This window comes from Carica papaya, chromosome 8 (assembly GCF_054855325.1).
Source record: "Carica papaya isolate Zhongbai chromosome 8, ASM5485532v1, whole genome shotgun sequence".
In the NCBI taxonomy this organism is placed as follows: domain Eukaryota; kingdom Viridiplantae; phylum Streptophyta; class Magnoliopsida; order Brassicales; family Caricaceae; genus Carica; species Carica papaya.
This window is the reverse complement of record NC_142316.1, coordinates 5465440-5537528: the sequence shown is the minus strand read 5'-3', so window position 1 is coordinate 5537528 and position 72089 is coordinate 5465440. Positions and strand designations below refer to the sequence as shown.

At 35.3% G+C, this 72089-nt stretch overlaps 4 protein-coding genes and 1 long non-coding RNA gene across 10 annotated transcripts; 2 read left to right on the top strand and 3 right to left on the bottom strand.

Annotated features, from left to right (window-relative positions):
* Window positions 1-5007: 5007 nt before the first annotated feature.
* LOC148240403 (uncharacterized) lies at window positions 5008-7938 on the bottom strand. Of its 2 annotated transcripts, XR_015814199.1 has the most exons (3): window positions 7351-7938; window positions 5709-5958; window positions 5008-5354 (listed from the first exon to the last, which is right to left on the bottom strand). It is a non-coding gene; the product is annotated as an uncharacterized LOC148240403 (long non-coding RNA). The 2 variants fall into 2 exon arrangements; XR_015814198.1 differs by lacking the exon at window positions 5008-5354 and having other exon boundaries at window positions 5370-5958.
* A 14172-nt stretch (window positions 7939-22110) lies between these two features.
* LOC110825284 (putative pectate lyase 4) lies at window positions 22111-42631 on the bottom strand. 4 transcript variants are annotated; one of them, XM_088210282.1, is made up of 6 exons: window positions 42211-42631; window positions 31348-31699; window positions 31072-31282; window positions 24306-24374; window positions 22707-22956; window positions 22111-22400 (listed from the first exon to the last, which is right to left on the bottom strand). In XM_088210282.1, the coding sequence occupies exons 1-5, from the start codon at window positions 42491-42493 to the stop codon at window positions 22714-22716; spliced, it is 1158 nt and encodes a 385-aa protein (XP_088066408.1). In that variant the 5' UTR covers window positions 42494-42631; the 3' UTR covers window positions 22111-22400; window positions 22707-22713. The 4 variants fall into 4 exon arrangements, 2 of the variants coding, with proteins under 2 accessions (XP_088066408.1, XP_088066407.1); XR_015814196.1 differs by lacking the exon at window positions 22111-22400 and adding an exon at window positions 24963-25115 and having other exon boundaries at window positions 22851-22956; XR_015814197.1 differs by lacking the exon at window positions 22111-22400 and adding an exon at window positions 24982-25115 and having other exon boundaries at window positions 22851-22956.
* An 8427-nt stretch (window positions 42632-51058) lies between these two features.
* On the top strand, window positions 51059-55256 carry LOC110809873 (Ankyrin repeat family protein). Of its 2 annotated transcripts, none has more exons than XM_088209718.1 (5): window positions 51059-51253; window positions 51465-51882; window positions 52000-52192; window positions 52661-53070; window positions 53977-55256. In XM_088209718.1, the coding sequence occupies exons 2-5, from the start codon at window positions 51526-51528 to the stop codon at window positions 54817-54819; spliced, it is 1803 nt and encodes a 600-aa protein (XP_088065844.1). In that variant the 5' UTR covers window positions 51059-51253; window positions 51465-51525; the 3' UTR covers window positions 54820-55256. The 2 variants fall into 2 exon arrangements, with proteins under 2 accessions (XP_088065844.1, XP_088065843.1); XM_088209717.1 differs by having other exon boundaries at window positions 51061-51253; window positions 51518-51882.
* A 1036-nt stretch (window positions 55257-56292) lies between these two features.
* LOC110809896 (ankyrin repeat-containing protein At5g02620) lies at window positions 56293-62582 on the top strand. Its single transcript, XM_022035866.2, has 4 exons — window positions 56293-56616; window positions 56955-57591; window positions 60345-60754; window positions 61358-62582. Exons 2-4 carry the CDS (start codon window positions 57258-57260, stop codon window positions 62216-62218), a joined length of 1605 nt encoding a protein of 534 aa, XP_021891558.1. The 5' UTR covers window positions 56293-56616; window positions 56955-57257; the 3' UTR covers window positions 62219-62582.
* A 1644-nt stretch (window positions 62583-64226) lies between these two features.
* LOC110809874 (putative membrane-associated kinase regulator 4) lies at window positions 64227-65584 on the bottom strand. Its single transcript, XM_022035841.2, has one exon. The coding sequence runs from the start codon at window positions 65337-65339 to the stop codon at window positions 64419-64421; it is 921 nt and encodes a 306-aa protein (XP_021891533.1). The 5' UTR covers window positions 65340-65584; the 3' UTR covers window positions 64227-64418.
* Window positions 65585-72089: the final 6505 nt, after the last annotated feature.

Here is a 72089-nt window from a genome sequence, read left to right as displayed (position 1 = left end):
GGTTAAGGTTTACATTTCTGACATAATAACTAAAAGTACTAAACAGTATTACGGAATTCAACCTTGAAAGAAACACATGAATAAGAAAATAAAACAGTAAATAGAAAGTATCTAGCAACTACTCGCAATCTTCTTACAGATCGGGCTCTGAAACCAGGTTCTCTTGATCTGAAAGGGTTAAATAAAGGATTAGCTATACTAGTCCAGTAAGGATATCACACTATATCACCGGCACAGAAGTAAAAGTTGGTATAAAATCAAAACAACTAATGGAGTACTAAATTTAGCAAATTCGTTTATCAATCATAAAACTATTTACCGTTCACTTACCGTAGTGAAATTTATGAAGACAACCTATAAAGACAATAATACTATACAGATCATAACTTCATAAAATCCAGCAATATAGAATATATCATAAATTCATATCCATTAATAATAAACTAAATCATAACCATTTCTCATTTTACCAGCCTACTAGTATCCATGGGGGTTCATAGGGATGTCCCTTCTACACGTGAACCATCTCCCTTAACAATCTCAATTACAGGGTCGTCCCCATACCCCGTCCAGTATGAGCGCCAAGACATCAAACCTCAATACCCCGTCCGGTATGAGGGTGAAGCGGGTCGTTCCCATATCCCGTCTGGTATAAGCGCCAAATTACTAAGTCTCCATACCCCGTATGGTATGAGACAACATTCACGATAGAATTCTCTATGTACCCGGTCCGTCCACCATCTCCCAGGATATCTAGTAAGGCTGTCATTCTATCTGTTTATTTGATCGCACCCCTTTTCTGTTTTCCTTTAGTCTCCATTTTCAAATCAAACATAATCACATAAACAAATAAACATACATCCGGTAATGCAATCATGTCTCAAATTCCAAATCAAACAGTAGTAAGGTAAGATAGTAATATATGCCTTTAAACCATAAAATAGATAAATCAGATACTATCATTCTTTTAGACCGTAAATAAATCACAGAGAACAATGTCCGGTTCGGGCTCCATTACCAATCCGTAATTAATTATGCACATCTATTTAATTTGTACAAAATACCGTATTATTATTTATTTAAACTTCAATTCTATGATAGAAAATAAGGTGAGGGGTTCTTACTCGATTTGACGCTGAAAAGTTAAACGGTTTACTGCGCCTATGGGTGGTCCCTAGGTTCCCTGAATTTTTCTCTAGGAACTAAAATACACTTATAGTACCTACAAATGTTCTAAATAAATCCAAAGTTAGTCCTAGAGCCCACTCGACTAATTTCAGAAATCCGACACGGCTGCTCCGCCGTGCTCCGGCGATGGCGCCGCCGCCCTGGCGGCGGTCAGCCTCGGGTCGATCATTTTTGGCCGATTTTGCATCGATTCCTGTGAGCACACACGCTAAAGGGCCTCTGTGGGCAAAAAAATATGAAAAACTGAAACTCATCGGCGGCGTGGCTCTCCGGTGCGGCGGCTCCTCCGGCTCACGTTGCGGTTGGGTGTTTCACTTCGGTCAACCTATAGAGAAGAAAATGGTGATCATAACGGTGGAAAAATTACGCGAAACGGGAATCGAAAAGGGCCTCATCAGAGGCAGTTTGTGAAATTCCACGCGGCAGCACCGCCGAGCTTCATCCGTTTTTTCCGGCCAATTGGCTAGTTCTTTCACTCCAATTTGGTCATGAGTTGGTTTAAAATTTAATTTCGTTCAAAAAGGAAATTTTTTACCTTTTTTGGCGGTCGGAAAGGGTTATGGTGCGGCGGCGGGTGGCGGTGGTCGACTCTTTGCGGTTGGGTTGTCTTCTCCGGCGAGGGGTTCTGGCGGTGAGGGTTACGGTTTGAGTGCGAATGGGGTTATTTATACTCATCCACTTTTGATCTAGGTCGTCCATCGTATTTGATCTGGATCGTCCGATCGCAATTAAATAGGAAGTGAATCTGGGCCGTTCATCGTAATCCAATCTGGGCCGTCCGTGCGTGATTTACTCTGGGCCGTCCGTGCGCGCGGGAACAGACCTCAGGTGTTCGATCTCACCCACGCGGATCGCCCACATGCCTCCCCCCGCATCAGCGCCTCTGCCACTTGGCACATCCTGATTGGTTGAAGCTACTGACTAAGCGTCTGAAGTGGCAAAATTTTTTTAAATTGTGTATTGACCTTCGGTTTTTTATTTTTCTTTCAAAAATACTCTCCGAACCCAATTTTTCACCCTTTTTCGCCAAAATTATTTTCAATTTAATCCTTAATAAATTTCACCCTTTTTTTTCATTAAATCAAAATATAATATAATATAATATAATATAATAAATAAATAAATAAATAATTATATTTTTTAATAAAAAATGAAAAAAAAGGTTTTGGTGGGTGTTACACTTCATACATGGTATTAAAGCATGTATCAGCTTTGTAATTTTAAACTAGTATAATCTTAGGCCTTGTAGGTTTTTCGATTGTGTTTGAAATTAAAAAACTGTAATTCTTTATTTCATGATTCTCTATAGGTAACTTATAAAATTTAATTAGTTATTCTCCAAAATGTTCTCTTTTCTTTTTTTGCTTTTTGTATCTTCTATAAATTGGCAATATATAAAATATTATTTAGAGAAATCTAATAGTAGAGAAACTACTTTCCAAAATATTTTTTTATCTGCTTCTTAGTCTCTCAATATGTAAATCTGTTATAATTTATAATATGCGACATTGATGATGATATCAAGAACTTGAGTGGTAGAAATTATGATATTCTAATCTTATATCACAAAGATATGTTATCAATAAACTTTATATAGAGGTTTGAATCAAGCAACACTAATAACTTAAACTTGAGTTTGAATGTAAGTTTTTAAGGACTGATTATCTATATCCAAAATTTGTTTATCAATAGTATTTGGGTTATTGGGACAATATATTCATAGTTGAAATTTTTGAATAGTAAATTTAGGAAAGGGTAAGGATTAAGCGAGCGGAAAAATCCTTTTTGAATGAATTTCTTAAATACCTTCTATCTTCAATGCCCTAAATTTTTGCTAGGTTGGCTAACGACATGAATATTTGCCAACTTTTTTGTTATTACCTTGGTAGTTGGAGGTTCTTCCTCTTGGGGTTTACCTCTATCCTTTTCCTTATCCTTATTTTCGTTTCTTTTACTTGGCTACTACGATCATAAAGATTGTGCTTAGGATAAACATGCTTCTATCATATTATATGTGTATTCCTTCCGTATGGGAGTATTTATCGCACATGTGTAACTATTATAAATATATTTTTCTTTTTTAATTTTTAGTCTAAAATATGCAATAAGAACATAACACAATGCAAACTTCTAAGTCACTATATGAGTTAAGTTCTCAATAGGCTGCTCCCATTAGTGAGATGCCATGGGTGCATTCCAAAGCTTCCTCGATGAATGTGATGACACTATATTTATGTCCTTCAAACGTGTTTACAAGTGATGGATGTAGTTAAATTCTCCCAACTTGAGTTGGAAAAGGTTTTCTGCTTCCTTACACTATCAGACCAAGTTGGCTCTAAGTATGAATGTTTAAAGTGTTATGATGCAAAGATAATCGTTAAGATAAAACAAGAGTTATACTTGGTCTCATTCAAAATCAATTTTCTATCATTTGGTGGAGTCACTAGTATGGGCATAGATCTTTTTCCATAATCCAAGTCTTAGTGCTCATGACATCATAAAACTCAAACCTCAAGAGTATTCACTCTAGACTATAATCTAACACAAATAGTTTATACAAATCGCTTCCCATTTATAAGTTAGGTATCGTAATAGTTATATAATTTAGATCACTTCTAGATGACATAAATACTCTCAGGATAGTTTCAAAACATAATTACCATCATAAGGAGCTCTAGTTTGCTTGTCTTAGGTCAATTAGATTAAATCTTATCAAAAAGGTGTTTTATTTTAATTAAACAGTTTTATACAATATATAAAAAAGTATAACCACAATCAAGTGGTATGTATCGTTTTTAAAAGTAAACTTAAAAATCATACATTTATTGCAATACTTTTTACCAAATTACATGTAAAGAAATAAAATATACAATAAGCTGACAGAAAAAACAACTTGAGACTATATTTTATAATTAATTAAATTATTAACAATGCTATATTGTTTAGAACGATTAGCTAATGACGACCCAAGTTTTTTCAAAACAGTGCATAATGATATAAAAATAATGAATGTCTATACAGTGATTGTATATGATCTTCCATAAATAGAGCATACTTCCACTATTTTCAAATTTCCATCTTGTGTGGTTATGTTTTCAAAATTATCTACCCTAGTTCTCCTCTTGCTTTCAATATCTTGATACCTACTTTTTAAGTCAACCTATTGTTTATAACTTGGGTAATGCAAAGTTACAAAAAGCCCTCCACTTGTTCCCAGACTTTTGTGCTTTTATTTCAATAGCTTATATAATTAGATGCATCATGTGATGTGTTTTTGAAATTCTCTCTTTTTTGACTTTGGTGTTATATTGTTTTCAGCCCTTTTCATGAGAAAATTTCCTATAATAAATACACATTAATGTCCTATCGCATTTCCATTAATGACATGATATAAGTTTTATTTTGTCAATTCAAATTTGTAATACATTACTGAATAAAAAATTTTAAAATCGAAGTAAGAAACTCGAACGTAAACAGAAATAAAACCTCCCAAATTCCATACATGTTTTCGAGAAAATTCAACTAAGAACAAGAAAATTTTATAAAACGTGATTCGATCACTCATTGTCAATCACACCGCCAAATAGATCACCCCCTTAGATTTCACAGAGCAAACTGATGCATGAACCATCAACATCGATCAACTAAAGAAAACGTCCTAAACTAGTTAGTCTTCGGCCCAGCCACAAGTTAAGAATCAGAAAGTCTGGTGACAATTTAAATTTATAATCAGACAAACACTCAAATTTTATTAGTTGAGAAAGCAGTAATTTTACGAGATAAATTCTTTCTTCTTTCACCTCACACCCTCAGCTCTCTCTCTCTCTCTCTCTCTCTCTCTCTCACTCTCCCAATCTGTTTCCACTCCTTTCTTTCTCTCAATCCCACACCTCACATCTATGTTACACAAATGGCCTGAGGCCATATATATTGGCAACCATGGTTGCAGCCTTATATACATATATATATATATATAATATTATAATTATCATTTTCTTCTTCTTTCTTTGCTCCCATTCTCTAGATTCTTCTTTCTTCTGTTTTTCTACTTTCCACCATTATGCTTGCCGTCATAGGAAGAAAATGAATTGAATATTCCAACAAAATCACCCACTTAATGAATTACATGTCTATACAACACGACACGTGACAAAATATGTATGTACCTGCAACACGACAGATAGGGAGATATGGATGTAAGTAGAATATGGCACCTACTTAGTATTAAACAAGAGTAAATTCATCTCATACTATGTTGAAAAAGGTTGTCAATATGGGATTTATGAAAGGAGAAGAGACTATGTTTGGAGTAGATGAATTTCACAAAATTAGAAGTGTGGAACTTATTTACCAACCTATATATTAATCTTTTCTATATAGATTCATACATATATTTCATCTTTTTTTTTAAAAAAATTCATTTATTCCCGACATAGTTAAAGCTAAGTATTTTTGTTAACTACAGGTAATGAAAAGGGGAGGTCTTAGCCGGTGAAGAAATTTGAGTTGAGAAAAATTACAAGGCAACTAGGCGACCACAGGCACAGGATTGTCAGCTGGACGTGGAATCATCTGCCATCCTGTAGAGCGCTGAAGAAACTGTTTGAGAGCTTCTGTTGGAGCTTCAACTGCCCAAGTTGGATAGTGTTGGCTGGGATGAAATATTTGGGTTCCAGCAGGGATAGGCATTAACCCTGATTGAGCCCCATTTGTAAATAAGTCACCTTCCGACTTTATGCAGCCTGATCTTGCGTCCTCTCTGTCAGCTGCCTGCAGGACCAACACAAAAACCCACAATTCAATTTGATAAAAACACCTTCATTAGCCTTACCAAATGGAAATTCCGTACCATCCAAAACATAGTTATAGTTATCTAATGCAGCAACTTTATAAATATAATCATTGTTTCTTTGTTCATGATAACTCAGAGAATTTCTATATTGTGGATTAATTTGGATTGCCTTAAAAATGCAATACTTTGAGTTGATTTTAATGATTTTATCCATTTACTTATTCAAATTCAAATAAAGCTGTGAAGAAAATGTTTCACCGCAGCTGCCATGCAGCGTATATGCATGGATTTCTGAGTTTAATCTTATCATTTGTTTTTTAGTTGTAATCAAGCACAACTCTGTGATTATAAATGTAATCGTGTAAGTCAATAAAAATTATCCTTTTTCCTCTCCAAAAATCATCATCTTTCTGCAATCTGAAAAAACAGAGGCTTTTGCAGCCTTATACACTGTTTTGCTGTCCTCTCTCTCTAAATTTGCTCATCATTTCAGCTTCCTTTGAAGCTGTAACTCATTTGATCCAACACTTTGGCTAACTCTTTGATAAAGTTTCCTGAAGGTTAAATGAAAATAGTGGAATGTTTTCATTATCTCAATTGTCAACTGATAATTGTTAATGGGACAGTAATGATGCTAAAGCTCCATTTAATTTGCCAAAGTTGCTTCCTAAAGTCATATATATATATTTTCAGTTCTTCTGCTATCGATTGGGATAAGCAATAACCAGCTGAAATAACTTCTCAATTAAAGAACAATACAGTGGAAGGGAGAAAAATGACTTCCAATTGCTCTTTCCTTTTTTTTTTTTGAACTCTATACAGGTTATCTATATCACCTCTTTCCTCCAGCCATGCATGAAGCAATCTCGCCAGAGTTATTTTCCAATTCTCTACTTTTCTTCTGAAATCTGTAACTCTAGGTTTTTCTTCAAATTCTGGTTTTTCTTCAAATCTTTGTTTATGAAACTTTGTACCAAACAATCATTATAACTATACACAACACTTTTATCAGTACATATTGAAGGGAGGAAAAAATAATTTTCATACTTAACTAGGACGAAATTTTAACACATTCGTCAAATAAAAAAGTCATCAGATTATTCCTGAGAGTTGAATTACCAGAAGGCAAGAGAATCTTAACTTGACACATGATTCACCATTTGATTGATCAAATTTACCTGGCAACTTAATAAGTCCTAGACTACTGTTCTCCCACGAAATATACATACAGCTGCTGCTAGGTTGAAAAGGTATTATAAGCAAGACACACCTTGAACTGCTTTAATTAATGAAAATTTCCCCCTACATAAAAGTAAAATGCCTTCTACATAAGCAGTAGACACGGAAGGAAACAAGTGCAATGCTATTACCTTTTCTGTAAAATACTTTAAATACTTGTCTTCGTTTGCCTGCTTCATATATATTGCACCGAGAATGAATGATCACATAAAAGACATTAGAAACTTTAACCGGTAAAGAAACAAATTCATAAACGAAACTTGAACCAGAAAAGAAACAAATATAGAGCAAAGGGCATCTAAAATAACGTAAAGTAGTACGTGTCTGATGGTGTACAGCTATAATACGAATTTACTTATTGTTGGATTTATCTTTCAATTTATTATTTAAAAGTTTTACTAAATTTAAGAATTTATTCTTGCTAATTTATTGTACAACTCAATCAACTCTTACGTTAAGGGAATGACAATAATAAAGAAGAGAAATAGAAAACGACAACAATAAAAAAGAAAAAATGCAAATCGACAACCTTTCTACTTATATTTTTATTTTTAGACATAAGAGAAAGACAAACAAGTGTGAAAGAAAAGAAATAACCGGGGACGTGAGTAAAAAAAATTAAATTAAATTTATTAACTTCAACAAGCTAATGCATAACGAGTTTGGAGTGTGAAATTTTGTTCTGTGAGTATTGTAAAATTCGTATTTTTTTATCAATAAAATTACACTATTGTTTGTTTGATTATAAATTCATTCTTTAAATAATTATAACAAAATTAAATTGACAACATCAAAACTAGTTAGAGAAAATCTTCGACCTCCAAGTTAAGTACTCTAGACTTTTGTCTACAATTCTTAGGTAAGTCATAAGGGTGTCATAGCAGCAATTACTTGTAAACAGAAGATTTTACTTCGTAGCCAAACACTTGATAACAATAAGTACCATAAATATCAAATTCCTAATCGTAAGGATCTTTAGCTGATCGTATTCCTTATTTTCATATGATTCTTATTCTACTTGATTCCAAAATCTTATTCTAAATAACATCTTTTTTGCTAATTAAACCTAAACTAGAAACTTAAAGTTGAAACAGAGTCAATTCACTTCAGGAGATTATCCCAGATTTCCTCTTTCTATCTCTTATGGCCTGCACCTATACCACGATATTCTTTTCTGCTGCTTCTTTTCTTTCTCGTTTTTCATCTTCTGCAGCTTAATTTCTTTAACTTTCTTCTTCTTGTCACTTCTTTCTTTCACTTTCTTCTTTTAAGTTCATCGATTATTGGGGCATAATATCACTCTCATATTGCAAATGGTGTTCGTCCCTCAGCACCAAAAAACAGTGCCATGATCACGTTTCATTGATGCCCACATATTCTTTAACAACATTTGACATCAAATGAACTCCAGCTTGTTGAATTCCTATCAATTGAAGATGGATCATTAGTGCCTAGCATAGGGCTGAATTTGGGATTTCAACTGCTGTTGTTACTTATCACCTTTAATGTTATCGGACAAATCTTGAATCAAAGGATGTAATTATTGGGGATGTTATACTTACGATCTAATTATTCATGTAATATATTGAACATGTTATTATTTGACAATAGTATTTTATTATCATATTTATTATTGTAGAGTTTAATTTATGTGATAAAGTTTTTAATTAAATTTATAAGTTTTATATCAAGATGGGGATCTTGATCATGAGAGTAAAACCTTTTATGATTTAATTTAAAATGGTCTTAGTCGTTGGATCATCAAAATAGGACATTAATAATCTCGTAAGACTAATATATATGTGGTAGTCTCTATAAGATAAAGATTAATTGATTTCATTAACTAAATAACATATATAGATGATCCACATAGAGATATGATTATTGAACTGACCCAATTGAAAAATTTTAATGGTTAATATTATCTTAAACTGTTAATACAATATTATCTTATTTTGATGAGACGTATGAATTTTCTTATACTTGAAATCATCATAATAGTTGACAAGTTATTTATTATACTTTGATTGTGGACACATATAGTTATAGAATTGTAATTGAAAGGATATTGGGTGTGATTAAATAATTGCAGAATTAATAATTAATAAAAATATAATATGTCAACTTTGGAAATAAGTTTAAATTTTATGTTGTCATTTATTATAACGATTAAATTAAGATATTGGTCAAGGCATTTGAATCAAAGAAGAAAATAGTTTCTTATGTCATTCATTAGTAAATTATAATTGACATTTAATATAGTTGATTATTTATTAAGATTTGACAGTTAAACCATATCTTAGAGTTAACTTGAGCAATAATGATAGAATAAAATATTACATATTTCTTTAACTGATTCCTAAGAGTAATTATATATTTTATGTTATCTGGTCATTGAAGAGTGTTGTTAGACGCTAACCTTAATTTGTAAATTGGTTTGACCAATTTAATACTGGTTTAGTGTTTAATTTATGGAGTCGCACACTGACAAGTGTTCTAACTTTTGTTAAATAGATTAATTATTTAATAATTAAATTAGAGAATTTAAGTTAATCAAATAAATAATTTTTTTTGTCTAAACAGAATATTATTATATTTTTTGTTAGTAATAAAAATATAATTAATATTGGAGACAAATTAAATTTTTTATTTTTTAAAATAAAAAATTAATATTTATGTTTTTGAGTTATTATATTATTAGTGTAATAATATAATATGTGTGATTATTATAATAATTGAAATTATTATAAAATTTAATTTGAAATTAAATTATTTTATAAAATTATTTTATTAAATAATAATAATTAAAAAGAAGAAACATATATATGAGATATCTATGTAAGTATTTGGGTGTTAAAAAAAAAAGTAAGATGATATATATCTCATCCACAAGGGAGAGTCAAAAAGTAATTTCTCTACCCATGCCACCTATATATATATATATGAATGGGGGTTTTGAAAAAAAAAATGATAGAGAGGTGAACTAGAAAAAGTAGTTGCACACCAAACACAAAAATGACAGAAAAATTGTTCGAGAATAGAATGCTTGTATTTTCGAATAATTTTAATTTGAGAATCTATTATTAAATATATTTTAGATTTGATCTTTAATCTGTAATATAATTTTTAAGCACAAATAGATCAGATTAGATTGTTATTTATCTTCCATTGCATGTTATACACATATTACAATCCAACAGTAATGAGGCTGTTATGCGCACAACCTGCAAATTCAAGCCTTTTTGTCTCGGCCAATTCCATTGACTCCTACTGCGCTGGTTACTGCTTTTTCCACCATGGGATGGTTGTCAGTGTGGATCCTGGTAACTGCCTGGATAGGATTTTAATATGCTCTATCAATTTCTATAGTTTTTATGGCGAAAACAACTCGATTCTTTTAAGTTTCTGCAAGGTCATGGTTATGTTCTCTTGGTACATGCAAGAACCTTCAAATTGTTGCCAAAGCATCTTGAAACTATCCATTACTGGATGCTGTAGTACCAAGCTGTCACAATCGTTTAGGACCTGTTGGGATTCGTAGATCCCAACGGGTCCCTATAAAGAACCCAAAATTTCGTGATGGAGCATGACCGGGTCAACAACACGTGCATCACATAACCGGCCTCACTTATCCACCTACAACGGAAGAATCGCTCTACTCCACAGCAACAGCTCCCCACAACGTCACTTGCAACTAAAGAACCGCTCCACTCCACAATACCAGCTCCCCACAATAGAAGTGACCACGATTTTTATCCTTCTATTTTTCATGCAGTAAATATAGGACTTTATCATTATCATATAATCGCTTGTTGGCTATTTAAAGCCTGTAATTTTTGATGGAATGCAGGTAAAAATTTCAACTCAGATTCTGGTTTCTTTCCCACCTTAAGCAGAAAGTATTTTCCTGTTTTTCTTCAAGCTTTGATTGGGACCAAATATTGGTATCAGAGTAGGTTACTATATCGACCAACAAGGAACAGATTGAGAATTTAGAGGCTAGCCTCAGAGGAGTGCAAAATCATTTAAGCCGAATGAAAATTGAAATGGTTGACCGATTTCAGGCGCTTGAAGAATCCATCAAACAACTCACCAACTCCATCGCATCTAGTAGAGAGGGCTCTAGTAGCTACCACTGTAACACCCCAAAATAAATTGTACGTAATTTAAAATTTATAAATATAATTTTTATAATTTATTTTTTATTTAATTTAAAATAAAAATGAAGTAAAATTGATTGAGGATTAAATTGAAAATAATTTTGAAAAAAATGGGCGAAAATTTGGATTTTATGAGTATTTTTAAAAGAAAAATTAGAAAATAGGAACCAAAATACAATTTTGAAAAGTTTCGCCACGTCAGACGCTCGGTCAGCAACCCTGGTGAATCAGGACACGTTGCATGGCAGCGGATGCTGACGCGGTACCACGCGGTAGGCATGCAGGCGATCTGCGTGCCCGTGATCGAATGGCCCAGATCCGTTCCCGCGCACACGGACAGCCCAGATACATTCCATCCCTAAACGCAATCGAACGGTCAGATTTGAACACGATCGGACGGTCCATAGTGGATCTCAATGGACGATCCAGATTAGATCGTGATGAACAGTCCAAATTCACTCCTTATTTAATCGCGATCGGACGGTCTAGATCAAACGCGATGGACGGTCCAGATCAAAAGCGGACAGATATAAATAACTTCCATCTGTACCAAACCCTAACCCTAGTTGCCAGAACCCCTCGCTGGAGAAGAAGACTTAGTCGCCGCCGCCCACCGCCGCACCGGAACCCTTTTTGACTGCCAAAAAAGATAAAAACTTTCTTTTTCGCTCGAAATTCAATTTTAAGCTGACCCATGGCCAAATCGGAGTAAAAATACCGGCTAATTGGGCAAAAAATATCTGCGAATCTCGGCACCGCTGCTGCAGGAAATTTCACAAAACGCACCTCTGATGATGCCCTTTCCGATTTTTGTTATGTGTAATTTTTCTACCGTTGTGATCACCGTGTCCTTATCTACAGGTTGATCGGAGCAAAACACCCAACTACAATGTGAGTCGGAGGAGCCGCCGCACCGGAGAGCCCTGTCGCTAGTGAGTTTCGATTTTTTGTATTTTTTGGGCCAACTGAGACCCTTTAATGTGTTTTATCGCAGGGATCAATGCAAAATCGACCGAATTCGGCCAAAAACAGCCGACCCGAGGCGAATCACTGCCGTGTTGGAATTTTGAAATTGGCCAAGTGGACATCGAGATTGATTTTGGGTTTGTTTGGAACATTTATAGGTATTATTAGCGCATTTTAATTCCCGAAGAAAAATTCAGGGAACCCAAAAATTGCCTGTAGGCGTAGTCGAATAATTTAACTTTTCGGACATCAAATCGAGTAAGGATCCCTCACTCTATTATAGAATTGAAGTCTAAATAAGTAATAATATAGTTTTTATACAAATTAAATAAATGTGCATAATTAATTACAGATTGCCAATGGAGCCCGAACCGGAAATTATTCTCTGTTAATTTCTGTTGATTTATTTTACAGTTTAAAAGCATGATGATATCTGGTTTATCAATTTTATAGTTTGAATGAATGAATTGCTTCCTTACGTGACTACTGTTTGATTGAAAAATTGACATATGATTGCATTCCCTAATGCATGTTTGTTTGCTTATGTGATCATGGTTGATTTTGAAAATTGAGACTAAAGGAAAACACTAAAGTTGTGTGATTAAATAAACAGATGGAACGGTAGCCTCACTAGATATCCTAGGAGATGATGGATAGATCAGGTACATAGGGAACTCTACTGTGAACATTGTCTCATACTGGACGGGGTATGGAGACTTGATAATTTGACGCTCATACCGGACGGGGTATGGGGACGGCCCGCTTCACCCTCATACTGGACGGGGTATTGAGGTTTAATAATTTGGTGCTCATATCGGACAGGGTATGAGAACGACTTGTAATTGAGATTGTTAAAAGAAAGGGGTCACATGTAGCGATGACATCCCTATGAACCCCCATGGATACTAATATACTGGTAAAAATGTGACAGTTATTGTTTGGTTATTTGACGATGTGTATAGATTTATGATATATGCTATGTTGCTAATGCTACATAAAATTATGATCCGTATGATATTATTGTATGCATAGGTTGTTTTCATAAATTTCACTGTGGTAAGTGAACGGTAAATGATTTTATGATTGATAAATGAATTTGTCAAATTTAGTGCTCAATTAGTTATTTTTATTTTTATACCCACATTTATTTCTATGCCGGTGATATAATGTGATATCCTTACTGCGTTAGTGTAGTTTATTTCTTATTTAACAATTTCAGATCAGGAGGACTAGATTCTAGAGCCCGATCCGTAAGAAGATTGTGAGTAGATGCTAAATATTTTTTCTTTTCCATTTATTTTCTTATTTCTTGTGTTTCTTTCAAAAGAGTGAATTTCGTAATGTTGTTTGTGTAAAGAATATAAACCTTAACCCTTTTATTTCGCTTCCGCACTTAAGTTATTATCTATTTTCTTTGGGTATTTTCGGGGTCGTTACAACCACCCCCTTCGTCCCAACCTGCCTCCGCCAACAACGACATAAATCCACCACTCGAAGAGAATAGTCACAACTCGTTCTATTCCAAACTCGCCAAGCTGGAGTTCCCGATCTTCGCCAAGGGTGACCCGACTGAATGGTTGTGTTCGGTTGGCCAATTCTTCTCCTATCAAGGCACCACCGAACAACACAAAGTGTCTCTAACAGCCTACCACCTAAAAGGAGAGGCCAATCAGTGGTGACAATGGCTGAACCAAAATTACGAAGAAGAGGGAAGAGAACTCACCTGGACCAGGTTTGAAGAGGAGCTGTGGGTGCGGTTCGGACCGATCGAGTTTGAAGACTTTGATGAGGTTCTAGCCCATATCCGTCAGACTGGCCCACTCTGTGATTACCAGAGGGAGTTCGAAAAATTGTGTAACAGAGTCCATGGGTGGCCTCAGCAGGCCCTAGTTGGAGCCTTCATTGGTGGGCTCAAGCCTGAGATAGTGGATGAAATTCGGATGTTCAAGCCCAGGACACTCAGAGATGCCATGGGTCTGGTCCGAATGCGAGAAGAGTAGGTGGGTCAACAAAACTGACTGACCTGAGCCGGGAAAGCCCAACCAGCCCAACACCTATCATCCTTACCCGATCCTCTTCCGCGAACCCTAGCTGCCACGTTTGCAATGCCCAATAAGCTCACCTAGGAAGAAATGCAAAGGATAGAGATCTCAAGGGTTGTGCTTCAACTGCGACGAACGCTTCACGGCTGGCCACCATTATCGCAAACCGCAGCTCCTGCTACTTGAAGGACGCGACGAAGAAGACGAAGAAACAGATGGTCCCAAGCTCGAAATCTCCTTGCATGGCCTTATGGGCTGGACACCAGCTCTCACCATGCGAGTCATCCCAACCATCAGACATCAAGAAGTAGTCACTTTCATCGATAGCAGCTCCACGCACAATTTCATTTATGAAAAGGTAGCAAGTCGATTATGGCTTCCGGTCATTCCAACGGCCCCGTTTTCAGTGAAGGTGGCCAACAGCAACACCCTAAAGTGCCAAGAACGGTCCCCCCTACAAATCCAAGATACCTCATTTTTACTCACACTCTTTTCTTTTCCACTGACGGGGTTGGATGTTGTTTTGAGTGTCCAATGGTTTGAAAACCTCGGCACTGTGACCTGCGATTAGAAGAGGCTCACTATGGCATTCCAATGGAACCATCAGAAGTAGCTTCTGTGAGGTCTGGATGCCCCTTATATTCAGGTCGCCTCACTGGAAGAGATCAGCAAGAAAGCCAGTGGACGACCTTCTCTATATGCGGTTTGCTTACTCTCCATCGGCACAGGCGATTCTGCCACTGCCAAGCTAGAATTACAGAAGCTATTAGCTGAGTTTTCGGATCTTTTTCAGGAGTCCGATCGACTTTCCCCAGCTAAAGAAGTCTCACACCACATCAACTTCAAGGAAGAAAGTGAACCAGTCAATGTTCAGCTGTATCGATACGCATATTTCCAAAAGGCTAAAATTGAAAAGCAAGTAGACGAGATGATTACTTCCGAACTCATTCGACCCAGCACTAGTCCATTTTCGTCCTCGATTTTATTCATCAGAAAGAAAGTCGACCCTTGGAGGTTCTGCACCGACTACCAGGCACTCAACGCAGTCACCATCAAGGACCGTTTTCCTTTTCCAACGGTCGATGACATGTTAGATGAGCTATATGGTGCCACTCACTTCACCAAATTGGATCTAACATCCGGATATCACCATATCAGAGTCCACCTTGAGGATGTCCACAAAACAGCATTTCGAACACACAATGGCCACTACGAGTAACTGTTAATGCCTTTCGGACTCTACAATGCCCCCTCTACTTTTCAAGCTATTATGAATGCTATATTTCGGTCATACTTACGCAAATTTGTGTTAGTATTTTTTGATGATATTCTAGTATATAGCCTTGACTGGCAATTTCACCTAGTGCATGTGCGACAAGTGTTTGAAGTTTTAAGACAGAACAGGTTTTTTGTCAAGCTCAAGAAATGTATGTTTGGCAAGTAAGAATTAAAATATCTGGGCCACATCATTACACCAAATGGGGTACAAGTCGATCAAAGTAAGATTCAAGTAATGTTAGACTGGCCAAGTCCGACCACTGTCACAGAACTCCGCAAATTTTTAGGGTTAATCGGCTACTATAGAAAATTTATAAAAGATTATGGGCTTATTGCCAGGCCATTGACACAGCTCTTAAAAAAAGGGCAGTTTGAATGGAACAACGAAATAAAGAAAGCCTTCAAAAGCTTGAAGTAGACCTTCTACCTAACTTTAGTGAGTCATTCACTATTCAGACTGATGCATCAGGATTAGGGATAAGAGTTGTCCTCGGTCAACAAGGGAAACCCATAACTTACTTAAGCAGAGCTTTGGGAGTTGCTAAGCACTCGTGGTCCACTTATGCCAAGGAAATGTTGACTGTTGTTATTGCAGTAGAGACTTGGAGACCATATCTGATGAGCAGAAAAATTTTTATTCAGATAGACCAGTGCAGTCTCAAATACCTACTCGAATAGCGGATCACCACTCCGAAAAACAAAAATAGCTATCCAAACTATTTGGGTACGACTATGAGATCACGTATAAGCCAGACAAAGAAAACACAACAGCAGATGCTCTCTCCAGAAATGTTACAGGGCCGTCCCTGGATGCCCTATTCATCTATCAAAATCATATTTGGGATGACATCAAGAAAAAAACATAAACACACCCCTAGATGCAGAAGCTTAGTAAACTGATAGAAGAGCAAAAAGGTGGGCCTTATACTGCAAGAAATAGGTTGATTTATTATAAGCATCGAGTAGTCCTACCCCCTTGGTCTTATCTGATATCACAACTTCTACATGTTTACCATGATTCACCCTTAAGGGGACATTCTAGAGTCCTCCACACCTACAAAAGATTGATGCAGCAATTTCATTTGCCATCTATGAAAAAAGTAGTTCAAGAGTATGTGTCCGCTTGTAAAACCTGTCAGAGAGTAAAAACAGAGACATTAGTACCTACAGGTCTCCTCCAACCCTTACCCATTCCATAACAAGTGTGAGAAGACATCACGATGGATTTTATAGAAGGCTTACCTCCCTTCAGTGGCAAGAGCACAATTCTGATAGTAGTTGACCGCCTCAGTAAGTCTGCAAACTTCCCAGCACTAGCTCACCCCTACACAGCTAGGATGGTGGCTAAAAAATTTGTAGAGGGAATAATTAAGCTACATGGGATGCCGCGCACCATAGTCAGTGACCGAGACCCGACATTCGTCAGTCACTTCTAGAAGAAATTCTTCAAAATGTCAGGCACATAACTAAAAATGAGCTCAGCTTACCGTCCCCAAATGGATAGCCAAACCGAGGTAGTCAACCGATGTCTCGAGCAGTACCTGAGATGTTTAGGTCACCAACGACCTAATAAATGGAGCTCCCTACTTCCATGAGCAGAATTCTGGTACAATACTACTTATCACATCGCCATTACAATGACTCCCTTTCAAGCTCTTTACGGGCACCCTACCCCTGTCATACCGTACTATCATTCAGGGATGACTCCGATCAACGAAGTAGATCAACAGTTAATGAGGTTAAATGAATTACTACAACAACTGAAAACCAATCTCCATGCTGCCCATAATAGCATGCAACATTACGCCAACACCAAGAGACGCCACTTGGAATTCTAAGAAGGAAAATGGATTTTTCTCAATTTACAACCCTACCGCCAACAGACTGTCTTCTACAGGGCCCTTCAGAAATTAGTTTGTCGGTACTATGGACCTTACCAAGTTGAGCGGCGCATTGGTCCAGTCGCCTATAAATTCAAATTACCAGCTGAGGCTCGAATCCACCCCATTTTCTATGTGTCCTTACTCAAAAAGTAAGTAGGCGAATCAGTTTTCACCACCAAGGATCTCCCCACTACTACCGAGGAAGATACTATCTTACTCCACCCACATCAAATCCTGGACACACGTTGGCTGAAGAAAGACAGCAAATTTATAGAACAAAGCTTGGTCCACTGCAAAAATCTGTCCATCGAAGATGCCACATGGGAAAACACGACCGACATCATCACCCAATTTCCGAACCTTGAGGACAAGGTTGCTCAAAAAGGAGGGAGTGATGTTAGGATCCATAGATCCCAATAGGTCCCCACAAAGAACCCAAAGTATCATGATAGAGCATGATCGGGTCAAAAATATGTGCACCATAGAACCGACCTCACTTATCCACCTACAACAGAATAACCGCTCCACTCCACAGTAGCAACTCCCCACAACGTCACTTTTAACTCAGATTCTAGTTTCTTTCTCACCTTAAGCAGAAATTATTTTCCTATATTTCTTCAAGCTTTGATTGGGACTAAACAGGACCATGTTATTTGTTGAAATTTGTGTAATTAGATTTTAGCGCTTGTTAGGATTGGGCGATCTAATACTTTGCTTGCAATTATTCTCTAGTTCCTTTCTTGATGCAACAATCTGTTTTAATAGCTCCCTTTTAATAGACACTTCCACACTCTATAGCCAAACTCTTAATAACCATAAAAACCATGAGTACCAAATTCCTAAAATTTTAAGGATCTTCTGTCTGATCCTACTTCCCAATTGACTTAAATAATTCCTATTCCATCTTATTCCAAACTCGAATTCCGGAAAACATCTTTTTCTTAATCCAAGCTGAACTGAAAAATCCTATGACAAACCCAATCTCTCTTAAGAATATCAAACCACATTTCCTCTCTCTCTCTCTCTCTCTCTCTCTACCCCGGGGCCCGCACCTACAGAATGATATTCTTTTCTGTCTCTTCTTTCTTTCTTTCTTTCTCTTTCTTATTCTATTGCTTCTTGCTTTCGACCTCTTCTTCTATTGCTTTTCTCTTTCTGTCATTTTCTTCTTTTTCTTTGCTGATTGTTGGGCATAACAATTTCCATCTCCATATCTCATGCTTGACTTCATTTTATTTCGAATATCTCTATGCTTTCTACAAGATTCAAGCTCACAAATGGAGTAATAACCTCAGTTTCATAAAAATTGGTTTTCTTCAAAAATGTTTCATAAAAATTGGTATTAGGGGTGGTGTGATTCTCGGTAACTCTTCTTCTCTCTTTAATGTCTGCCTCTTCAACTTTTAAGAGTACGTTTGACAAACAAATGAACTATTTTTCTTGAATTCATGTGGAAATCTTAGATTTGTGAACCCATTTCTGTTTAGAGTTCCCCATATAGTTTTTTGAACACTGGAAGCACATAAATTAACCAACTTATCATTTAAACCATCACAATTCATTTCAAAATTCTATCTTATCAAACTCCACTTAGAATTTCATCGGACTTGTATCCTGTTTTCCCCTTATCTTCTCTGTTTTCTCTATTTTCCTCAATTTCTTACTCGCAGACAACTTAAGAAACGTCCTAATTTCTCGAAGCCCACCCCCCTCTTTGATAGACACACACACACACACACACACTATGATCTTATATGTTTCTCCTAAAGCTCTTCTATTAGCACTACGATGGACTAAAAATTGAAGAACACGGTGCACGAACTTTTTAGAAAACAAGAGAAATTATGTGGGCATTAATTGGAGAGAACAATCAGGCGTGACGACCATATTATGCATGAAAGCCTCTTCTTCCGTTCCGTTACAGACTGGAATTATAATGCTCTATCATTGGTCATTCTAACTTCTTGTATGTATGTAGTGGCAAAAGTTGGATTGGATGGTGAAAGAACGGATTCTCCATCGGATATTATCATTAAATTTAGAAATTTTAGTTAGTTACCAAGGAGACGAACAACATGTTGCGTTGACTGTCGAGGATACTCTAGCAAGTGACTTTCGGAATTCAACTAGTGTAGCAGGCACTAAGGACAGTGTTGATCTCCTTAAAACTTTTGAATTAGTGAGACCTTGTACAATTAGTTCAATGGCCCAGGTGGAATCAAGCTCTAAAGAAAAAGTATAAACTGGAATCCTAGAAGCTAGAAAGTTATAGATGTCTTAAACACTTGGTACTTCGGATGATTTCTCAGATCATCACCAGCAACATTTACCGAACAGTTGGGCCAAGAGACTGCTCTTTGAGAGTGGTTCAAACAGCAGCACCAAATATAAGATTCATAGGTTTTATCTACTGATACCAGGGCATATGTAAATTTTTATGCTTATAAACAATATCTCACATATTGATCCGATGGCAAGTGATGACTATTGTTGAAGATATTATCATTGCCAGTGCTTCCAGGGAAGAGTAACGATAGGATCTGGAAATTTGAGAGACAGCTAAATTTTACTGATTAGTAGTAAAATTTACTAATGTGAGCGGAATATAGAAGTCATGATCCACACATTTTGGGCAGAGAAGAATCATAACAGGGTATCTTAGAATTTCCATAATTTCTTAACTTCATTTCTTCCTCATCTCTAAACTTTCTGCAATATTTAAGCCTATCAATGAAGTTATGAACGAAGGTCCAGAACAGAATCCTGCTTAGTTCCTAGAGGAAAGGAGGCCTATGAGCTAGCACCAACATTAGCAATCAATTGTTTTTTGACTCTAAAAGGCTTGGATCAGGCAGGAGCAAATCAAACACACGTTCACCATCATTACCAACTCATCTAATAGCAGGTGTGCTAGAAGCATAAACACAAGTTTCCTTTAAAAGAAATGACAAATTCGTCGAATATTACTACTGTATTTGATATTTCCTATGTTTAGAACAAGTAACTTCTCTGAAAAAGGTGGAACCAATTGGTAAAGTCATAATTTATTCATAAATTATTTGAAAAGAATTGAATTAATCTTGAAATGGATTTCATTAAGAATTGAACAACTAATTACCAAACAAAACATAATTCAAATGACTTAAAATTTTGAAATATATATATATATATATATCAAAATGGCTTTCATACTACTCTAAATATGTAGTAATTAGAGTGAAATACAACAAATACATATAATAATATCTATTGATTTATGCCAGGCAAATAGACTGATTTTAAACAAATGAATTCACTTTGAAAATAAATGAAATTTCACAGTTGGATTCATCCAAACAATACCTAAATATTTTTTTCAGTTTTCTCCAACTATCTGCTTTCCGAATCTCAACAACGATAATACATCATTACCAGACTGTTAAATAGGCATAACAATGGTGTGGTACTCCAGAATCAGCATCCTCTATTGTATTCACGGTCCCGAAAGTCTCACGAGGAAATTGGAATAAGACCAGCCATTGCAAACACTTAAACCAGTCCAGAATTGAAACAAAACTATAGTTCCCAGAGCAGTGCGCGATCTTCAAATCCAATAATTTACTGAAGATTAAGCACTGATCTCATAGTTGATCTCAGAACTGCTGGTTTAACCAAATGGTGACGTGATAAAGGCTGCCATGGAGTCTATATGTGTATTATTTGTTATTTTAAATAAGTATTTTTTGTATATATGTGTATATATTTTTACATTATACGAGCGTATATAAAGATAAATAATTAATTAGAGTCAGTACAAAACATTCTAGTAGTACAAAAAAAAAATGACTTAAAAGTTTAAAGATGGTAGAGGCGGATATTTCAATCTTTATAGTCGTTTTAGTAAAATATATAAACTTTATCCGCCACATGCGATCCCTAAAACCTTAAATTCTTAATCATCCATCTATTAGGATACTTTTTGCAAGATCACATGTAAAGAAATAAAGTATACAATTAGACTGACACGAATAATAATTCGAGACTCCGTTTTGTAATTTGGTATGCTAAATTAAATTATCAAGGAGTAAAACTCCTACCAAACTCTATGTTTGGGATTATTAGCTAATTATAACTTTAAGGTTTTTGGGAACAGTGCTCAATGATATGAAAATAGTATACGTCAATATGGTGACTTCATATGATCTTCTGTAAATAGACCATATTTGCACTATTTTTCAACTTCCATCTTGTGTTCTTATATTTTCAAAATTATCTTACCCTAGTTCTAGTTTGCCTCTTACTTCCAATGTTAGTTGTCCTTTACCCATTTTTTTCTATCGTCAAACTTGTTTATAATGTAGCTAACGCAAGTTGCAAAAGCCCCTCACTTGTTCCAATATTTTGTGTCTTTTTTTCAATAGATGATTTAATTAGATGCATCATATGAGGTACCTCTCATTTGACTTTTGTATATATTGTTTTCAAGTCTTGTAATGAGAAAAATGTTCTATAATGAATACTCATTGTCAATTCAAATCTATAATTTGAAAGCCAAGTAAGAAACTTGAATGTGGACGTAGAAATGAAGTCTCCCAAATTCCATGCATGCTTTTAGGAAAATTCAACGAAAAGCAACAAAATTTTATGAATGTAATTCCATCACTCACTGTCAATCACACCGCCAAATAGATCACCTCCTTAAATTTCACAAAGCAAACTGATGCATGGACCATCAGGAAACGTCTCTTAAACTAGCTAGTCTTGAGCACAACCACAAGTTAAGAATCAGGAAATCACCCAACAAACTTCAAAACACGGCACGTAATGAATTACAGGTCTATACAGCATGACACGTGACAAAATATGTACGTACCTACAGCATGATAGATAAGAAGACATGGACGTAATTAAAGTAGGACACCAACTTAAATGTAGACAAGAGTGAATTCATTTCATATAATGTTTGGAGCAAATGAATTTGAGAAAACCAGAAGGGTGGAACTTATTTAGCCAACCTATATATTTATCTTTTTTATATACTTTCGTAAATAAATTTTACCTTTTTTAAAAAAAAATTCATTTGTTCCCGACATAGTCAAAGCTAGTATTTTAGTTAACTATAGGTAATGAAATGGGGAGATCTCAGCCGATGAAGGAAATTTGAGTTGAGAAAAATTACAAGGCAATTAGGCGAAGACAGGCACGGCGTTGTCAGCTGGACGTGGAATCCTTTGCCATCCTGTACAGTGCTGAAGAAACTGTTTGAGAGCTTCTGTTGGAGCTTCAACTGTCCAAGTTGGATAGTATTCGCTGGGATGAAATATTTCGGATTCAGCAGTGGTAGCCATTAACCCTGATCGAGTTTCATTTATAAATAAGTCACCTTCCGACTTTATGCAGCCTGATCTTGCGTCCTCTCTGTCAGCTGCCTGCAGGACCAACACAAAAACCCACAATTCAATTTGATAGAAACAGCCACGTGTTTGCTCGTGACACAACTTAACTATTTTGTAGTCCCCAAGCAAAAATATTAAATTTGTTTCTTAGTTCATGATGACACAGATTTTCTATATTTTGGATTAATTTTTATTGCCTGAAAAATGCAATGCAAAGGGCCACCCTCTTTTGATATATTTTCCTGAAGGTTAAATGAAAATAGAGGAATATTTTCATTATCTCAATTGTCAACTGATAATAGTCAATGGGACAGTAACGATGCTAAAGCCCCATTTAATTTGCCAGAGTTTACTTCCTCAAGTCATAGATATATATATATATATATATATATAATTCTGTTTTTCTGCTATCAGCTGGGGAAAAGCAATAACCAGCTGAAAAAACTTCTCAATTAAAGAACAACACAGTGAAAGGGAGAAAAATGACTTCCAATTATTTGTTCCTTTTTACTCTATACAAATTAATCTATATTGCCTCTTTCCTCCTGCCATGCATGCATGAAGCAATCTCGCCATAGTTATTTTCCAATTCTCTAGTTCTCTTCTGAAGAAGCCTGGAACTCTCGGTTTTTTTTTTTTTTTCAATCCTAGTTTTTCTTCAAACCTTTGTTTATGCGCTATCTACATTTTGTACCATACAATCATTATAACTATAACAATTTTGTCAGTATATTTTGAAGTGAGGAAAAAATAATTTTCATACTCATCTAGGAAGAAATTTTAACACATTCATCAAATAAAAAAGTATCAGATTATTCCATTTACTGTCACTTGTACGCACATAATAATAGCTGCATAGGCCTTTAAGAAAACTTGAAGAATGCATGCTAAATAGAAGAAGATATCTTTTACTGCATTTATTTATTCTCCACAGAAATATGTTTCTTCAGCAAGTCATTTTCCAGTAATCAAAACAGAGTCTATGGATAACTTTTGGAAAATTAATACAACATTTTAAGGATGTGTTTTTTCCTGTTCTGATTTCTTTTATTTCCAAATTTTATGTCCCGAATAGCTGAATTACCAGATAACAAGAGAATCTTAACTGGACACACAATTCACCATTAGACTGACCAAATTTACCTGGCAACTTAACAAGTCCTGGACCACTGTTCTACCACGAAATATAAATACAATTGCTGCTAGGTTAAAAAGGTATTATAAGCAACCTATGTCTCGAACTGCTTTAGTTAATGAAAATTTTCCTCAAATCATCACAAAAAGGCACTTATCCTAACAGAATCATTGCTTTGAGCCTCATACAAGTAAAATGCCTTCCATATAAGCAGCAGACATGGAAGGAAACAAGTGCAATGAATTACCTTTTCCGTAAGATACTTAAATGCTATCTTCTTCTGCCCTGCTTCATATATATTGCGCTGAGAATAGATCTAGTTTGAATGGCCACATACAAGATATTAGAAACTTTAACCAGTAAAGAAACAAATCTTCAAAAATTCATAAAAGAAGTTTAAATCAGAAAAGAAACAAATTTTCTTTCCATAGAGCAAAAGGGCGTCTAAAGTAACGTAAAGTAGTATGTGTCTGATGGTGCATAACTATAATAGAAATTTATTTATTGTTAGATTATCTTTCAATTTATAATTTAAGAATCTTATCAGAGTTAGGAAGTTATTGTTATTAGTATTATTTTTTATTTGAACTCGAGTTAGTATTATTAATTATATTAATTTATTATTTTTTTAGTTTAACTCGAATGAAATACTTAAAATATTTTTGAAAATTTTTCATAATTAATTGTGTGACTCAAGCAATTCTTAGGTGTGATACCTAAGAAATCTAGGTGTCATATCAAAGTTGTTCCCTAAATTCTAAGTAGGCAAATCAACCCTAGTTTGTCCTACATTAATTTGGTATCAAAATTAAAAGTATCCTATACTCAGATTCTCAAAATCATACACTCAAAACAATCTTAATCCGATCTGAAAAAATAATCATAATAATGATAATCAAAAAACCTTTAAAGGAGCTGCCTACACTGTTCACCAGCCACCTGCGGTACGTGGTCGACACTGCCATCACCACTTACACCAGAAGGGCCCGACCGGCCACCCTTTGAAGCCCCACCTCGACACTCCATCTGAAACTACTACACTCGTTGGCAAAAGCCCCTAGTTGATGCCTCCAACGAAAAAAATATAAGTATTACTAATTTTGATAATCTTTCATTGCAAATCAGTCCCGTAAAATTTAATGAAACTAATTATCTTATTTGATCGAGATTTTATTTATTGTTCATTAAATTTAAAAAATTGCAGGGTTACCTTATTAGTAAAGTGAAAAAATCAAATGTTGGTAGTTTAAAATATAATAAATGGAACTTTGAAAACTACTTGGTAATGTCATGACTCATTAATTCTATGCAATCCCATATTGTCAGAATATATCTATTACTTACACTGCCGAAAGATATAAAATGCAACATCTCTTACATATTTACAGATGGATAATGACGCTCAGATTTATGAACTCCGAAATAAAGTTCATGGCACAAAACAAGAAGAGATAACTATTTCTTAATATTTTTCTGAACTGAATGGATTATGACAGGAGTTAAATTACTATCAAGATTTTCAAGCAGATTGTCCTACCGATGCAATCAAATTTTAGAAACTGATAAAAAGAGAACGGATTTATGATTTCTTAACTGGTCTAAACACCGAATATGATCAAATACGGGTTCAAGTGCTTGGTAAAGATCATTTTCCTTCACTAGAACAAACTTATGCTTATATCTAGTAAGAAGAAAGTAGAAGAAATGTCATATTTCACATTGCATCAGTTGAGAAATCTGGATTAGTCGCTCAGTCTAATCAATCCAGAGATATACGGAAGTGTGACTACTGTGCCAAGTCAAAACACACTAGAAAAACTTGCTGGAAGTTGCATAGAAGACCAATTAGAGGTCGGGGAGGAAGAAGAGATGGAACTGCAAGAGTTCAAGCAACTTTTATTGAAGCCAGGGAAGCACCTAATTCACCATATGTTGGAGCATCCACATAAGAAATTCAAAACTTAAAGCGTTTTCTGAGTCAACTTAATTGTTCATCAACTGTTGGCACATCAAATATGGTAAAATCAGGTATTGCTCATCCTATTTTCACTTCTGATAGCTGGATTATAAACTCTGAAACAAACAGACACATGACAGACTCTTATAAAGAATTCTTAACCTATTTTTCTTGTACTGAAGGGGATAATATCTGTATAGCATATGGGTCATACACTCCTGTGTCGGGAACATGTTTCATTAATTGTACTCCTACTATTACACTATCTTCAATTTTACATGTGTCTAATTTTTCTGACAATCTTTTATCTATTAGTACCATAATTAGAAATTTCAACTGTAAAATTGAATTTTTTCTTGATCATTGCATTTTTCAGGATCTTCAAACCAAAAATATGATTGACACTGGTAGACTACAAGATGACTTATATGTTTTGGATAAACATCTGAACTTAATTAAAAATCAAGCAACCATTGAGAATAAAGAAGTTAATATGGAGATATTACAATGACACCGACGATTAGGACATTCTTTCTATTTTATTAGAAAAATTATATTCTAAATTATATAAAAGAACTTTTATGGAGTCTCTATTTTGTGATGCATGGGAACTTACTAAACATAAGAGAAGCTCTTATCATTTAAGTAATAATAGAAGTATTGATCATTTTATGAGTATTCACTCTGATATGTGGGACCTACTCAAAATACTTCTATTTTTGGTTAGTTTCTTACTTTTATTGAATCTTGTATTAAATTAATATGGATTTATCTGTTAAAAGCAAAAGGTGATGTATTTTCATATTTTCAACCATTTCTTAAAATAATATGTACACAGTTTGGTGTTAAAGTTAAAATTCTGCGAACTGACAATGGTACAAAATATATGGATAGTGGGTTCCGTGCCTGCTTGGAATCAAATGGGATAATTCATCAGGCAAATTGTGCCTACACCAGTGAACAAAATGAGGTTGCTGAAAGAAAAAACACACATACTGGGGTAGCTCGTTCACTAATGTTCACTATGAATATACCAAAGAGTTACTGGGGAGATACAGTTCTCTCAACTGTCTATCTTATCAATAAAATGTCTTTGCGGGCCCTGAATTTTAAAAGTCCAATGGAGGTTTTGCAAGGAAAAAATTCCTACATTGTTCCCCCAGAAGTATTTGGATGTGTGTGCTTTGTTCATACTAGAAATGTAGGTAAACTAGAACTTAGAGCTTTTAAGTGTGTATTTGTCGGATATTCTTCAACCCAAAAAGTCCTCAAATGTTATCATCCACCATCTAAAAAATATTTGTAACTATGAATGTTACCTTTAGAGAAAATGAGTCTTACTTTAACTCAAACTCAACACCTCTTCAGGAGGAGAGTGAGAAGGAAGAAGTGATACCAAATTGGGTAACAACTAAGAGTCATATTCAGTGAAAGAATTCTATTGCATAAGGTCTTAATCAAGAAGATAATGTTGAACGTCTAGATAAACCAGACTTGAAAAGGTATTCAAGAAGAGAGAAGTCTGGAAAAGCCATTATGCAGTCTGTGTCAGATCAAGAATTTTCTCTGGTTCCAGAAGATACTGGTGAGTTATCTTTCTCTTGTGATTTATCAAATAAACCTATTGCTATCAGAAACGGAATGAGAACTTGCACTAAGCACCCTATATCTAACTTTGTTTCCTATGACTCTCTATCTCCCTCCTATAGAGTTTTTGTTTTATCTGTTTCCTCTGTGTCTATTCCACATGATTGGGGAGAACCTCTAGGAGATCCCAAGTGGAAGAAAATCATGATTGAAGAAATGAAATTATTGACAAAGAATGAAACATGGAAACTTGTTTCACCTCCACAGGGAGAGAAGATAATTGATTGCAAATGGGTGTTCATCGTAAAATACAAAACAGACGGATCGATCGAAATGTACAAAACTAGATTGGTGGCTAAAGGATTTACTCAAACCTATGGGATTGATTATCAAGAGACATTTGCATCTGTTGCGAATATGAACACAATTAGAATACTTTTGTCATGCGCAGCTAACCTTGATTAGGATCTATAGCAGTTTGATAAAAAAAATGCATTCCTCCATGAAGACTTAGAGGAAGAGGTATACATGAAAATTTCACCTGGATTTGAAGATGAAAGAACCCAAGGAAAAGTTTGTCAATTAAAAAAAGCTTTATACAGATTGAAGCAGTCTCCAAGAGCATGATTTGAACAGTTTAGAAGAGCTATAATCTCTTTTAAATATCAATAAAACAATGCTGGTCATACCCTGTTTGTCAAACGTTGCAAGAGTAAGGTCACACTGCTCATTATTTATGTGGATGATATTGGGGTGACTACAGATGACACAAAGGAGATGATCCGGTTGAAGGAACTTCTTGCTCAAGAGTTTGAAATAAAGGATTTGAAAAAATTGCAATATTTCTTGGGAATTGAAGTTGCCAGATCCAATAAAAAAATCTTCATTTCTTAAAAGAAGTATATCATACACTTACTAGAAGAGACTGGTATGATAGGTTGCAAATCGGTAGAATCACCTATTGAGAGCCACCACAAAATGCAAGCAGGTAGTAATACATCAATTGACTTGGGAAAATACTAGAGATTAGTTAGACGACTCATTTATCTCTCACATAGCAGACCTGATATAACATATGCAGTTAGTCTTGTGAGCCAGTACATGCATGATTCTCGTGAGACTCATTTACATGTCTTCCGCATATTACGATACTTAAAATCTGTATCAGGAAAAAGTCCTGCTCTTTTCTAAGCATAGTCATCTTAAAATAGAAACATTTACAGATGCCGATTGAGGTAGGTCCCTAGATGATAGAAAATCAACTACAGGTTACAGCACACTTGTAGGAGGCAACTTAATCACATGGAAAAGTAAGAAACAAAGTGTGGTTGTCTGCTCTAGTGCTAAAACAGAATGTAGAGCAATTGTCCAAAGAGTATGTGAATTACTATTGTTGTAAAAGCTAATAAAGGAGTTAAAACTGTTTAAAAATGAGAAATTATCCCTGTTTGGTGACAATAAAGAAGTCATTAACATTGCTCATAATCCAGTTAATATGACAGAACAAAACACATTAAGATTGATCGACACTTCATAAAAGAGAAAGTAGTTAGCGGCTCTTTATGCTTATATCATTTATCTTCTGACGACCAGGTGGCTAACATTTTTATTAAAAAACTATGCAACAAATATCTTCAGAACTGATTTGCAAATTGGGCATGTATAATATCTTTGCGCCAACTTGAAAGAAAGTGTTGATAAGCATTTTATATTAAGTAGAATACTATATTAGTTAGAGTTCTGATAGTATAATTATATTTTATAATTAGAGTCCAACTACAATAATGATAACTACTCTATATATATATTCTAAATGTAAACACAAAAAATAATAAATAAAAATTAGCAGTTTATTTTTTAAAAAAATCTTCACATATCATGTGCAAAAACCTTTGATGCTTCTCATGTGGGCAAACTATTATTCAAAGAAGTAGTTCACTTACGTGGGTCACCTCTATCCATTGTTTCATATCATGATACAAAATTTGTGAGTTACTTTTGGCATACCTTGTGGAAGATGTTGTATATTCAACTCGAGTATTGCACACATTTTCATATACAAACCAATGGACAAATTAAAGTTATCAACAAGAGCTTGGGAGATCTCCTTTAGTGTTGTGTGAGCATACCACCAAGGAAGCCTATGAATTAGTCCATCAAATCAATAGGTTTGATTTCTTGCTGCAAATTCAACTAAAGTTATCAATAAGAACAAGGAGACCTATTGATAACCTATGTGTTATGGGCATACAAACAAGGACCCCTATATTTGGTTCCCTTACCACTGGATGCCCGTCCTAGCAATGAGGCAAAAGACTTTACTAAACATATACATGCCATACATGCGATTGTTAGACAATGAATTGCTTTAACCAATGAAGGAGATAAAATTTTTGCTGATTTAAAAAGAAGACCTGTTAACTTTCATGGAGATATGGTTATGGTACACCTCAAACCTGAAAGGTTACCTAAGGGTGTATATTAGTTCTCACAAAATTCTCAAGAAGACTAGCTTAAATATTATCAATTTGTCAGAAGATATGAGTATAAGTAAGGTCTTCAATATTTAGGATCTTACTTCATGTCAAGGAGGCAACCCTACAGTTTCTCATGATAGTGTTCTTATTTGCTTGCCAAACATTGCAAATCAAGGATGAGATTAAAGCAAAATGGAAAAAACATCCTCAAATTGATTGCACTTAGATCTCATAAGCTGACCTCAAGAGGCTCAACCCTATCATGCATGCCACATTCTACAATTTCAACTCAACAAAGTCAAGTTCATATCAAGGAGGTGACACTACAGTTTCTTATGATAGCATTCCTATTTGCTTGCCAAACACTATAAATATCAATGATGAGGTTGAAGATATTGTTAATTACCAAGAGGTAGCAACAAGGACTGGTACTTATCACAAGATTCAAGGAAAATGAAAAGAACATCCTCAAATTGATTGCACCCCAACCCCTCCCCCCAAACACTCTAGGAGAATTGGTGGTGGATAACTATAATAGGAATTTATTTATTGTTGGATTATCTTCTAGTTTATTATTTAAGAGTCTTATTAGAGTTAAGAATTTACTCTTATTAGTATTATTTTCTATTTGTATTAGAATTACTTTTCTTAATTCTATTAGTTTACTATTTCCTACTTTAATTCTATTTAGGAAAGCTTATTATGAATAATTTTATTATTTCACATATTAATCTTTCAAGTATTCAATAATATCTTTACTTTCAAAAAAAGTATTCAATAATATCTCTGAGAATTTCTTATAATTGATTGTGTGACTCAATCAAGTTTTAGGTGTGACATGTAGGTTTTTCCCCAAATTCCTGATAGATAAATTAACCATATTTGTCCTACATCAGTATCCAACCCACATCTAACCGCATATAGGACAATCTTGTGCCACTGAGCCAAGCTGGCTTTGGCGGAAAAAGAATCTAATTAGTAAGAATTATTACCTGTGCTTCAACACTGGCACAAACAGCATATATTCCCCAGTTTCTGGTGTAATTATTATACAGATGTACTTTAGCAAATCTAACACGAGGATGCCGCTGTCGAGTTCCATCGAAAAAACAATGGTGAATTGTCAAACGTATGCATCTATCACCAACATGAGAAGGATCTGCTCCAACAAGCATGATCTTGTCATGTTGTGAGAAATGACACCTGAAAAAGACTTCCTTTATCATTTTAAATGACAGTAGTTTCCGAAAACAAACAATTGACCTCACCTCGAAATAGTGATGTCTGTGCTTTCTCTAGTGATATCTATCAGACCATCATCGTAATCACGTAAGCTGCATCGATCTATCCATATATGCTTTGCGTTGGGTTTTATTTGAATGCCATCAACATCAGGTCCTCTACCACTTTCAAACTCAAGATTACATACGATGATATGTTCACATTCCTTCAGTCTTAAACCTTTACCAGTGAATTTTATTCTTTGGCCACGACCATCAATGGTCTTATATGATGACACGCTCAAGTAAGATGAGAGATGAATGGTCCCTGAAACTTCAAAAACGATCCAAAGTGGTTCTTTTCTACGACAACCATCTCGAAGTGATCCAGGCCCATCATCTAAAACAACATTGAAAAATGGAACCAAAAAACAAATAAATAAATAAATATTGGAAACAAGCCAAATATATACAAGTCAAAAGTACACAAAATATTCACTAATTTGCAAGGAAGCCAGAAAATTTATATTTAGCTACTCTACAGGCAATTGATCAGCTGATTAGTAGATGTATTTTTTATTAATGATCTTAAACATGGTTGTTAGTCGTTCCTAGAAATTAACCAACTCTTATATTGCATTTGGCTCAAATGTACCTTATCCTCGTTCAGCTCCTACATCTCAATGACTTAATATGTAGAAATTAGTCATAATTTACATATTTGATACACAATGTAATCAGTTTTTCTCATATATTCGATTCTATAATGATAAATTTGTATTTCCACTTGTAACGAAATCATAGAAGCACCAAACCTGAATTGAAATTAGAATGTTCTTTTTATTCTATTTATATTCTCTTCCTCTTCCTATTCCATAAAATTTAAATTTGAATCAAGCTCAATCTTACCATACATTTGTTTTTTTTTTAAATAAAACCAATCTTACTGTACATTTATGATGTACATGATTCAAGTCATAGAAGGATAAAAACAAAGTACTTCAAAATTTCCCAAACTTCAGTTATGGTCTCAGTTTAGGGATCATGTTGGATGAAATATGTGGGAATCGAGATCAGAGCTTGTTATAGAGAATCCTCGACCTCTGAGTTAAGTACTCTAAACCCTTGTCTACAATTCTTAGGTAAGTCGTAGGGGTGTCATAGCAGCAGCTCCCTGTTACCAGAAGCTTTTACCTTGTAGCCAAACACCTGATAACGCTAAGTATCATAAATATTAAATTCCTAATTTTAAGGATCTTTAACTGATCATATTCCTTAATTAACTTCATAAAATTTTTATTCTACTTTATTCCAAAATCTTATTCTCAATAACATCTCTTTTCCTAATTAAACCTAAACTAGAAACTTAAAGTTGAAACAGAGTCAATTCACTTGAGGAGATTATCCGTATTTCCTCTCTCTCTCTCTCTGGGCCTGCACCTACACCATGATATTCTTTCTGCTGCTTCTTTTCTTTCTCGCTTTTCTTCTTCTGTAGCTTCTTTCTTTAAATGTCTTCTTCTTGTCACTTCTTTCTTTTGCTTTCTTCTTTTAACTTTGCCGATTATTGGGGCATAACATTACTCTCATATTTCAAATGGTGTTTGTCCGCCAGTACCAAAAAAACAGTGCCATAATAACGTTTCTTTGATGCCCACATATTCTTCAACTGCATCTCACATCAAAAGAACTCCAGCTTGTTGAATTCCTATCAATTGCAGATGGATCATTGGTGCCCAGCATAAGGCTGAATCTGGATTTCAACTGCTGTTGTTGCTTATCACCTTAACCATTATCAGAAAAATCTTGAATCAGAGGATCTCACGAGGCTGTTGTGCACAGAACCTGTAAATTCAAGCCCTTTTGTTTCAACCAACTCCACTGAGTCTTACAGTGATTGTTACTGCTTCTTCCACCATGGGATGGTTGTCAGTTTTGGATCCTGATAGCAGCCTGGATAGGATTTTAATATGCTCTACCAGCTCCTATAGTTTTTATGGCGAAAGCAACACGATTCTTCTAAGTTTCTGCAAGGTCATGGTTCCGTCCTCTTATGTACATGCAGGAACTCTCAAGTTGTTGCCAAGGCATCTTGAAATTATCCATTGCCCAATGCTGTATACCAAGTTGTCACAGTCATAGTTTAGGACCATGTTATTGGTTAAAATCCGTGGAACCAGAGTTGGGCAATCTAATACTTTGCTTGCAACTATTCTCTAGTTCCTTTGTTGATGCAATCTGTTTACATATTTATAGGTAAGCCATCGCAATAACTCCCTTTTAATAGACACTTCTGCACTCTAGCCAAACTCCTAATAACCATAAAAACCATGAGTAACAAATGCCTAAACTTTTAAGGATCTTCTGTCTGATCCTATTCCCCAATTAACTTAAACAATTCCTATTCCACCTTATTTCAAACTCGAACTTTAGAAAACATCTCTTTCCTAATCAAAACTAAACTGGAAACCTAATCCTATGACAAAGCCAGTCTCTCTTAAGGATGTCAAACCACATGTCCTTTCTCTCTCTCTACCTTGGCGCCTGCACCTACAGAATAAGACTGTTTTTTGTCTCTTCTTTTCTCTCTCTTTCTTCTTCTGTTGCTTCTTGCTTTGGCTTCTTCTTTTATTGCTTTTCTCTTTCCATCATTTTCTTCTTTTTCTTTGCAGATTATTGGGCATAACAATTTCCCTCTCCATATCTCATGCTTGACTTCATTTTGTTTCGGATATCTCTATGTTTTCTACAAGATTCAAGCGTATCAATGGAGTTATAACCTCAGTTTCATAAAAATTGGTTCATTTCAAAAGGGTTTCATAAAAATTGGTATTATGGGTGGTGCGATTCTTGGTAACTCTCCTTCTCTCTTTTATGTCTGCCTCTTTAACTTTTAAGACTATGTTTGACAAGCAAATGAATTATTTTTCTTGAATTCATGTGGAAATTTAAGATTTGTGAACCCATTTCCATTTAGAATTCCCCTATAATTTTAAGAACACAAGAAGCACATAAACTAACCAACTTATCATTTAAACCATCACAATTAATTTCCAAACCCTATCATTTTAAATTCCACTCAGAATTTCTTCGGACTTGAATTTTCACATTTGAACTAAGTAAAAAGAAACTAAAGTTTCCAAATAAACTCCATAAAAAGATAATCTATTTGTCCCAAGCATACTCTTTTTTCTCAATCTCTCTCTCTAATCTTGGGTTCTTCAACTCTCTATCTTTTTTTTTTCTATAAAAGGAAAAAAATATTATTATGCACAAAAATACCACGGAGATAACATCCGAAAGCACAAAATTACAAGTCGATCAGGTAGTTCATGACAGCCCCAATATCTTCTCAATCTAATATGTCATGATCTAACAAAATATGACCAAAAGTATGAAACCATCTATTCCTAATATTTTTACAACATCTATTTCAATACCCTCAAAAACCCTAACATTCATCTTCCTCCAAACAACCCACAGAATAGAAATCGGAATAAGGAATAATTCCTTTTTTTTTATATAAACCAACCAACGCCCACAACTCCTCATTAACACTACCCGTCATTACCCAATTCATCCCCATAATCCCATACACATACGCCCAAATTTTGTACACCATTGGACACTGAAGTAACAAGTGGTTGCAAGATTCTTCACCGGCCTTGCACATGTAACACCTATTAACCATCATCATGCCTCTTCTTCTCAACATATCAACGGTCAATATTTTTTCTTTAACAGCTTCCCAAATGAAAAAAGTCATTCTAGGTGGAACTTTTGACCTCTAAATTTGCTTAAACGGTGCTGCCTTGACATTATCATCACCATTTTTTACAATAAAATTGTAGTAGGACTTCACATAAAAGCCTCTTTTCTTCTCCAATTTCCATATTCTTTTGTCCTTCAGATTTCCCACCTTAAAATCAGCAAGACAACAAAGCAGATTAGAGTATTCATCCTTTTTTGATCCTTCAAATTTCTCCTAACCTGAATACACCCCCCCCCCCCCTCCCCCCCGTTTTTCTCCCTTCTCGTACACCTTCTCCACAAGGATATCCCTTTCACTAGCAATCTCAAAATTCCTTGGGAACTTGTCTTTCAATTTGAAGTCACCAGCCCACTCATCCTTCCAGAAATTAATTTCAGTTCAATTGCCCAGCTGCCAGCAGATGCAATCATAAAAATTCTTACTGTCATTGCTAATTTTCTTCCACAAACTAGAACCATGACGTTTATATTTCCCTCTTCTCCCCCCATCCCTTTCCCAATCACCCCATCTAGTCTCCACCACCTTTCTCCATATTTTCCCATTCTCATTCGCAAACCTCCAAAGCCATTTGCCATGTATAGCAGAATTCAAATTCAAAATAGATCTCAACCCCAAACCTCCCCTATAGAACGGTTTCTTCACTTCCTCCCACTGTACTAAGTGAAATTTTCTATGCCCCTCTTCATCACCCCAAAGAAATCTGCATTGTATCCTTTCTAGTTTAGTAGCAATCCTAGTTGGAATAGTTAATATAGAAAGGTAGTAGATTGGTAAATTTGTTAAATTGCTTTTGATCAATGTGAGTCTTCCTCCCACCCCCCCCCCCCCCAAAGGCCCCCCCCCCCCCCCCCAAAGAAAGAAAGTTCCTTTTCCACCCCGCAGGTCTTTTTTCAAACATATCCACAATGGGATCCCAAGTTTTGGTATCTTTAAACTTCGCATCTAGAGGGAGTCCAAGATACTTAATAGGCAGCTCGGTAATCTTACAACCCAACACACTAGCCAATTCCCTTTTATCCCTCCTATCTCCAATTCTAACCATTTCAGTTTTACACAAGTTTATCCTCAAACCCGACACCATTTGGAAACAAATAAATAAACACCTCAAGTGAAGTAAAGAGTAAGATCCAGCTCACAAAAAATTAAAGCGTCGTCGGCAAAAAATAAATGGGATACTTCCACCACAGACTCCCCCACCCCAACCGACAAACTCTTAATCACATTCAATTCGCTTGCCCTCTCCATGAGTCTACTAAAAGCTTCCGTCACTATAAAAAAAAAAAGCAAGGGTGATAGAGGGTCCCCTTGACGAATACCTCTAGAGGCCTTAAAGAAAGAAGAGGGTCCACCATTGACCATCACGGCAAAAGAAGTGGTTGAAATACAAATCTTCATCTATTTCCGCCATCTATTCCCGAACCCCATCCGCTCCATCATGTAGAGTACAAAATCCCAACGCACTCTATCATAAGCTTTTTCCATATCAATTTTGCAAATAATACCCTCTTTTTTCTATCCCATCACAACATCAACCACTTCATTAGCAACCATGACCGCATCAAAAATTTGCCTCCCTTCAACAAAAGCATTTTGGTTCTTCCATATAACCTCCCCCATAACCTTGGACATTCTTTTACCCAAAACCTTGGAAATCAATTTGTACAGATTGCCCACAAGGCTTATAGGCCTAAAATCCTTGATATTCTTGGCTCCAGCAACCTTAGGTATGATAACTAAGAAAGTAGAGTTTATGGAATGCACAAAAGCGCCAATTCTGTGAAATTCATTAAAAACGGCCATAATATCATCCTTTATGACATTCCAAAATTCTTGATACAACTTCATGTCGAAACCATCGGGACCCGGAGCCTTATCTCCATTGCACTCACCCAAACAGCCCCACACCTCCTCCATAAAAGGGGCCTCCAAATTCACCCTACTGTCAGGAGAGAGCTGTTTGCAAGGCAGCTCATCCAACTTCGGTCTTCTCTCCTCTTTTGTACAAAGATGCTGGAAGTACAAGAGCGCTTTCTCTCTTAAATTAATATTCCCTTTCACCAATTCTCCATCAAATACCATCTCCTCCACATAATTATTTTTTCTTCTAAAATTAGCCAAACTATGGAAATACCTAGTATTTCTATCACCTTCATTTTTCCCTATCCTTTTGCCTCCAAGAGATAGCTTCCAAATTCATATTGGCAGCAATTTCCTTCTTCAAGACAGTTATTCTCTCCCTATCCCCCTCCCCCAACTGACCCTCCATCTCTCTATTATCCATCTCGGCCAACTCCCTCAGATTGTTATCAATCATCCTCTCAGCCCTACCCTCCTCCTCCCTAGCCCACCTTTTAATTTCAATCTTTAGTGCCTTTAATTTTGATGCAAGCACAAAGCTGGCCGTGCCCCTAGCAGAGTCCGAACACTACTCCTTTTCAACCAGTTGCCTAAAACCCATCACCCTCAGCCATTTATTATCCAACCGGAAGGGACGCGTACCCCAAATGATGCCATTCGAGTCAATACAAATGGGAAAATGGTCCGAAATAGGCCTATGCAAAACTTTTTGGCTTAAACCTGCAAGCTGCATGAGCATCATGTTAGAAATTAAAAACCGGTCGATTCTCGACCTTGCCGGGTTGTCTCTCGCATTTGACCATGTCCAATTTCCTCCCATAAGGGGAATGTCCACCAAATCCAGTCTCTCCACCTAGTTCCTAAACTCCTCTATCTCCCCAGCACTGGTTTGCCCATCCGATCTCTCCCTCATGTTGAGTACCATATTAAAATCCCCCCCAACCACCCACCTCTTCCCCCACTTAGCTTTACATAAACGTAGTTCAGCCCATAAACAATCCTTCTCCTCCCTAGACCCCATGCAGTAAATGCCCATAGATCTCCCCCCTCACACGGTTCAAACAGGCAAGAAACCGATACCCTCCCAATCTTCGTCTCCCAACATTTGATTTTTTCCTTGTTCCAAATCAACAGAATGCCCCCTGCCATCCCACTAGCCGGAAGATGAACTCATTCAACCCTTCTATTCTTCTACATACAGTTAACCAGAATCTGACTTATCCTTTCCATTTTAGTTTCTTGCAAGCACATAATATCAAGTCTCCATCTTTTACTACAACCTTTAATAACAACCCTTTTTTTGTATCATTCACACCCCTCACATTCCATGAAATACTTTTCCGATCATGGAAACAATTCAACTGCCAAAACCCTTCTCCCTTCCTGCTACTCTTTTTTTCTGTCATAGTTCACTGACCACTGTAGCCTTTTTAACTCCCGACTTTCCCTGTCCCCCTGCCTTCTTTTAACTTTCTTTTCTCTCTTTTTTTCATTCTCTTCTCCTTGATAACGAGACCTCAATCTCCTCAAGCAGATTTAGAATTCTAGATTTCATCCTAAGAAAAGAAACACCAAACATCTTACTAACCTTTACAAAATTCTTCTGGACCCAATCAGAATAGAACTTCTCTCTGCCCGACTCCTCTGTCAGAAGCGTTGGTCCATGAAGAAAGAGATCATCGCGTTGGATAGGAAATACGTCCAATGCCTCTGCACCCGCCTCCTCCATCACCATAATCTCATACAACTTCGGATTTTCCTTGATGGAACCCTCCGCTCCAACCACCATCTCTCTCATCTCCTCTTCCTCTCCATCTTCCCCTTCTGTAGAGATGCCCAAATAAGGAGCCTCATCTTTCTCAACTTCATCTTCCGCTATCGCTTCAATCTCCTCTCCGAAGACTTATGTCTCGATTTTTTCTTCCTCGTTCCCCATTGAAACCCTAACAGGAGACCCAACATCTATCCTCTCATTTTCAGGTAGAGGATCCCCGACCACGTCGACAACACTATGGTCGTTTAATTCTGAAGAACCAGGCAAAACCCGCTTGGGCCTCCAGACTTTCACCCGTTTATGACCCGAAACTCTACTAGGTCCAGGTTGATCAACTCACTTCCTTTTCTCAACCCACGTTAGTTTTCTTCCTCCAAACCTTCCGAACCTCTCGTCTCTCCTTGGCCCATTCCTTCTTAACCCATTTTTCGTTTCCCGCTCTGCCCCCCTCACGTGATCACCATCAAAGACGATTTCAAAATTTGAAAAACCCTGACCCATTACAATACGACCCGACTAAATCTCCTTCTCCACCCAACCACCTTCCATAGCTGGTTTCATTAGGGTTTCATCAAAAGAACAACATTTCCTCATCACGGATCGAAATCCTAACTCCAGTTTACACCCCAGACATTTTACAAAAAAAGTAGTCATTTCACCCCGTTCTGGAACAGACTCAATCATCTTGTTTTTCTTCGTCACCCAATCTGGAGGTATCAACTTTACTCCTATCACCTCATGGAGCTCCTCCATCATCTTCCACCATCCCTCTGCTTTCTCACCCTCCAGGAGGAATAATTTGTTAATTCTACCTCTTGGCCCTTCCTTCCCCTCCAAAAACACGAGAAATTTTTCGTTTCTGTTACCACTCAACGCCATCCACAAGGTTCTCCAATTGCTGCGCCGGCATCTACCCCAAGCGACCTCCCCTTTCTCCCATCTAAATTCCTTGAAGCATTGTAACAGCCAATCAATATCCTCCTTCTAAAAAAATATCGATTTACAGAAGCCCTTCCCATTTTCGTAGACCCGTACTCCCCTCCCTTCCACTACCACATTGAAGGATTTTTGTTCAATAACCATGAGTTTTCTCAAGCCCACGAACATGGCCAACGGGGTGTACCCGTCACCAAAGACGACGGACCCTCGTGTGAAAAAACTCAAGCGAAACTTTCTCTCTCTAGACTCTCTCTAAAGTGAAATTCTTCAACTCTCTATCTTATTCCCATTGTTCTGCAAATTTTCTTGTCTCCTGTTTTCCCCTTCTAATCATCTTTGTTTTCTCTATTTCCCTTAATTTCTTACTCGCAAACATTTATAAGAAATGTCCTTCTAATTTCTTACTAGCAAGCAGCTACAAGAAATGTCCTTCCTCTCTTCTCTGGTTCTAAAAGGCCACTCCTTTCTTTGACATACACACACACATATATACACACTATGATCTTTTGTGTTTCTCCCAAAGCTCTTCTATTAGCACATCCATCCTCCCTTTCCTTCGGAGACTATCATTTTCTGCCCAAGCAACTATTATCAATGACTACACTAGGATGGACCAAAAATTGAAGAATATGATTCACGAAATTTTTAGAAAACAAGAGAAAATGATGTGGGCATTAATTGGAGAGAACAATCAAGCATAACAACAATACTATGCAGAAGGTAGACCAGCTACTCCATGAGTTCACGACAGCCTCTTCGGTTCCATTGCAAACTGGAATAGTAATGTCCCTATAATTTGGTTGTTCTAATTCACTTGCATATATGTAGTGGCATAAAGTTGGATTGGATGGTTAAAGAACAGATTCTCTAACAGATATTTTCATTTTATTAAGAAATTTTAGTTAGTTTGCGAGGAGTAGAACAGCACATTGTGTTGACTGTTGAGGAAACTTTTAGCAAGTGACTTTCAGAATCCAACTAGGGTAGCAGGTTATATGGACAGTGTTGATTTCCTTTAAATTTTGTATTGGCTTCAATCACATTGGATCTATGATATAATGCTGACTATGAGAATCTTGCCTATTTTTCTGACTATAATTTTGGCAAAGGTGACTATGTGGACATAGAATTAGTGAGAACTTGTACAATTAGTTCAATAGCCCACATGGAATCAAGCTCTAAAGAGAAAGTAGAAACTGGAATTCTAGATGTTTTAAGCATTTGGTACTGTGGATTATTTCTCAAATCATCACTATGAAGGCCTAGGATTTCCACAGCAGCAGTTACAGGACAGTTGGGCCAAGAGACTTCTCTTTGAGAGTGGTTCAAACAATGGCACCAAATATAGGATTTATAGGTTTTATCTACTGATACCAGGATATATGTGAAATTTCATGCTTATAAAAAATCTCACATTAGTTGAAGATACTATCATTGCCAGTGCTACTTGGTAAAACAACTCCCTCATTCTGTTCTTGAGATTGAGGACACTCTTCCAGGGAAGAGTAACGATAGGATCCGGAAATTTGAGAGACAGCTAAATTTTACTGATAGTAGTTGATTAGTGTTGTCCTTTGATTAGTGATTTTGAAATGGTTTTGGTAGTTACTCCTAGAAATTAGCCTAAACTCACTAATGCGAGCGGAATATAGAAGTCATGATCCACACACTTTGGGCAGAGAAGAATCATAACAGGATATCTTAGAATTTCCCTAATTTCTTTCTCATCTCTAAACTTTTTGCAATATTCAAGCCCATCAATGAAGTTATGAACTAAGGTCCATAACAGAATCCTGCTTAGTTCCTAGAGGAAAGGAGGCCTATGAGCTAGCACCAACATTAGCAATCAATTGTTTGTTTACTCTAAAGGCTTGGATCAGGCAGGAGCAAATCAAACACACGTTCATCACCATTAACAACTGACCTAATAGTAAGTGCTAGAATAAACACAGAGAAATTTTAATACTCGAGTAACAATGTTTTCTTTAAAAGAAAAGATTAATTGTTCAAATTTTACTAGATTTGACATTTCCTATGTTTAGAACAAATAAATTCTATGAAAAGAGTGGTAACTAATTTGTAAATTGATATTTTATACATAAATTATCTGAAGATAATTGAACTAATCTTGAAATGGATTTCATTAAGAACTGGACAACCAATTACAAAACGTAACATAATTCAAAATGAACACAAAATTTTGAAAAGAAAAAAAAATCAGAATGGCTTTTACACTACTAAATATATGGTAAGTAAAGTGAAATACAACAAATATGTATAATAATCTATTAATTTATGCCAGGCAAATAAACTGATCTTAAACAAATGATTTGACTAGGAAAAGAAATGAAGAGGAAATTGGAAGAAAACCAGCCATTGCAACCATCAAAAGCTACTTCCCTACTTAACCAGTCCAAAATTGAAACAAAACTATCGTTCCCAGAACAGTGCATAACCTTCAAATCCAATAATTAACTGAAGATTAAGCGCTGATCCCACGTAATCGTTGATCTTAGAACAGATGCCATGTAATGCTAAGAAATAAAAAATGTAGATATTAGTCGCAGACCTGCTAAAGTGGTGACGTGATAAAGGTGGCCATGGAGTCCGCCAATGGCGAAGCGACCGAACCCCTCGGCTTGACCGGCGAGGGAGCGGAGGCTGGAGTCGACGTGAGCGTACGGCAAGGAAAGGGCCATGTGCGATTGAGCGTTGGGATTGCTGTTGGGGAATTGTGGTGCGTAATCGGACGAGGAAGCAAATTGAAATGGCGGGATTTGAACGGGGATTTTATCGGGACGAAAGGGATTCGCGCCGTTACGATTTTTGCGAGGACCGTGTGCGTTTCCCATCTTTAATTGCTCTGAGAACTGAAGCTTTCTACGTTCTATTTTGGGAATTAATTGCGTTGCAACGGAAATTCACCAAACACTGCCTTTCTCTGACGAATTGCCACCATGAATTCTCTCTCTCTCTCTCTCTCTCTCTCTCTAGCCGACAATTTTTTTGGTTTTAAGTTTATATTTATATTATAATATTTTTTATTTCCAACACGTGATTTTTGCATGTTATTTTTCTGTTTTAAATAGACATTGATAAATATAATTATACTAAAATATATTTAATATTTAATTTGTTGTTATATTTTAAAAAAAAACTATTTAAAAAAATAATAAAAATTTTAAGTAAACAAATATCATTGTTTGTGTAATAATTGAACCGAAATTTAGCTCGGGATTAATTTTTAAATTCAAAAATGTATAAAAATCTATTAAAATTAATAAAATTTAATTTAATGTGAATTATGAGAAAAAAATAGGTTGATGATGAAATTAAAAATAATTTTGAAAAAAAATTGAAAATTTAGGTTCAGATAGTGTTTTTGAAAGAAAAATAGAAAATTGGAGGGTTAGAACGCAATTAAAAAAAATTATGCCACGTAGGACTACCCAGTCAACAGCCCCGACGAACCGGAGCGCGCATCGTGGCAAGGCACGCTGACTCGGTGCTACGTGGGAGGCCATGCTAGCAATCTGCATGCCACGCGATCGGACGGTCCGGAAGCGTTCACACGCGCGTGAACAATCCAGATTCGTTCCCTCCTCAAGCGCGATCGGACGATCGCGATTAAACATGATGAACGGCTCAAATTCATTTTCTCTTTAAACGTGATCGTACGGTCGAGATCAAATCACGATAAACGGTCAAGATTTATTTCTCTGTAAACGCGATCAGATGGTCGAGATCAAACGCCATGAACGACCCAAATTGACGTAAGATGGCTATAAATATCTCGCATCACACCAAACCCAAACCCTAACCGACAGCCTCCCGTTGGAGAAGAAGAACCAATCTCCGAAAAAGGGAGCCGATCACCGCCCGCTGCCGTGCCGGAGCCACCTCCGACCGCCAAAAAATGTAAAAATTCTCCTATTCGCTCAAAATTTGATTCTGAGCATCCTCATGGCCAAATCGGAGTAAAAGGAACGGCGGATAAGCTGGAAACCGCAGGTAAAGTCTGGTGGGCTGCGCCGCCGTAGGTAAAATCCAAAATCTCTTTCAATGAGCCCCTTTCTGATTCTCGTTTCGTGCAATTTTTCCACCATTGTGATCACCGTTTTATTTTTTACAAGTTGACCGAAGGAAAACGCCAGCCGTGTAGGTGAGTCGGCGAAGCTGCCGCACTGAAAAATTTCACCACCGGTAGGTTTTTATTTTTTTGACTTTTTTCAGCCAACAGAAACTTCCTAACATGTTTTCTCGTAAGGATGGATATAAAATAAGCTGAAACCGGTCGAAAACAGTCAGACTGAGGCAAACCGCCTCTGCGGGCGACAGTGTAGTCGTCGGAACACGGTGGTGTTGCATGTCGAAATCTTGAAATTGGTCTGAAAAGGGTTTTTAACACCGATTTTGGGTTTTTGGTGTATTTTAGGTACGTAAAGCGTATTTTAATCTCCGTAGAAAAATTTAGAAAACTCGAGTACCGCTAGTAGGCGCAGTAGAAGTTCGGTATTTCAGACACTGATTCGGATAAGAATCCCTCACATTATTCTCTGTTATGGAATTGAATCTTAATTATAAATAATAATCTATTTTGTGTAATCTAGAAAACTTTGAGAATTAATTACAAATTACTAATAGAGCCGGAACTAGTTATTTATTACTGTTTGTCCTGTTTTAACTTATTGGTTTATTTTATGATTTTAAATGCATGATAATACACTGAAATTGGTAAGATAATTTAGTTGTGTTTTCCTTATGCATATATTATTTGTCTTGCATGATTTACGGTTAATTTGTGAAATTAAAAATTAAAATGTAAACGGAAAATTGGTTGGTTAAGTGAATGAGTGAATAGTTGTCATATTAGATATCTTGGGAGATGGTGGATGGACTGGGTACATAGAGAACCCTACCATGAATGTTGTCTCATATCAAACGGGGTATCGAAGAATGGTATCTTTGGCTCTCATGTCGGACGGGATATGGGGATGACCTGATTCACCCTCATACCGAACAGGGTATTGAGGAATAGTGCTTTTGGCGCTCATACCAAACAGGGTATGGAGACGGCCCGATTCACCCTCATACCGGAGGGTATTGAGGGATGGTACTTTTGGCGCTCATACCGGACGGGGTATGGGGACAGCCAGTTAATTGACAAGATTTGATATGGGTTCACGCGTAATAAGACATCCATATGGATCCACAAGGATACTGGTAAGCAAATAAAAAGGAAAAGTCATTGTCCTAGACATTTGAAGATGAAATTATGATGTTGCTTGTGTTATTGCCTCTATATTTCGGTTTTAAAAATCTCGCAACAGTAAGTATGCAATAAATAGTTTTATTTATGATAAATGAATTTACTTAATTTAAGAGCTCCATTAGTTATTTTATTATTTTTACCAACCTTCATTTCTGTATCGGTGAGTAGTATGATATTCTTACTGAGCTAATATAGTTCACTCTTCTATTAATTATTTCAGATCAAGAGGACCAAGATTCAGATCACGATCAACAATGGGGTTGTAAAAAGTTTACCACCTGAACTCCTTTCAAATGCTAGTGAAGATCGTTCTAGGATACTTAATTGTTTACTTTTCATTTATTTCTTTGATTTTTCGCTGCTTCTTTAAGAATGGTCATTCCCGTATCTCTATTGGGTATTCTATATTATTGTGTAATAAATGTAAACTTTAACTCTATTATTTTGCTTCCGCATTCAATTTATGATTTATTTACTTATAAATTCTGGGCTGCTACAATTTGTATAATTAAATTGTTGAATGAATTATTATTAAATTTTAAAGACATTATTAATAAAATAAATAATTTTTTATAGATAAATTTTTATGTCATTTAATTGTTAAACTTTTTTAAGTATATTATTTATTATTTTAAAAGTATTTTTTATATGTATGTGTATATATTTTGACATTATATGAGTGTATATAAAGATAAATAATAGTAAGATGCTGTATTAATTTTGATCCATATATTTTTTCTCCTATTGTTCTACTTCATTTTGTTGATTTGACTCTTGGTTTAAATTAATTTAAATTAATTTTAATAATATACTTATGCACACATTAAACAAAATTGAAGAACCTTTATGAAGTATAATTTATTGTTACAATATAAATGTGATATATGTAAAATTACATAAATTATTAAGTATCTCAATATAATATAAAATTAATTCAATGTCAATATTGCTAATTGATTAATTTTATCTATATATTACATTTTCAAGCATACACGGATATCGATATCATATTTTTTAAAAATTGTCAAAAATTTTATAGTAAAAAATATGTAAAGGCCCAAAATTAGGGAAATGAAAATATCGAATTATATCAACCATAAGTGGAAGTAATTTGGGAATTTAAGATTTACATTCCTTACAAAATTATAATACCTAATATTGTTATGGGAATGTCCCTTTTTAAGGATGTTCAAATAACGAAATAAGTAAATAAAATAAAATGTAACTAAAAATCCTATAAGGTTAACCTCCGCTGAGCAACTCTGATAGGATTCGGGAGGCAGCTTTTATTCACAACTTTCTTACTGTTCATGATTTGAATCTTACTCTTCCTGATTTGAAATAGTTAAATAAGGGGGATGAACTACACTAACCCATTAAGAATATCACGCTTAACACCGACACAAAAAACTAAATGTTGGTAAAAATTGTTAAACAACCAATAGAGCCATTATTATTTTTTAAATAAATTAGTTTAACTTAAAAACTACTATTTCATATTTATCCTTATGAGTTTTCAAAATCGATGTAAAAAGATAATAACTCAAATAATAATATTATTTCATATTCAAATGAGTAATAACAATAACTTACCTTCTTACTTGCTTACTAGCACATCTGGGGGTCCATAGGGATCCACTTTATGCGTGGGACCTAATATCTAAGTTATCAATTAATCGGTCGTTCCAATACCTCGTCCAATAATGAGCGTCAAACATACCACCATCTTAATACTCTGTCCAATATGAGGGTAAATTATAACTCTCAACCCCTTCCGGTACAGGACTTTTCAGCCCCGTTCGGCTAAGGTAATGCCCATGGTAGGATGTTTCCTATATATCAGGTCCGTACACCCTTCCCCAGGGTACCCGATAAACCTTTCATACATGGACTCACACTATTAACTAATCACCAATTACATACCAACATCTCATTTTTATCAATCAATAGTAAATCATGCAAATATACAATACGTAAATTAAGAAAACATAATTAGAACATTTATTTCACTCAATCGACAAATAAGAGAACAGTTAGGCAATCAATAACGAGAGGACAATAAATCTTTAAATAAAAGTGCACGAGACAAACTAACAAATATATCAATAGATAAACAATATCGACAAATAATTAATTTTGTACTAACCAGTTACCGACTCCATTAGTGACCTGTAATTAATTTTAAAGTTTTCTAATTTTTACAAAACACAATATTATTGATTATTAAACTTTAATTTACCATAATGGGGAAAGGAGTGAGGGATATTCTCCGAACTAGAATCTGAAACACTATACTTTTCACTACGCCTCTTGGTGGTTCTCGGGTTTTATAAAATTTTAAATAAAAAATACGCGTCACATATTCAAAAATACCCCAAAAAAGGCCAAAATAAGTGTTTTTGAAAATTTTCGGCTAATTTAGGGTTCCAGCACAGCGCCGCCGCTGTGCTTGGGCGCCGGCTTCGCCGTCCACAGCGGTGGTTCCACTTGGCCAGGCTATTTTTGGCAGATTTTGACTGATTTTGTATGAAAACCTGTGAAAAACAAAGTTATGAGGGCCTCTATTGGCCGGAAAAGGGAAAAACCGAGACCCTACCGGCGAAAGGGCCTTTGGGTGCGGCGACTCTACCGTTCCTCCTTTGCGATCAGGGTGTTTCTTCTACTAACCTGCACCATAAGGAAATGAGGATCACGATGGTAAGAAAATCGAGGAAAACAGAAAATGGAAAGGGGTTTATCGGAGGAGTTTTCGGGTTTCAACTGCAGCAGCTCAGCCAAGCTCCGCCTGTGTTTTCTGGCTCACCATCAACCTTTCAGCTCCGATATAGGCATAGGGAGGTTCGAGATTAAATTCCAAGAGAAAAAGAGGAAACTTTTACCTTTTTGGCATCGACAGTGACTCTAGTGCGGTAGCAACAGTGGCTGGTCTCCTTCTCTAGTGTTTGATTCACTTCCCGGCTAACCCTCTTCTTCTTCTCCGATCACTTTTCTGTCGGTTAGCGTTTTAGTTCCCTATGAAGGAGAGTTTAAATACTCATCTTCATAGATTTGGGCCGCTCGTTCGAGGTGACGTGGCCCATCCGCAGTCATTGGATTTCTCTTATTTGAAGAATTAATTTGGACCACACGATTTGATTAAATCCAATCGTTCAATCGCGCTTGAAGAGGAAACGCATCTAGGTCGTCTGTGCGCGTGGGATGCAATCTGAGCCGTTAGATCCACTGACATGCAGATCGCCCGCGTGGAACCGATGTCAGCGTGTCCACCACGCGATATGTTCTAACTCGCTGTTACTGCTGACGTGGCTGTATTTTATATTTTTGTAATTTGACCCCCTGTTTTAAATTTCTCTTTCAAACACATCCCTTTTATTTACAGTTTCATCTCATTTTTTCAAAATTAATTTCAAACTCATCCCTAAATCCATATTATCCATAAAATTTCATAACAATAAAATTATTTTTAATACATTTTTTCATTAATATCAAATTATCCCAGACCAAATTTTAGATATGGGTGTTACAACTCTCCCCCTTAAGAAAAATTTAGTCCCTCAAATTTGCCGCCCCCTCTCTAGTCAAATAGTTAGGGGTACTGGGCTTTGAAGTTCGATTCTATCTCCTAAGTGGCCTCGTCCTTCGCGTGATTCTACCATAAGACCTTGACGAAAGAAATTTCTCTATTACGAAATATTCTGCTCTTTCAATACTAAATACCTACTAGTACCTCATATGATAAATCCTCCAAGAGTGAAAGTGATTCATGAAACAGGATATGCGAGGGGTCTGAGTTGTACTTGCATAACATAGGCACATGGAATACATTATGGACTCTAGATAGCTTCGAAGGTAGTGCTAGTCTGTAGATGGACATACCAACCATGTTTGGATCTCAAACAATCTAATGAACTAGGGAATTAATTTTTTTCTCTTTCCAAATCTGCTGATACCCTTAAAGGGGGTAGACTTAAGAAACATCTTATTGGCCTTCTCAAATTCTAAATCTCTCATTCAGGTGTCCGCATAACTCTTCTACCTACTCTGAGCTGTATAAATTTCTTCCTGATTCTAACTATCTTAGTTGTGGTATTCTCTACAAGGTCTAGCCTAATTTTCTATCATTCACCTCTTCCCAACAGATCGCGACCTATAGGGACAGCCATACAATGCCAATACTTGCTTAGTAACTATTATTGTAGGTGAATTCTATCAGAGGCAGGTGATCGTCCCAATACCCTCTGAAGTCCAAAACACAAGCTCTAAACATATCCTTTAGTGTACGAATTATTCGTTATGACTGTGTATCTATTTGAGAGTAGAATATTGTACTGAGAGACAGTTTCGTTCCCATTACTTGCTGAAAACTTGACCAAAAACGAGAAGTGAACCTGGAGTCTATGTCAGATACTACTGTCACCGGAACTTCATGAGCCTGATTATCTCATGGATATAAATTTTTGCTAGTTTGTCTAAAAAGTCGGTTATTCTGATGGCAAGTAAATGAGAAGACTTGATGAGTCAATCAACAATTACCCAGATGTCATCATGCCTCGAGTGTGCCTTAAACAACTTTGTTACAAAATCCATAGTGATATGTTTCTATTTCTACTCCGGGATTGGTAAAGGCTAAAGTAACCTGCTTGAGCGTTGATAATATGCCTTAACTTGCTGACATATAAGGCACTTGGAGACGAAATCGATAATTTTTTTTTTATTCCCATAATTGGAATCGCGTGTTTTGATACATCTTAATACTTCCGGGATACATGGTGAATTTTGAACTATGGGCATTTGTCATAATATCCTTTTTTAGTTCATTGTCATCTGAGACACATATCCTATCTTGGAACTTGAGCAACTCACCGGCAGAGACTCAGAATTATAGATTTATACCCTATTCTGCATCACTTCTGAGAGCTGCTAGGATAGAATCAATCAATTGAGCTTCCTTTATTCTTTGAATCATTCGAGTTGAACAACTATATAGGCTAGACATGTAGCATTTTTTAAATTCTAAAGTTGTATCTGTTGTGTAGCCCCTATTACCATGCATTCAGAAACCATTAAGTGAGCCAACATACCTGCATTTTTTCTACTGAATACATCGGCTACCACATTGCCATTATTTGGGTGATACAAGATCTTACAATCGTAATTCTTGAGAAGGTCTATCCAATGCCTCTAACGCATGTTGAGATATTTATGGGTGAATATATACTTCAAGCTCTTATGGTCTGTATAAATCTCAAAAGTCCCCATACAAGTAGTGACGCCAGGTTTTCAAGGTGTTGATAATAGCGGCAAGTTCTAACCCTATGCATTGAACTTGATTTAATGAAAATAGTTATATAAAAAATTCTAGATAAATAAAATACATTTCTATGTTGAATATGAGGGGCTTCACCTTGTTTGCTTTAATTATGGTATCTATAGTCACAACATTAAAACTTACTCGATGCTTACTACTAGTGTCATTTTATTAGATTTGGTTATCAATAACGTGTCAATAGATTTATTAATTAAGAGATAAAATTTTACGGCCTATAAAAAGAAGACGAAGAAATTAGGAGTCGAATATTTGCCTTTAGTTATTAATTTTAACATATTGTAAATGAATTCAAGTCCAATTGAATACTCAATTAAATTAAATGTAAGTTAAAAATTTACGAAGTTGTATTAAAAATAAGTTTAATTTTGATGACAAACTCAATTATTTGTCTTTGTATTTTTAGCTATATTAATAAATATCGTAGTTAACTCTTATATTGTGTTTAGTATAAAAATATTTTATTTGTAAGTTCTTAAATTTTAGTTGCTCCATGTTATAAGAACACAAACACATAGTGCAATGTGTGCAAATTAAAAGTAGTTTTCAAAATCAAATTTATTCCAAATTTTCTTTTTTTCTTTTTAAATATAAATCCTCAATTTAAATTAAAGAAGCTAATTAAAGAGAAATAGTGGTTTTATTTCCTTTTAAAAAGTTATCCTAAAAAATTTCTGACATGCCAAACATACCATTGACATTATAAAACCCAACCTCCATAACAAACACCACTCCATGGCCAACAACACATCAAGAAACGATTCCATCCAGGCCCAGCTGGTTAACGTAGTACTTGGCTTGGCGGCTTTATTTATTTTTATTATTTTTATTTTTATTATTTATTATTTTTTTCTTTAATTAATATCCAAACTACCCTCCCGCTTAATCATCTCTCCTCCATTTCTCTTCTCCTTTCCCTGTCAATCCGAACTCATACAGGTAACAGTAATTATCAATGGATCCATAGTGATCGCCATTGTTGTCTTCTCCGAATGGGGCCTGTATTCCGCGAAGGTACATTCCGTTCTCTCCCTCTCTCATATTCTCCTTTATGTTTCATGTTAATTGATCAATCTTCTGTTTGATTGCTGAGAATTTCTGAGAAAAAGAAAACGATGAATAAAAAGGCGTTGTGATGTGTTCAATTTGTTTCATGCATTGTTTCTTTGATGGCAATTAAAAAGAGGATAAGATCTGAAGGATCTAAGCTGCATTTTATTAACAGTTCAATAGATTTGTAATGTGAATTATTCTGAAAACATGGTGAATGGGGAAAAGGGGCCGAGATGGATCTGGAGAAGGGGCTGGTGGTGGCGGCCAACAGCCCCAACGCTATTGCGGACCAATCGCCGATGCCATCTCCTACGGCGGCGTCAACGCCGAGGAAGACCCTGGTTCTATCGAATTCCGGCAAGGCTCTGGTTGTATCCAACTCTAGTAAGTCCCTTGGAGGGTCCAACTCCGGCAAGCGGATCGATCAGGTCGGGAAGAAGAAGTACGTGAAGCAGGTTACTGGCCGCCATAATGACACCGAGCTCCATTTGGCTGCCAAGCGCGGGGATTTGGACGCCGTTAGACAGATCCTCAGTGACATTGATGCTCAGATGACGGGCACTCTAAGTGGGGCTGATTTTGATGCAGAGGTGGATTTTCTTCCTTATACTTGTTTCTTATTTTCTCTATGTTCAATCTCAAGGTTGAGAAAAAAAAAACGCAGACGTTGATATTTTTATTATTCATGAGTATGTGTTGATTGAAAGGTGGCGGAGATAATGTTAGCGGTCGTGAACGAGGTGAATGAGTTGGGGGAGACGGCGCTGTTTACCGCCGCAGAGAAGGGGCATTTAGGTGTTGTGAAGGAATTGTTACAATACACGCCTAAGGAGGCTATTAAATTGAAGAATCAATCTGGGTTTGACCCGTTGCATATTGCTGTCAGTCAAGGGCACCTTGGTAATGTCGCTTTTCTGTTGCATATCATAGTTTCTTCTCTTTGCCCCATCCAACATTGCATGGAATATCTACCTGACTTGTTTCACATTCTCTTTTCTGTTCAAATGTCGCTTGAATTATCCTCTCAGAAATGATTTAAGGAAGTTATGAATCTTAATTCTAGAGAAGGTTCAACGAATATAGTGAAGAACATTTGTAAGGTCTAAACTGTTTTAGATATCAGCACCTGTATTTACATTCTTCTTATGCTATTTATTTGAAGTCAAGATAGACATGTAGAGCAATTGCACAAGAAACTACTTTGAAGCATGCTGTTGCTTAAGCATGTGAAAGGAAAATTATCATGCTAGTTCTATAGGCTACAAGTGGAGGAAAGGAAGCTACTAAAAGTGCTTTCTGTTTGACTTCTTTTTGTTCTTAAGAAGAAACTAGTGCACAAAACTCAAGTCAAAAGATAACTTTATGCAGCTATTGTCCAGGAGCTACTCAACCATGATCCAGAGCTAAGTAAAACAGTTGGTCAATCGAATTCAACTCCTCTTACAACTGCAGCTACAAGAGGCCACACAGAAATAGTCATGGAGTTGCTCTTTAGAGATTCTAGCTTGCTAGAAATTTCAAGATCCAATGGCAAGAATGCACTTCATTTAGCTGCTCGACAGGGACATGTAGATATTGTGCAAGCATTGCTGGATAAGGATCCACAACTAGCAAGGAGGACTGACAAGAAAGGACAGACATCACTGCACATGGCCGTAAAGGGTGTCAGCTGTGAGGTGGTAAAATTGCTTCTTCAGGCTGATGCAGCAATTGTCATGCTCCCGGATAAATTTGGTAATACTGCATTGCATGTGGCCACCAGAAAAAAGAGGGCAGAGGTACTCATTGTTGAAGAGCATTTGTATATTTATACCACATTATTTGTTTTTTAATCCAATATGTTTTGTTTTTTTTTTATATTTTACTTCATTTTCTTGTAGTGGCTATCTTCCCAACAAGTCAGATGTCTCCTCGAGTCGCTTATGTATGATTGAATGATAAGAATAGCTGAGTAGGTTTTCTGTCCTGATGAATAATAGGATTAGAGTTAGGTTACAATTTTCTGGAGAATGTATGGAAGTAAACACAAATTGCCTTTTATATATATCCAGGCCTTACTCCTAGCCCACTTCAGAGAATTAGTTACCTCCATCAGGGACTTAAGCCTGCATGTAGTTGCAGGGAAATAATTTCTAAAGCTTAAATTTTCTCCGGATACTACTTCAAGTGGATCTGGATGGTCACATCTTAAATTTCCCCAGGTCTTTGGAAATTAACCCTTCTAAAATTCTGGACTATCTGAATTAATTATGAACTGATAGATGTTGCAAAATCTTGCTTTTCAAGTTATTATGTACATGCTTACACATTCCAGCGCAATTATGAAAGACAACCGATTTCTTCAAGGAGTACATAAGATGTTCTTTCACCTAGACGCTGCAAAACTATGACATCCATGCGAATGTATAATATAGAGTAATGAAGATGTTAGTTCTCTTCCACATTGGTTTGAAGAACTTATGGCATTGGGCTTCACTCTGATCTTCTGATAATGTATTCCCACCCTTAAGCTAAACCTTCAGTGAACTTGTTCCTACCATATCATTTTTATTTATTTATGAATATGTCCTCTGTTTCAGTTTTCTTGCTTTTGTGCATTGCGAGTAGTCAATGTTTTAAAAATACAAAACATATACTGGCAAGCTTGAAATGATTAAAATCTAGCAAGCATTTTTTTCCTGCAGATAGTGAATGAGTTGTTACTCCTCCCTGATACTAACGTGAATGCACTAACAAGAGATCACAAAACAGCCCTTGACATAGCTGAAGGACTCACCCTGTCTGAGGAAACCTCAGAGATAAGAGATAGCTTGGCCCGTTGTGGTGCTTTAAGAGCAAATGAACTTAACCAGCCACGGGATGAGCTTAGGAACACTGTGACACAGATAAAAAAAGATGTCCATATACAGCTGGAACAAACTCGCAAAACCAACAAGAATGTAGATGGGATTGCCAAGGAGCTCCGAAAGCTGCATAGAGCAGGAATCAACAACGCCACCAACTCTGTCACAGTTGTTGCTGTGCTTTTTGCAACAGTTGCATTTGCAGCTCTTTTCACAGTTCCTGGTGGTGATGATGACAATGGGATAGCTGTGATGGTGAGCACACCTGCATTTAAGATCTTTTTTATCTTTAATGCAATAGCACTTTTCACTTCTTTGGCTGTTGTTGTGGTACAAATCACTCTTGTCAGAGGAGAGACAAAATCTGAGAGGAGGGTTGTGGAGGTAATCAACAAGTTGATGTGGTTGGCATCCGTATGCACCACAGTTGCATTCATTTCTTCATCATATATTGTGGTTGGTCGGCATAATCAATGGGCTGCAGTTATTGTTACTGTCACTGGGGCAGTTATCATGTCAGGAGTCCTGGGTGCCATGACTTTCTACGTTGTGAAGTCCAAGCGGACTAGGAAAGAGCGGAAGAAAGAAAAGAAAGAGAAGTATTCTAGGAATGCAGCAAACTCATGGCGCGTGACAAATCCTTCAGAAACTGAATCAGAAGTAAACCCAATTTACGCCATCTGATGTTGACTTCGACTCTATGATCTTTTTTTGTACCTCATCTGGCTTTTAATTAGAAATTGAAGCAGGAAAGAGTTCAGTTCACGCTCCAACTTCCAAGGGGTCTCATTCCATATATACAAAATCTGGAGTCAAGCAATACCGATACTAGTTTACATCTTCGGAAAGTTTCCAGGGGATGAGTATACAACATTCTTCTTCACAGGCCTCAGATGAAATATTGCCGGGATGGTTGTATGGTATGTACGTACATGCTGATCTAAAGTGTGATTTATTTAGGTTTCTGACAGGTGGTACTCTCTCAAAACCTTGAGAATATATAGAAATTTTGAATATATGAATCCATTTTGCTTGAAACTGTAAGCAAATGGGATGAATTTAACTTTGAAAGCGTACCCTTCTATTAAGAAATGGGGAGCAGTATATTTTGCACATAAAAATTTAGTTGTATTTTATCTTAGACATAAATATCAGGTAGTGTAGCAACTAGCAAATAATCATCAGGTGAACATTTATTTGAATAATTTACTACACTTTTTTAAGAAAATATTCTTTTGAATTTAATAATTTACATGCTTATGAATGACATACTCGTGCAATGCTGCAGGATAATAGTAAAAATATGTGTTCTAAAAACATAAAAAAATAAAAGATCAATTTTATTATATTTTTAAAATTAATAAATATGTTAAAATAAATAATCATGGTATTCAAATACCTTCACAGTTTTTATACGTGCCAGAACTGCTTAACTAAATAATTTATTTAAATTAAAAATGTTCTCAGTTTTTTTAGTTAAAAATCATATTAAACTCAAAACTGTGTAATTAAAAATCCAAATACTTATTTAATTAAAAAAATGTATTAAAATAAAAAGGTTTATTAAAAATTTAACTAAAATTAAAATCGTCTAATAAAAAACTACATTAAAATTTTGTTTTTGCAAGTGTGAAAAAGAAACGTTGTCGTATGTATGACTTTTTCGGGAGTTCCAAAATCCCGCAATCTTCCCCCCTTTAACGATGGTATCGTCGTGGGCCCGCTTTTTGTGCGGCCGCCTTGACTGTCCGTTCCTGCTTTTCAAGTCAACGACCTTCCGTCTGTTCTTTTCTTTCTCCGTTAAAAACGTCACGTCACCAAACTTAGAAGGGCTTACTTTTACATTTTATATATCTTTAATGAGATTATAATCTTTATGTTTCATTGGTAATTAAATATAAAACTAAAATATTTTTTTAAATTTTTATTTATTTATTCTTACTTTATTTTAAATATTGAATATGACCTTTTAAAATATTAGTTAAAGTAAACGATGTGTAGTTAAAATATAGTGGCCTGTTAACTTCCTATTTTGATAGGAAAAAAATCGAATTTATTATTTTTTTATAAAAAAAGTAAATAAATAATATTTTATTCATAAAAAAGTAAATTATTTTTTAAAAATTTATATATTTCAATAATGACAAAAACGACAACATCTGGCATGCGTTTCCTGGTCCCTCCTTCCTTCCTCTCCTCGCCCGCGCAACGACGCTTGCGCCACTAACCTTGAACACCACTTGACAGGTGCCAGTAACTCTATACCTCTTTCCTCTATCCTCTCCAATTTTCTTCCCTCACGCCAGATTTCTTGGCTTCAACTTGAATTTACATGCCAGAGAGGTTTACTCCCTCTACTGTAGGTCGGAAAATGTTTAGTCCATCCCCGTTTGACAGTCGTCAAGTAGGATCTCCTTTCAATCAAATTGAGGATTGTTCTTTGTGTTCTTCATCCCGTTGTGTTGGCGACCCTGCATATTGGTAAATATGTATATGTATATATATCTATTTTAGTGTATCTGGTTTTTGTTTGAATAATTTTTTGTTTTCTGCCGCATATGTGGGTAAACCTCATGCACCCAGCAAGTCTTGTAGTTTCGCCAGATTTTGGAAGTATGTAAATGTAAATGTTTCAAATTGTTTGACGGGAGACTTTTGAGAATTCACGTCCCTTATTTGTTTTTGGCCATTTATTTATTTAGTTTTTGTTCTTTTTCGCGGAGATGTTGATAGTGATAATTGATGAAGAAAGAGTTTATATAATAATGGTTGATGATGAAACAAGTTGACCTAATTTAATGCTAAAATTTTGATTGCAGAATTTGTCGAGAGTCGGGATATGGATATGGGGGAATTACTCTTTCACCCTCCCCACGTGCATATCCCTGCAAACATCTGAATTATGCCCTCTCTCATCAAATTTTTTATATTGATTTTCTGGCTGCCATTGGATATGCTTTCAATTGGGTCTCTCATAACTACTTGATTCTCTTTTGGTTTTTGGGTTACTATGGATGTGGTTGATCTGGGTCAATCATGAATTCTTGATACTCTTAACTGTATAGAACCAAGAGGAGAAGATTTGTTTTTCTCTTTTTGATTTCAAGTTGGGAATTGAATCAATGGAGGTTCCGGTAAGGCAACAGATTTTTCGACAGAAGAAGATGACAAAACAGTTGACCGCGAAACGGGATGACACGCCCTTGCATTCAGCTGTGAGAGAAGGGAATTTGGGTTTGGTTTTGGAAATCATGGGCGAGATTGAGGGCACAGAATTGAAGGGTCTGCTGGCTAAACAGAACCAATTTGGTGAAACTGCATTGTATGTTGCTGCTGAATGTGGTTATGGTGACTTGGTGAAAGAAATGATGAAGTATTATGATGCTAGCTTGGCTGGTATCAAGGCGAGGAATGGATATGATGCTTTTCACATTGCTGCTAAGCAAGGAGACTTAAGTAAGTCTTCTTTTCTTAAGTTATATTTTCATTTTGACATGTTATAAAGTCAAAGATTTTGATAAACTTCTCTGGTTTCAGAATCAATTTGCTGTTTTGATTTGTGAAGAGAACAATTTGTCACGTTTAAGCATGTTAACTTATTGGAAATATAGTTGGACTTGGGAGTTTGGAATTTGTGGAATTGGTGCACAAGATACCATTTTCTTCGTTGAGTAGTATAATTTATTATTTAAGTATTTTAATTATTAGTTGATATTATCTAATTAAATTTTATTAGAATAGTAATTTTATGTAATTAGGATTATAGTAAAATAGTTATTTCCTAATTAGTAGTTTAAAAATTCTATAAATACCCAGATGTCACAACCTAAAAGGTGAGAATAAAAATATATTTTTTCTTCAAATTCTATATAATATCAGAGCATAATAAAGATATTTTGAGATTTCTTATAATCTTAAAGCAACAAAAGGAAGCTGAGGAGAAAGAGAGCTAGACTAGGGGGAAGAGAGGAAAGATCAGAGGAAGGGAGAAGGCAGTCGGATCCTTCCTCTACCATGCACAGAGCCGCGCAAAGAGTGAGCCGGTTTTTTCCTCCACCATGCGCAGAGCCATGCGGCCCAGTTTCTTCTTCCACCGCGCGCAGAGATGCAAAGATGCTCTCAATTTTCTGCTTCTTCAGCCGTGCCCAGAGTCGCGTAGGGCACCGAGGTTTCTTTCTTCTTTAGCAGCATGCAGAGCCGCACGACAACCTTTGGTTTCTTCTTCCTCTGCGCGCAGAGACGCACGATTTACCTCACTCCAATCGTACGAAGCCTCTAGCCGCAACTTATTGGCCTTCTACCAGGCACAAGTTTTCCCCTTCGCCACACGCAGAGCCGTGCGCGAGGAATTTTTCTAGTCAGCTGTATTGAGCCGATCTGAGCTGTTGAGCTGAACTGATTTCAGCCTGAGCCGAGCCACCTGCACCAAGCCGAGTCGAGTTGTTTTCCGAGCTGAGCAGTTTTTGAACCGAGCTGTTTTTTAGCCGAGCTTTTTTTTCAAGCCGAGCTGAGTCGAGACAGACAGATCTAATTTCAGTATTTTCTGACTTTTTTTATTATTTCGGTGCAAACTATAAGGTCTGTTTTTATTATTGGGTATTTTTCTTCTTATCTTTAGCACCCTAAAATGATAAAAGCAAAAAAGGTGATGGTTTCTTATTCGGATAATCCTTCATTGCAAATCAGTTCTGTAAAACTTGATGGAACTAATTATTTTATTTGGATAAGATCTTATGCATTGTTTATCAAGGTTAAAGGATTGCAAAGGTAAATTACAAGTGATATGAAAAAACCAGAAGTAGATAGTTTATAATATAATAGATGAGACTCTGAAAATTCTTTGGTCTCTTGGCTAATCAATTCCATGCAAGCACATATTGTACGAACATCTTTGTTACTCGATACTGTAGAAAAAAATATGGAATGCGACATCTCTTACATATTCACGAGTGAGTAATAATGAGAGATGACTATTTCACAATATTTTTTTGAACTGAGTAGATTATGATAGGAATTAGATTACTATCAAGATCTTCAAGTAGATTATCCTGCAGATATAGTTAAATTTCAGAAATTGATAAAAAAAGAGCGAATTTATGATTTTTTAGCTTGTTTGAACATCGAATATGATCAAATACGGATCCAGGTGCTTAAGCGGTAAGGATCCTTTTCCTTCATTAGAACAAATTTATGTTTATATCCAATAAGAAGAAAGTAAAAAAAATGTCATGCTTTACATAGCATCAGTTGAGAAAGCTGGATTATTTACTCAGTGTAAATAATTTAAGGATCTACGGAGGTGTGAATATTGTGGCAAATCAAAATACACAAGAGAGACTTGTTGGAAGTTGCATGAAAAGCCAACTAGAGGTAGTGAGAGAAAGAATGGTGGAACTACGAGAACTCAAGAAAATTTATTTGAAAAAAGTGCAACACTTTACATACCAACAGTTGAAGCTTTTTCAAATGAGAAGATTTAAATCCTGAAATGTATTTTGTTTCAATTTAACTCTTCATCAACTATGAGTGTAACAAATCTAGTAAAATTAAAATTTTCGAAGAAGGAAGAAGATTGACATTGGTAAACTGCAGGATGACTCGTCAGAACCTGATTTGCAAGTTGGACATGAGAAATATCCATGTACCAACTTGGGAGGAGGGTGTTGAGTAGTATAATTTATTATTTAAGTATTTTAATTATTAGTTGGTATCATATAATTAGAATTGTATTAGAATAATAATCTTATGTAATTAGAATTTTAGTAGAATAGTTATTTTCTGATTAGTAGTTTAAGAATTTTATAAATACGTAGGTGTTATAACCTAAATGGTGAGAATAAAAATATATTTTTTCTCCAAATTCTACAGTTCCACAGTTACGCGTTGATGCTATATCAATTTCTATGAATAGAAAATTTAATTGACCAATAGATTCCGAAGATTGACTTTTCTGAAGCTTTTAATGGAACCATAATACCAAATCAATGTATATCTGTTGTACAAGGCAATTTCTCCTTGGTGCACTATGTTAATTATAGTAAAAATTGAAAAGTGTAATCAGTGTTATTGATGGTAGTGTTTTTGGACAATTTTCAAATTTCTATTAAATCCCTAGTTCTAGTTGCCAAGTTTTCTATTTGTTATTTGTAGGTCAAAAATCATTTTTGGGATTCAACTTCTTTCTTATTCTGGTTAACTTTCTGCTGCAGAGTTGCTGAAGATTTTCATTGAGGCTGATCTTGAACTTTCAGTGACTTTTGATTCTACAAACACGACGGCACTTCACACAGCTGCCTCTCAGGGTCATGTAGAAGTAGTGAATTTCCTTTTGGATAAAGTGAGCAGCTTGGCTGCCATTGCTAGAAGCAATGGCAAAACTGCCTTGCATTCTGCAGCAAGGAATGGGCACTTAGAGATAGTCAAGGCTCTCACGAGTAAAGAACTTGGGATTGCAACTAGGGTTGACAAGAAGGGCCAGACAGCACTTCACATGGCAGTTAAAGGACAGAATGTAGCAGTTGTAGATGAACTGATGAATTCAGATGATTCCTTGATAAACATGGTTGATGCAAAAGGGAATACTGCATTGCATATAGCCACCCGTAAGGGTCGGGTTCAGGTGATTAAAGCTATCATTACTGCCATATTTTAGCTTTAACTTTATTTATGGAATGTGGTTGCTCCAGTTGTCATTGCAAGGTGATGAACTAGTCCTTGATTTACTTGTTATCTGTGAGATTGAGCATCATAACAACATATATGTCCTATTTGGTTCAATTTCCATTTCGTTTCCAATCCTAATTTTTCTATACCTCTTAGCTTATAGAATTAGATCATGTTTTATGTTTGATTTCACACCTCATCCCCACCTTGAATATTTTAGGAGTGAGAATTCAGTTTCCACTTGAAAATTTTGTAGGGAAGATTCTCACCCTTAAAGAATTCAGGTGAGAGTATGGGGTGAGAGTAAACATGTAAATCATTTTCTAATTTAATATGTCGATACTAACCTGAAGACTACTGATAAAAATTTAAGTGATAATGGAATGAGAATTAAAAAGAAATGCAACCATAGTGTCTTCCTTTGGTTTGGTTTGACAAAACAAAGATTTGGTTTTGAAAAGGCTTATTTACAGAAATATCATTTAAAATTGATTCCAGGGATTAATTAGGTTGGTGGCTGTTAGCTCTTTCTTATTTATAATAAAAGGTCTTCTTGCAGATTGCTCAAAAGCTGCTAGAGCATAGTGGCCTCAATCCAATAGTCATTAACAAATCTGGGGAAACTGCTCTTGACACTGCCGAGAAAGCTGGGCAGTCCCTGGTAGCAGTTATCTTACAAGAACATGGGGTCAAGTGTGCCAACTTCATCAAGCCACAAACAAAAGACACAGCTCGAGAACTGAAACAAACTGTAAGTGACATAAAACATGAGGTTCATTACCAGCTGGAGCACACACGTCAAACACGAAAACATGTGCGGGGTATAGCTAAAAGACTCAGCAAAATACATGTAGAAGGGCTTAACAATGCAATCAGCTCCACCACAGTTGTTGCTGTTCTCATAGCTACTATAGCATTTGCTGCCATCTTCAGTGTTCCTGGTCAATACTTTGATAGCCCAAAAAATCTTGCTCCTGGATTTGTCCTTGGAGAAGCACGTATTGCTCAGAGACCCGAATTTTTGGTCTTCATTATATTTGACGCATTTGCACTTTTCATATCATTGGCTGTTGTAGTGGTGCAAACATCGGTTGTAGTTATTGAGAGAAAGGCTAAAAAGCAGATGATGGCAGTCATTAACAAGCTGATGTGGCTGGCCTGCGTGATGATTTCAGTTGCATTCCTTGCACTGTCATATATAGTCGTGGGAGATAGAGAGAGATGGTTAGCAGTTAGCATAACAGTTGTAGGGGCTGTGATCATGTTGTCAACATTGGGGACTATGTGTTATTGGGTGATCATAAATCGTATCGAGGTTGGCAGATTACGTAGTATACGGAGGTCATCAATGAGCAGGTCATGCTCACCAATTTCAGTGTCGGAATCAGAGATCTTGACCAATAAACTCTATGCAGTTTGACATTTGATATACTGCATGCTATTGACCATAGTTGTCTCCTTGCTCTCCTCGACACAAGTAACGTAAATCTCAAGCCTATTACTTCTCATTTGTGAATATTATATACCTGATGTAACATAATTTTCAGCCTATTGTCTATTGCTTCTCACTGAAATTCACAAGAGAATCATATTATTGTTATTCACCTTATTTTAACTTGAAAGATTGACCAACCTTGTTCATGTCAATCTTGCTTGTTACTTAAAATATTGGCCATCCATACTTGTACTAGAGGGATTACTGTTTAGTGATTAGATGAAACTTTTAGACAGATCTTGTTGGATTTCACACACTGAAATAATCCTACTTGGTTTTGTACTTTCAATTAGTTTTATTTTCCAGTTGCTCTTCATCTATGGATTTAACTAGCTTGCATCATTTGCAAAATTTTTCATTGTTAATTCTTTAAAAGATAATTTGTCAAATTAGTTATTAAAATTTGATTCTTGTTATAATTTAATTTTTAATATTTTTTATTATATTATGATCTTTTAATGTTCTTAATTCGTTTAAAGTATTTATTTTTATTTTATTTTATTTTCTAACGGAGTAAATTAAAATAATTTTCATTATATTTGCGTATTTTAAAGAATAGACTAAAGAATAACTTTGTTTATACTTTTTTTTTTTACTCTTCCTTTTGTTGTTTCTTTTTTTTATTTTTTTTTATTTTTATTTTTTTTCAAAAGGCTAAAAATAATAATAATAATAATAATATAAATTATAAAAAAATTACACAATTTTTTATAAATTATAAAAAAAGACAAATAAGGATACAAATGTTTTTTTTTTTGTAATTTAGAAGTTTTGATGCATATATATCATAGTGGTAAAAGATCCCTCAATGCCTGTCACCATACCTACCCCCTAAACTAACAAAATATCTTCTGCTGCAGGCTGCAGTAACAAAATAAACTACAAGAGAGATTTCACTTTCTTTTTTCCTCATTTTATACATAGAAACATGAACCACAATAAAGTACAAGAAGATGACAACTTACTTTGCAGAATTATATATACATATATATATATATATATATATATATATATATATATCTTTTGATGCCTTGTATATCTCCTGACATGTTTCACGTGCATCACAAGAATAGTTCTTCATAAAATATTGGTTTTATTATGTTTAATTTTATGATGATTTGAATAATTTAAGTTTATACCCATTGGAATAATTTTATTGGTAATTTAATTTAAGTTTGAGTAATGTCTAATTAATTTGGTAAAATAAATATTTTATACCAAGATAAAGAATATCTTATGATCATAATCATTACGTAAGCTGTTTAAACATTGTCTAAATAAATTAAATTTAGTAATGATCGAACTTCTTGTGAAAATATAGATGAGATCAAATTCACATTTAATTATTCAAACAAGGAAATTCTGTGTGGTTTCTGGTTAATCCATTTTCTTTACAATTTAATATTTGATTTGAAATACGGGAATCAATGTTATTTATTGAGATCTTCGTTCTTATAACTTTATTTTTTTTAAAAAAAAATAAAAAAAATAAGTAAATATTATTATAATTGATTCATTTTTTTTTTTAAAAAAAATAGATTGAAAAAGAAAAATTTATCGAAAATTTCTTTCATTTTCATAAACTAATAGATAACTGATTATAAAAGAAACATAAATTTAGACGACAATAACATATAATTCATATGATATTGATTTGGATGTCGGAAAAAAAGATGAAAAGTTTATGAATCATTGATCTATTCTTTTCACAATATCGGATAAAGAAAATTTTAAATTTATCGAAAATTTTCTTCATTTTCATTTAGTATAAATGATGACTAGATGAGAAATATTAATTTTATATGACATTACACTTTAGATGTAAACTTGAAGAATCATTTTGAGTTCTACCTTCTATCTAAAGTGCAATTTATTATGAAGAATTATTGTTGATTAATTCTATATTATTGATCAAATGAGGGATCATTTACAATAGGATAAACAAGCTACTCTACTCCTAATACTGCTGGAGAACTTACTATTACAATGAATTCAGTCACACCCACTTTCTCCCTCAAAATAATAAAGAGTCCAAACATGAACAGGGAGAGATTATCAACGTAGTCAAATCAAAAGCCATGAAATTTCATATTCTGGAAATTCCAGCCTAATCTCTGAAGCATACTTAGCTTGCAGCTTTCCGTGGGTTAAACAAGTGTTGGGACTGTTTGCAGTGAGCTATTGCTCCTTCAATTGAGTTCTCAACCTCTGAATTAGCACTGCTGCTCCTCTTCAATAGTTGCAGATCATAATGTCCATTTGAACTGAACGAAAAAGACGAAGACCCAGATGAAGAAGTTGATGAAGAACACGACGATGACTTCGTTGCGTAATGTCCCGAGAAAGATCTTCTTTGGGAAATGGCAATATCGTGATCAACCATCTCTCTTTCATTGGTCTTGTAAACGCAGTCAGTTCTTCCAAATGGATTCCTCTTCCCCATTCTGGTGTACTTATTTAAACTCTCATTAGGCTTGTCTGGTTTGGCATTAGATGTAGCCTTGGTGGAAGACTCGTTTGGACACCCGGATTTACTAAACAAAGACTTGATGTATGCCCGTGAAGCCTTCAGCTTTTGAGCTAGTGAGAATTTCTTGAGCTTTCTTGACAATGAAGTAGTAGAATGGTCACTGATGAAACTACTCACCTCGATCGACCATTCGAAGAAGTGCTCATCTGGGTTTAAGTCACCGCTTAATCTACCAGACTCACATGGAGATATGGTGTAAGATTCCAAGTGGGTATTGATATCTTCAGAGTTTTGTTCAAAGGTTGAGCTATGGAGGATCTGCTGAAGCATCTGGAGGCGGCGTGGGAGATGAAGAGGGAGAAGTTTGCCTTTGTAGAAAAGATCATCAGCAGGAGAATTTGTGGGTTTACCATCAATATCATTTGAAACTGAACATGTTTGAAACTCAAACTCCTTGCTTTGAGGTGGAGAGTTTATTGAATAACACAAGAAATTTGAATAAGAACTCAACTCTATGTCAATGAAATCTTCATGATGATCTCCATTATTACATGAATCTAATTCCTTTATTGCCATCTTTTTTTTTTTTTTTTCTCTTGTTGATATTTAGTGAGAGAAGAAGAGGAAAGCAAGGCCGGACTTATAAAGAGACGAAAGATGGAGCCAATTCAAGAAATGATTTCCTTTTTTCAAAAAAAAAGAGCAAGGAAATTTCATATTTTTTCAACATGTCATAAGCTTCCAAATAATAAATTTCAGAAAAAAAAAGATTCAGCAACCATTTTCACTACTGGCAAATTGACAACCCACTCACTCATCCATATCTTCATTTCTTTATAGCAAAAGCTTTCTTTCTTTTTCAAATGTTCTAATTCCTACATTTACATCTATCTTTTTTCATGGGTTTAATCCCATATTCACTACCATTTACTATCTAATTTGATTTTTTTTTTATTTTCTATATCCTATCGACTATTTAGTTTACTTTCATTTTATGTAAATGTTTTGAACTCTCTCTTGGCTTGATAATTAATATGTTTGCTTTTCCAGGAATTTTTTTATTTGCCTTTTAGTTTAAATGATTCTTACATGGGAATCTAGTGGGCGTTGCATTGATTGCAGGTGATAGAAGTACAATCACTTACCTTCCAGAAAGTACATTATTACGTTCTCTTCTCTTTCCACTCAGTTTCATAAGGTGGACCAAATTTTGACCAATAGTAGACTTTGAAACAAAAAAAAAAAAAAGAAAGAAAGAAAGAAAGAAAGAAAGAAGGGGGTTTCCCTTTTAGTCTTTACTTATAATATAAAGTTAATGCATAAAAGATTTAAGATTGAATTTGCTTGAATATCTAATGTATATGATTGAACGAGAATAGTCGAGAGGTAACAAGGCAAGCATGATGTTTTTGGAAACTCATGAAAAGCATACTTTGAATTTAGGTGGTTTTTGTTCAAGGTTGAGTGAATCTTTCACTAAAAAGAAGACTGATGACAGTTTCTCTTGTTTTTATTGCAAGTTTCAATGTAAAGTAAGGCAGAACCAAACAGTGTTCAAGAAAATGAAAGACGAAGCCTGTGGAATCTTAACTGCATATTTATCATACTGTAATCTACATGGGATTCTTTGCCTTTCTTTTTTAATTTTTTATTACAAAAGATGCCAGCTTTTTCTGCAGAAGAATATGTATCTACATATATAACACACCCTTTAAAAAACAGACCAAGAAAACAATATTGAATTTGGAAAATGAGAGAATCATTCTGTAATTTTTCCCCGTGTTATCTACAAACTTCTCTGCAACAAAAATTAAAGAAACTAATGAAGAAAAAAACGAATTTTTACAAGGTTGGTTTTTCTTCTTTTCTTTTGGGTTTTTTACATTAGGATTCAATAATGAAGAGGGTCCCCAGTTCCATTGAGTTTCTCTTGAAAAAACCCTATAAATTGTAGATATATATATATATACCCATATGGGATATTATGGGTATGATAGGTTTGACGATGATTATTAAACCTAGCAAATTACAAGCAGAAACTCCAACAGTTGATGGTGACTAAACATTGAAGAAGGGGAACTGAGCTGTCCAGTGCCTGTCTTCCTATTTTAGCATAAAGATTACTTTGTAGTACTACTTACTCTTCAATTCTGAATAGTTAGTTCTTGTCTCCATCAAGTTTTTGTTCTTTGCATATAATGTGCTTTATTGTTTATAAACATAATATAACTCAGAAATTGCATTGCCCCAAATTACAATTCGACAACATATATGATCTAGAAGAAGTCGACAAAGATGAAGATGAAGATCATGAAATGTACTTATCTTGTCTTTTAATTGTTTTTTCAAGTTAACTTGAAGTTTTGGATATCCGAAGGAGCTTGTGTTTGTTTAATCCTCCGATAGAGGACAATAACGGTAGTAATACTTGAGTTAACCCTAAGTTTATGCTTTTCAAAACTCAAAATTTATTGTGACATAGCACTTAATAAACTTGAAAACAAAATTCGATTTAAAATGCTCATGAATTTTATTTTATTTTCTTTAATTAGTTAAACATACTTTACTAATTGGTGTTCAATTAGATTTTTTTTTTAATTGTGCGCTTTTATTACTAAAATTTAAAGATCGGTCCATTAGTTGCATTAATAAACATCATAATTTGAATGATAGTGATAAATAGAAGATTCATAAATATAAGTTATTTAAACTACTGATTAAGTTTTCTGTATTCTCTATTCTACTTTAAAGTAAAAGTCTTTCTCTAACTTCGTTCTTGTTATTATTTTTCTTCATATTTATTTTCTCAATTATTTATAATGTTTCAACAACTTGACAATTTGATATTAGAGTTCTTTGTCCGAGAAGAAACTTCATCTTCTCCTCTTGTGATGGTCAAGAAAAAAGGGTAGACAACCTTAATTGATTACCAACATAATTAGAAGCTTGATGACAACCAAAGGGTTTAATTACAAGCTTAATGACTTCGTGATGGAATCTATAGGGCACTCTAAGTCAAGACAATTGAGTAACATGAGACATAAAAATAAAATCAATTGTGTAACGGCCCCGAAAATTCAAAAGAAAATACATATAATAATGTGAGTGTAGAAGTGAAATAAAATATTAAGATTAACATATTTTACACAATAACTTAAAAGTACTAAACAACATCACATAATAAGTTCTCTAAAAAAAATAAGAAAAATGAGAAAAATAAAAGAAACTATAAAACATCTAGCATCTACTCACAGTTTTCTTGTGGATCGGGCTCGGGAATGAGATCCTCCTGATCTGAAATGGTTAAATAATGAATGAGCTATACTAGCTTAGTAAGGATATCACACTATATCGCCGTTGCAGAAGCAAATGTTGGTAGAAAATTAAAAACAACTAATGGAACACAAATTTTAAACCAATACATTTATTTAAAATAAAATTATTTACCATTTTTCTTACCATTGGAGAACCTGTGAAAACAACCTATAAAGACAATAACATCATACAGATCACAATTTCATGCGTAATCAGTAAGATAAAATATATCATAAATCCGTATTCATTAACAATAACTTATTATCACCGTTTTTCGTTTTCACCAGTCTACTAATATTCATGAGGATCCATAGGGGTGTTCCCGTTACACGTGAACCATTTTTCTTAACAATCTTAATTTCAGGGCCGTCTCCATACCCCGTCCGGTATGAGCACCAAGACATTAAATCTCAATACCCCGTCTAGTATGAGGGTGAAGCGGGTCGTCCCCATACCCTATCCGGTATGAGCACCAAATGACCAAGTCTCCATACCCCGTCCGGTATGAGACAACGTTCACAGTAGGGTTCCGTATGAACCCGGTCCATCCACAATCTCCCAAGATATCTAGTGAGGCTGTCACCTTATCTGTTTTTCATTAGTCTCCGTTACCAAGTTGAACATAATCACATAAACAATAAACATGTACCCGGTAATAGAATCATATCTTAATTTTCAAAATCACACAGTGGTCAAGTAAGTCAGTAATACATGCATTTAAAACTATAGAATAGATAGACCAGATACCATAATACATTTAAACTGTAAAATAAATCAAGTAGGAATCGATATAGAATAATGTCCTGTTCGGGCTCAATTAGCAACCTTAATTAATTATGCATAGCTATTTAATTTGTACAAAATACAGTATTATCATTTATTCAAACTTCAATTTCATGATAGAAAATAGGGTGAGTGGTTCTTACTTGATTTGACGCCGAAAACTGGATAGTTCTTGCGCCTACGGGTGGTCCCTAGGTTCCTTGAATTTTCCTTCGGGAACTGAAACGCGCTTACGGTACTTACAAGTGTCTCAAATAAACTCAAAAATCAGACCCAAGGCCTACTCAACCAATTTCAAAAATCTGGCACTGTGGCTCCGCCGTGCTCCGACGACTGGCGGCGATCCACATCGGGTTGGCTGTTTTCGACCGAATTCAGTCAAACTTGCATCGGTTCCTGTGAGAAAACACACTTAGGGCCCTCGATGGGCTGAAAAAACGTAGAAAATTGAAACTAACCGGCGGTGGGGCTCTCTGGTGCGGCAGCTCCTCCGGCTCACATTACGGTTGCGTGTTTTGCTCCGGTCAACCTGTAGAGGAGGAAACGGTGATCACAATAGTGAAAAAATCACATCGAACGGGAATCGAGAAGGGTCTCATCGGAGGCAAAAATTGAAACACCCCGCGGTTGCGCCACTGAGCTTTGGCGGCATTTTCCGGCCAATTGGTCGGTTCTTTCACTTTGATTTGGCCATAGGTGGGTTTGGAATCAAATTCTGAGCAAATGGTAGAATTTTTACTTCGTTTGGCGGTCGAAAATTGCTCCGGTGCGGCGGCGAGTGGCGGCAGTCGGCTCCCCGGCAGCTTGGCTGTCTTCTTCGATGAGGGGCTCTGGCGACTAGGGTTAGGGTTTGGGTGCGGATGGGGTTATTTATACCCATCAGCTTTTGATCTGGGCCATCCATCGCTTTTAATCTGGACCGTTTGATCGCGATTAAATAGGGAGTGAATCTGGACCGTTCATCGCGATTCAATCTAGGCCGTCCGTGCGCACGAGAACGGATCTCAGCCGTTCGATTGCACGCACGCAGATCGCCCACATGGCTCCCCCCGCGTGGCCTCCCGCGTCAGTGTCTCTACCACCTGGCGCGTCCTTATTGGTCGGGGCTGCTGACCGAGCAGCTGACATGGTGTAACTTTTCTAAATTGCGTTTTGACTCCGATTTTTTATTTTCTTTCAAAAATACCCTAAGAACCCAAATTTTCACCCATTTTTTTCAAAATTATTTTCAATTAAATTCTCAATTATTTTTTTACCATTTTTATTATTATTATTACTATTATTTTCATTTAATCAAATTAAAATAAAATAAATTCAATTCAATTCAATTAACACATTTTTATATTTATATAGAAATAATAAAATAACATAAAAATAAATAAATAATAATAATAATAATTGGGTGTTACAAATTGTTATTAGAGCAATAATTTAAAAGTCTTATCAAAGTGAAGACAAATACATTTTGTGCGTTTTAAACCAATTATTCAAGTAAATCTTTCTTCTTCTACCATATATGCTACTAGGGTATTCTAACAACTTTCTAAACTTAAAGAATTAGTGGAAAAAGTTAATAGCTCAAGTTTCATGAGAAACATTTTGCATAACTTAAACCTAGCTGGATTAAAATTCCTTTATCCAATGGATAAATTTTCGATGTCATGACATAAATACTTGAAATATTTTCAAGTTAATGAGGTTGTTGATAATCAAAAGATTGAATTAATAACTTTAGTTTTGGTAGAAAGCAAAGAATTATGTATATAAAATCTGACTTATTATTATAGAAAATTTATACCGCTATATTTTACATCATATTATCTAAATAATTTTTCATTTGTAGAATTGTATGTTATTACACATCACATCACATGATTTAAGCGACATTTCTACATGTGAAGACCGTGTTGTCGCAGATCACATTACATGATTTGAATAATCTTTTTATGTGTATGGTATGTTGTTCCACAACAAATTCCACTTACATATGATTCAAAACCTTTACATATTTTCTTTCAAAAATTTTCTTACAAGTTTGATATGTTTCGATAAAAAATTATTTTGAATTATTTTTACATAAAAACACAAAAAACTAATTTTCTAATTTTTTAAATGATTTATTCTTGATAAATTATATCACATCACATTTAACATTTTAAAAATAAAAAATGAAAAAAATTAGAATTTCCTATGTATAAATACACTATTACACTTCTTAAATCTTCCATTTTTCTTTTTCTTTTTTTTTTTTTGCCTTTTAACCAATGACACCTTCATATAAAAAAAATTTAAGAATTTTTCATTCATCAAAATCAATTTAAATATTTCAACAACTATTTTCTCTTATCATGGTTGAATACTCATGCATAAAAATACGGAATTTATTTATCCCTCTTGAAGGGCTTAAGATAAAAATTTCTCTAAGACATTACTTAAGAATCTTTCCTTAAACTTTAAGAACAATTTTTGAGCTTTAAGTGAATAAATTCAATAACCAAAGTTGCTAGCCAATGAGAGATCAAACATCTATTATAAGCACTATTATAGATAAGTCTAATTTAATTTAAGAAAATAACTTCTCAAATCTCATCATCTTATGAGCATAAATTTTTACATTATCTATCTGACATATATATATATATCAAGAGAATGTATTTGTTTCTTACATAAAGAACCTATCTATTAATAGGTAGTATATAAATATATTTTTTCTATTCACAATATATTTAAAAATCTCTAAAAGCATATATTACTATAGACGTGATTTAAGAAAATAATGAATTTTTAAGTACCATTTGCATGACTTTGGACTCAATAACTAGTTTGATTAAGACAATTGAAAGTAAATATAATATCTTAGGATTAAAGTATATCTTATCATGCATAAACATTTACCTTGGAACTAAATCCACATAATTCTTTACTACTGTTATGATTAGATCCTTACTTGATGCGCAATAAAAATCCCTCTAGCAAACTTACTCTAAGAACAAGTATGTATATAATTGTCACAATATCCATATATTAGTGTCAAGTAAGATCAAACATTCACCATAAAATGACATGATATTTCCTAGTTTATTTGGATATAATGGTGTTCAATCAAATTATTTTTTGTTACTAGAGATACTTATGAATTGTGTCTAAATTTAGTGTATCCCATTATTATGATCTTACCACAACCATATTTAAATTATATAGTTTATAGGATAGTTATTATTATAAAGC

Bases quoted from the DNA above. Each gene is read 5' to 3' on its own strand.
- LOC110825284 (XM_088210282.1), bottom strand. From the start codon at position 42,493: ATGGGAAACGCACACGGTCCTCGCAAAAATCGTAACGGCGCGAATCCC. The intron at 31,700-42,210 runs GTCTGCGACTAA...ATGTTGTTTTAG, and splicing joins TCACGTCACCACTTTAGCAG to ATGATGGGCCTGGATCACTT. The intron at 31,283-31,347 runs GTGAGGTCAATT...AGTCTTTTTCAG, and splicing joins ACAGACATCACTATTTCGAG to GTGTCATTTCTCACAACATG.
- LOC110809873 (XM_088209717.1), top strand. From the start codon at position 51,232: ATGGGGCCTGTATTCCGCGAAG. The intron at 51,254-51,517 runs GTACATTCCGTT...AATGGGGAAAAG, and splicing joins GGGGCCTGTATTCCGCGAAG to GGGCCGAGATGGATCTGGAG. The intron at 53,071-53,976 runs GTACTCATTGTT...TTTTTCCTGCAG, and splicing joins CCAGAAAAAAGAGGGCAGAG to ATAGTGAATGAGTTGTTACT.
- LOC110809896 (XM_022035866.2), top strand. From the start codon at position 57,258: ATGGAGGTTCCGGTAAGGCAACAGATTTTTCGACAGAAGAAGATGACA. The intron at 57,592-60,344 runs GTAAGTCTTCTT...TTTCTGCTGCAG, and splicing joins TGCTAAGCAAGGAGACTTAA to AGTTGCTGAAGATTTTCATT. The intron at 60,755-61,357 runs GTGATTAAAGCT...GTCTTCTTGCAG, and splicing joins CCCGTAAGGGTCGGGTTCAG to ATTGCTCAAAAGCTGCTAGA.
- LOC110809874 (XM_022035841.2), bottom strand. From the start codon at position 65,339: ATGGCAATAAAGGAATTAGATTCATGTAATAATGGAGATCATCATGAA.